This window comes from Salmo trutta, chromosome 19 (assembly GCF_901001165.1).
Source record: "Salmo trutta chromosome 19, fSalTru1.1, whole genome shotgun sequence".
NCBI classification, from domain to species: domain Eukaryota; kingdom Metazoa; phylum Chordata; class Actinopteri; order Salmoniformes; family Salmonidae; genus Salmo; species Salmo trutta.
The window spans coordinates 46,639,349-46,711,437 of record NC_042975.1 but is presented as its reverse complement, the minus strand read 5'-3'; the positions used below and the strand labels follow the sequence as shown (position 1 = coordinate 46,711,437).

Here is a 72,089-nt window from a genome sequence, read left to right as displayed (position 1 = left end):
AAAGAATGTTCGTGATGGCACTTTGTAGTGAGGTGCGGCAACCTTCATCAGCCTCAGAAAGCCAGGCCTCTCAACAATTTGAAATGGTATCATGTCCTTTGCAATGTAATATGAAAGGGCTGCAGTGAGGTCTTGAGCATTTTTTGATGTGGGTGCATAAGCAGCCTGCCTTTTAAATGCTTGCTGGAGTGTCTGTGTTCCAACCGTAGATAAGGGGGGAACAGTAGCATCACTGGGTTTGCCTGCTGCATGCCCACTCTGTAAACAAGGGAATAGCAAATGTATTATTATGATTAACACACACACACACACACACACACACACACACACACACACTCTTCTGTGTTGCATTTGAGTATATGCAATGACCCCATGCACAATTTACATAAATACAAATGAGTCTTAAGAAGACAGTGATAGTAATTGCAATGAGCCCGATATTTTTATTTTTTTGCATGTTCTGCAGACAGGGTGACCATCTCCGATTAAGTTTCCCTCAGCACTCTTGTAAAACCCAAAATACGACCACACTTCAGATATGGTCCTCTTAGAAGGCTGAAAAACCTCCTGAGCGCTGTCACTGCCTTCAGCCATGTTTTCACACAAAACAAAACCCACGTTGCATGCTGCGCCTGCGTCAGACTGTTGCTAACTTTGCTTGATGCTGGACAGTATTTACAGTGAGTTTTTCAAGCCACGGTAATCAAACACAGTTTAAATGATAATTCAAGTTTGAAACGGTAATGCTAACCGTTGGGAATTTGACTGTGATTTATCGTGATACCGGTAACCGTTTCATCCCTACTCAGAACTCTACATGTTGATGCTTATGGGTCCTTTCAGATGGAAATGCCCATATCCTACTGTTTTATTTTCTCAAGATGATAACTGCAGTGGTGTGTGTATCCCACCTCATCCTCACTGGCACTAGTTATGTAATCTGCTAGTGCTTGATGAAGTTCCTCTTCATCCATCCCCTGGACCATCGTTGCACTGGAGTGAGGGACAACAATCATTACTTATGTTGCAAATCGCTTGTTGTTATTATTGTATCATCAATATCTGATTTAGCTAACAAAGATCGTCATCATTAGCCCTGGAGTTTTGTGTAATGTTACAGGGTGTAGCTTGTTAGTTAGCCAACGGTCTTCCGTATGGACAAGGAAAAATTGTCATGCTTACTTTGGTCAGCCAGGTAGCTACAACGCTAATATGAGCTAGCTAGCGAATGTAATTTAGATGTCTCTGGCACCATCAGTGGCTCTCGACCTTTCATTTCAACTAACCAGTAGCACAACAAAAAATATCGGTAACAGCCCGAGTTATTGAAAAGCCTAGAGTTCGTTGCACAAACCTTGAAATCTTCATAGTTTCTGCACCCTTTAGTGCAGTTTTTGACTTAGCGATTTTGACTAGCTAGACTCACATGTGCAATGTAAATACAGTGTAGGAATCAAATCTGTTGTGCAATGTCGTAAAAACGCGTGCTCCACAGCTGGCGTGTTCGAGGACATCAATGCTGTGCACTGCACAGTCAGTGCACGTGGCCCAGATCAAAGATTATCTATATTGACAATATGGTAGGCTGACCACTCTAACGATGGAAATACATGTATGCAAAGGCGAACATTCTATCCCAGGGCTCTCAAACCCTGTTCCTGGAGAGCTAGGTTTTTGCTCCAACCCTAATTGTAACTAACCTGATTCAGTTTGGGCTATAACAACCTAAGCATTATGAAACTTCTATTTGATCATATAAGCCTCAGCTATCAAAATAGCAATTCACTTTTATCTTGACCAAATTAGACACTCGCATTGCCCTCCCCCCCATACAAAAACATCTAATTTGGTCAGCTTAAAAAACTTCTTAGGGCTAGGTGTTCCGTGATGCTGACAACATCCGGTGAAATTGGAGGTCGCGCAATTCAAATAAATATTTGTGATATTAAACATTAATGAACATACAAGTGTCTTATATCATTTAAAAGCTTAACTTCTTGTTAATCTAACTGTGTTGTCAGATTTCAAAATGGCTTTACGGCGAAAGCATACCATGCGATTGTCTGAGGACAGCGCCCCACATCAGCATATTTTTCAACCAGCACAGGCTTCACAAAGTCCCAAATAGGGATTAAATAAATGACTTACATTTGAAGATCTTCCTCTGCAAACCCAAGGGTCCCAGCTACAACATGAATGGTTGTTTTGTTCGATAAAATCCTTCTTTGTATCCCAAAAAGTCTGTTAAATTGGCGCCATTGATTTCAGTAATCCACTCGTTCAACATGCAGACAAAGGAGTCCAAAAAGCTACCGCTAAACTTCGTCCAAACAAGTCAAATGATGTTTCTATTTAATCCTCAGGTACTCTAAAATGTAAATAAACTATAATATTTTACACGGAAAGTAGTATGTTCAATAGGAAAGGAAAATTCGTAAGCGCGCCGAAAGACTGATTTGCTTCAGGTGGTTCTCTAACAAAAACTCCAAATACTTGTTCGTTTTTCTAAAAAGAAGCCTGAAACCTTGAATAAAGACTGTTGACATCTAGTGGGAGCCATAGGAATTGCAATCTGGGTGACGGAGTTACATAGAAACAGTAGGTTTCCATAATAAGAGCCTGGGAGCTCAAAAAAAGATTTCTGGTCGGATTTTCACCTGCCATATCAATTATGTTATAGTCTCAGACATTATTTTAACAGTTTCAGAAACTCAAAGTGTTTTCTATCCAATGCTACCAATTATATGCATATCCTGGCTTCTGGGCCTAAGTAACAGGCAGTTTACTTTGGGCACATCAGTCATGCAGAAATTCAGGAAACTACATTTTAGTCATTTCGTAGACGCTCTTATCCAGAGCGACTTACAGTAGTGAATGCATACATTTCATACTTTTTTTTTCTCAGTACTGGTCCCCCATGGGAATCAAACCCACAACCCTGGCATTGCAAACACCATGCTCTACCAACTGAGCCACACGGCTCTACTTAGACTCTAGCCCTAAGAAGTTTTAATCTGCACGGACATATTTTTCCTTTCGCTTCTTCTCTTCCTCTCTGCCCAGATCTGATGAAATTGACCCCTTGCCCTGCTCTAACATTCACTTTAGAAAAACTCCTGGCTCTCTAATCATAACCATCCAGTCCATAATGAATGAGTGAGTCTTATCTTCTTCTGATCTATCTATCTACAGTTGAAGTCGAAGTTTACATACACCTTAGCCAAATACATTTAAACTCAATTTTTCACAACATTTAATCCTAGTAAAAATTCCCTGTCTTAGGTCAGTTAGGATCACCACTTTATTTTAAGAATGTGAAATGTCAGAATAATAGTAGAGAGAATGATTTGTTTCATCTTTTATTTCTTTCATCACATTCCCAGTGGGTCAGAAGTTTACATACACTCAATTAGTATTTGGTAGCTTTGCCTTTAAATTGTTTAACTTGGGTAAAACGTTTCGGGTAGCCTTCCACAAACTTCCCACAATAAGTTGGGTGAATTTTGGCCCATTCCTCCTGACAGAGCTGGTGTAACTGAGTCAGGTTTGCTGGCCTCCATGCTCGCACACGCTTTTTCAGTTCTGCCCACACAATTTCTATGGGATTGAGGTCAGGGCTTTGTGATGGCCACTCCAATACCTTGACTTTGTTGTCCTTAAGCCATTTTGCCACAACTTTGGAAGTATGCTTGGGGTCATTGTCCATTTGGAAGACCCATTTGTGACCAAGCTTTAACTTCCTGACTGATGTCTTGAGATGTTGCTTCAATATATGCACATCATTTTGCTTCCTCATGATGCCATCTATTTTGTGCACCAGTCACTCCTGCAGCAAAGCACCCTGACAACATGATGCTGCGACCCCTGTGCTTCACGGTTGGGATGGTGTTCTTCGGCTTGCAAGCCTCCCCTTTTTCCTCCAAACATAACGATTGTTAATATGGCCAAACAGTTCTGTTTTTGTTTCATCAGACCAGGGGACATTTCTCCAAAAAGTACGATCTTTGTCCCCATGTGCAGTTGCAAAGTCTGGCTTTTTTATGGCGGTTTTAGAGCAGTGGCTTCTTCCTTGCTGTGCGGCTTTTCAGGTTATGTCGATATAGGACTCGTTTTATTGTGGATATAGATACTTTTGTACCGGTTTCTTCCATTATCTTCACAAGGTCCTTTGCTGTTGTTCTGGGATTGATTTGCACTTTTCGCACCAAAGCACGTTCATCTTTAGGAGACAGAACGCATCTCCTTCCTGAGCGGTATGACGGCTGCGTGGTTCCATGGTGTTTATGCTTGCGTACTAGTGTTTGTACAGATGAACGTGGTACCTTCAGGTGTTTGGAAAATGCTCCCAAGTATGAACCAGACTTGTGGAGTTCTACAATTTTTTTTCTGAGGCCTTGGCTGATTTCTTTTGATTTTCCCATGATGTCAAGCAAAGAGGCACTGAGTTTGAAGGTAGGCCTTGAAATACATCCACAGGTACACCTCCAATTGACACAAATTATGTCATTTAGCCTATCAGAAGCTTCTAAAACCATGACATTATTTTCTGGAATTTTCCAAGCTGTTTAAAGGCACCGTCAACTTAGTGTATGTAAACTTGTGACCCACTGGAATTGTGATACAGTGAATTATAAGTGAAATAATCTGTCTGTAAACAATTGTTGTAAAGATTACTTGTGTCATGCACAAAGTAGATGTCCTAACCGACTTGCCAAAACTATAGTTTGTTAACAAGAAATTTGTGGAGTGGTTGAAAAACGAGTTTTAATGACTCCAACCTAAGTCTATGTAAACTTCCGACTTCAACTGTAAGTATTCAGACCTTTTGCTATGAGACTCCAAATTGAGCTCCGGTGCATCCTGTTTCCATCCTTGAGATGTTTCTCAGTCCATCTGTGCTAAAATCAATTGATTGGACATGATTTGGAAAGGCATACACCTGTCTATATAAGGTCCCACAGTTGACAGTGCATGCCAGAGCAAACACAAAACCATGAGGTCAAAGGAATTGTCCATAGAGCTCCGAGACAGGATTGAGTCAAGGCACAGATCTGGGGAAGGGTACCAAAAAAATTGCTACAGCATTGAAGGTCCCCAAGAACACAGTGGCCTCCATAATTCTTAAATGGAAGAAGTTTGGAACCACCAAGACTCTTCCTAGAGCTGGTCGCCCGGCCAAATTGAGCAATTGGGGTAGAAGGGCCTTGGTCAGGGTGGTTACCAAGAACCCGATGGTCAATCTGACAGAGCTCCAGAGTTCCTCTGTGGAGATGGAAGAACCTTCCAGAAGGACAACCATCTCTGCAGGCCTTTATGGTAGAGCAGCCAGATAGCCTGCTTGGAGTTTGGCAAAAGGCACCTAAAGGACTCAGACCATGAGAAACAAGATTCTCTGGTCTGATGAAACCAAGATTGAACTCTTTGGCCTGAATGCCATATGTCACGTCTGGAGGAAACCTGGCACCATCCCTACAGTGAAGCATGGTGGTGGCAGCATCATACTGTGGGGATGTTTTTCAGACTGGGAGACTTGTCAGGATCGAGGGAAAGATGAATGGACAAGTCTCTAAATGTCGTTGAGTGGCCCAGCCAGAGCGCGGACTTGAACCCAATCTAACATCTCTGCAGAGACCTAAAAAGTGTCCAGCGACACTCCCCATCCAACCTGACAAAGCTTGAGAGGATCTGCTTGGGAGAATGGGGGAACCTTCCCAAATACAGGTCTGCCAAGCTTGTAGCGTCATACCCAATAAGACTCGAGGCTGTAATCGCTCCTGAGTTGCGCAGCAGTCTATGGCACTGCATCTTAGTGCTAGAAGCGTCACTACAGACCCCCTGGTTCAATTCCAGGCTGTATCACAACCGGCTGTGATTGGGAGTCCCATAGGGCGGCGCACAATTGGCCCAGCGTCGTCCGGCTTTGGCCGGTGTAGGCCGTCATTGTAAATAAGAATTTGTTCTTAACTGACTTGCCTAGTTAAATAAAGGTTACGTTTAAATAAAGGTTATACAAAGGTGCTTCAACAAAGTACTGAGTAAAGGTTCTGAATACTTATATAAATGTGAAATTTCAGTTGTTTTTTAAAAATAAATTTGCAAACATTTCTCAACCTGTTTTTGCTTTGTCATTATGGGGTATTATTTGTAGATTGAAGGGGAAAAAAACTATTTGATCAATTTTAGAATAAGGCTGTAACGTAACAGAATGTGGAAAAAGTCAAGGGGTCTGAATACTTTCCGAATGCACTGTGTGTCTGATCTACTAGGCAAATCCTTTAATGAAATAAAAACACACAACATTACTTTCTGTGAAGTACAAGAAAGTACTAGTTTTTTTTATTCCTTCATAATCAAACTTCACAAACAGCGTGAACTTGTACAATACCTCAGAGAGTGAAAATTACAAAAAAAGTGCTGGTAACATTTACAAAAAATCATCCTTACTTAGCAACAATCAGTTTATTCTTCCACACTTTTTTTAGTATTTTGTATTAAGGCTTAATACTTCTGTATAAAGTATATGCAAGATAAGTCTTCACAGTTTTTCGAAAAAAGTCACAATATTATGTAACATAATGAAGCTTTACGGCTATTTTTCTTTATAATAACAAATACACATCACTGGTAAATATACGTGAAATACAGGGCTTACTGTAAAATGGCAGGTAATGATACTGTTTGCTGAAATAACTTGCTTTCACACATTGATAGGAAAGGTTTGACATACCATTGTGATAACTGAAGGAGGAAGAAAGAAAAAAATTATAAGCTTAAACACTCGGGAGATTGCCTCCTAACTTTGGCACATCCCTTTAAACATTTTCACAAAATATATAAGGTTTATTTTGGAAATCATATGCACGGAAGAATAGCAAAACTGGCATATAGTGAAAACATGCTGTGTAGTAAGGTGCTAAATCAGAGATATTACATAACCAGCCTTTTCCACTCAGACTGACATGAATAAGGTGCATTTGTAAGACTCAAAGCATGTAGGTATTTATTTCTCTTAGATTTCAACTGACTAAAATAACTTAGAAACACAAACTTTAAAAAACAATCAAAATAAAGTTGACCAAGTCTCGAAAGTAGCCTCTTGTACTCGTGCATCCCCATGGATTGAGAGAAATGGTTGAATATCTCTTACTACGGTAATGCAGCTCTTCAGCTGTGGCATATGAAAATAAAAAGGAGAGCTGTATTTTATTTGTTATGTCATTTGCTTGTCTTTTAGAGTATGGACATTCCACAGAGGTTATTTAATGTGGAACATGCGTCTGAGAAATTAGAAGAGTAATGAATGAGATGGAATCAAAAACTGAACGCAGTACAAAGCTGATATATATATTCGGGGTATTCACTAAGCTGCACTAGTTAACAGATCAAGCAGATGGGAGCGCTAGCCCTAGAACTTACCAATTTCACCCTCATGCATACTGTACGTTTAAAGTGATGCAACAAGCTTGCTTAAATAGCCTACATCACGAAAGCAATTTGGTTTTAGTGCAAACACTATTGGCTGGCTTCAGCTTCTCAATAATAACAAGCTCACCAAGGAGATTACAAGGCACATACTTATGCTTCATATTTAGACAAACTGCAACACCTTTCAATAACACCACAAAGCGGTTATAACAGGAAAGCTACTATTCCCAGATACCAAAAATTATAATTATCATGATTGCTATCATAAATGATTGATGGTTTATAATTATCAATAGAGAACATTTCGACTTCAACAATATTTCACCCCACTACTCTTGATGTCTATTTCCTTACGGATAATTATGAAATACAATATATTTGGGTGGACTTTGATTCTTTGGATGACTAAACTGATGTTAAAATTGACAAGGAAAGATGCATTTCCCATCCATCAGTGTTTTTCTACAGAAATGTTGTAGTCTTTTTTTCCATTTTCAAAAATGTTATCAAATATGTCCCAGAAAAATGTACTCCGACCTGACCTCAGATCTTTACATATGAGTGTTTTAAAACAAAAAAATAAGTAAATCAGTGAAGAAATTGAATGTTTTAACATGGAGGAAGTTTAATGTGTTATGTTGGCATCATTTGAAAGAAAATATTGTCTACATAACATAAACCTTTATTACCTTTTGTTCCGTTACCACCATCTTTTTCTGATGAGGACATTTTACAATGAGTGCATGTTTATGGGACATCTTGTGACTCTCAACTCCTTCCTGTCCCTCACTTAGGGCTTGTAAGAGCAATTTCATTTAGTCCAAAACAATTACAAGAGGAAACAGAACATCTGATTGGTCAAACATGTCAACTCTAAACAACAATATGTGCGTGTCCAAGTTCATAATGTGTCTCAAAGACAACAGGTTTCCATTCTGTACCTTTAAACAAAAATAATTTAAAAAAACTTTTAAAATATAACCTTTTACACAGCATTACACCTGTACACAGACAGCGCTTTTATTTCAAATACTGTGGCTTGAAGAATGTCTCAAATGTTCTGTGTTGTATTGCTTTCCATCAACAAAGACCAAAATATGTTTAGTGCAAATCTCTTTTCTGGTTTGATAAGTGGTAGTTGACTCTGTAAAAGACTTTAACATTAAGACAACATATACTGAGTGGTTTAGTTTGATTATTGAATTGCTATTAAGTGGTATCCCTTTTGATATTTTAGCATATACTTATTAGAACAGTCTTTCGTTAGAACAGAGAATTTTGAAATTGTTATTGTATAATAATGACGGACAGATTTTATAAGCCTGACAATTGCAACAATTTAGCAGATATATTCAGCACCTTATTGAACTTAATTAAAATGGTGCAAATATAATTAGCAATTTCCATAAAAAATGTTGTCACTATTCCTTCTCCAGCAGTGTGGACATGCTCCATCTGTCAGGTAATGGGTGTGGTAAGGCTTTATTCTGTGCAGTCGGTTCATGTCTCTCATATAATAGCTCTCAACTTGGAAATGTTGGAAAACTCAGTCCAGTCCAGTGTTTGACAAGTCAAAGTATAAAACTTCCTTGTACATACATAAAAAAAAAAAAGTATCACCTATTTCAAAACAGCAGTCATACAATTCAAACAAGGTTGTTTCATAACAGTAATAAAAATAAAAACCAACTTGGAGCACACATAAAAGAAACAAACTGACAAAACATTACTGCAGCATATAAGTCAGGGTTGCTTAATTGTGATGTTAACTACCTGTACTACAACAGCTCCACTTCTGCCAAGTTCATTATTTTAATATATAAGGAGTATTTGATCAGGAAGATAATGAAATCGCAAGCCAAAGCAGGCAACAAAACCTAACAAAGTATTCTTAACTAAATACATGTGTATATATAAATGCACCTCATATTTCACTGCAGGTGCATTTTTTTTCTCAAAAAGCTTGACTGTCTGATTAAAAACCTAAGCTTTCTGTAACATACATCTACACTTCGAGAGCACACTGAATTTCTGATTTATCACTGAGGGGGATCTTACAATGTCCAAGGGAGACACTGACTTTATGACACTACTACACTAAAGAAGCATGACAAAAATGACTCATCATATTTCAAACATCCAGCTTGAAAAAAGCTTCAAAAGGCCATACCTCATCAATAAGTGAAACATTAACAACAAAACAATTCCAAGGGGTTACATTCTTCTTTGATATGAACAATTAATATTACAGAATATATATCATGTAGTAATCGATATCATGTATGCCACCAACTGATAAGAAATTTGGTCCACATCTTGAAGATGTTAATACAACTCAATTAATGTGAATATTATTACACTGTTTTGTTGTTTTTGCAGTAATTATTCATTAAATGTCTGCTGGCTATTGGGTTTAATGCTCTCTGGGGAAAAAAATGTATCTGTAGCAGGCTCTAGGGTAGCCATCAAAATTTAATAATATCGTATTTTGTGGGATAAAAAAAAGGCCCTTAAATCAGATTTAGGCCTCTTTGCGTTACTTGGATTGGTTATGGGCAGCGGCAAATTTAATCTTCCTACTCTTTGACTCAATGGCATCAACACATTGCAAAACCAATAAACAAATATGTGCAAAAGCAACTAGCATCTTGGTCCATCTCAAAGTATGAAAAAAAAACAGTATAAATTCGGTATGGATCTTCCACTATATGTTTGAATAACATTTTGAGACATGTGTCTTTTGAATATTAGTCAGGCAAATAGATAAATCGTGCATGGCACTTCAGTTTAGTATCAGTTTTCCACCAATCCAGTGCATTTTGTTTATCAGAGAATAAAAGCTTTGAAATCAACAATACGGCAGGAAGAAATCAACTACTGAAAACTGGAATAGCAGACGAACGGCTCAAACAAAGACAAACAGATGAATCAAACCAAATCAAATACGCATCGGAAAGGCCTAAATCAATTAGCTGAGAGTATGTAGAAAAATAACTAATAGATATTGAGTATTACTTTTAAAGCCGAGGAACAATGCAACATTTAAAATCTTATTCATGTAATAACATGCTATAGTTTTACATCCCACCTACTACGTGTCAGATTTATTTTTTCCTGTTTTGCTGAATTTCTTTAGAAAAGCTATTTTGGTCTACAGTAGGCACATCAACACAACTATTCAACTACAGTCTACCGATCGTGATCAGAGTATAAAACGCAGTAACGCATTTTCACAAGCACCCTGTCTTTAGTATCAAAATAAAATAGAACAGTAGCCATCGAGCCAGATTTGAACGCGTACAAATGTACAGGAGCGTACATCTTGGTAGTCTTTGTTATCACTTACGCAACAGATTATGTTCTTTCTGCTTGAAACTCAAGACACTGTGATATTCTTATGATTCTTTGGTGTTTACGGCAACAACAACAACAAAACATGTCATCCAACATGTTCAATAACCCCCTAATAGTTTTCTTGGATCCATATCACAACAGACAAAAATAACGACAACTACCGGCACCTTCAACAACAACAACACAAAGTAACGTATTGTCATGGAAGTTCTGCATGTTCAAACTAATTATATATGATTGCATGCTGATTGAGACCACAAGTGTGGGGGGGGAACACAGCCGAAAGTGGACAGAAAAGTGTTAACCGAACCTATTAGGTGAAAGAGGGACCAACTTAGACAAAACATATGGGTAACACAGTGCAGTGCATGTTGCTTAATCTCGCCATAGACATAAACTATCTTTTGGACATGTGAGAAGTTCAAGGGACCTGCCGAAAGCCCCAAGACATCCAAAGGTGCTAAGCAAGCTACTGTTGAGGCTCTTTTATTCAGCACCTTTCAAACGCCACAGCTTCTGGATGACTTAGTATTCTCTATAACTAAAAGACAACATTTACCGAGGGGAGGGGGGGGGTTGAGATATTGCATATGAAACCCAATCAGATAGGCACCAGAGCACGCCACGGTCCAGAAGTGCACACCATGGTAGCAAGCAGACCATTGTATTGTCGTGTACGCAGGGGCATATTCTGCCCTAGATTTAGAAGCTATAGCAAATACAATGATGGAATCATCAATGCAAGAGATGCTAAGCAGTGCTTTTCTGAGACTGACCTGTAATCATCTAAATTTGAACAACCAACTTAGAGGGGAAAATGTCCCAGGACAGAATAACCAGCAGACCAGCAAATAGTGAAAAGAAAGTACATGATCTGGTGTCCTAGTAAGGCTGTTGGGGGTCACGTCATCTGTTACAACATAGTCACGTAATGTGATGCCAGACTCGTTAGGAATGTTCTGGACAATACAGGAATGTCAATATTTCAAATATGCGGCGGGTATTGGGTTCGGATAATATATAACATGAACTTTTCCTATCAATTCAAGTTAGAGATACAAAAAAAAAAAAAAAAAAAAGATGCCGATTTATCTCCAAATCATATTCCAGAGAGTAACACTCTTATACAACGATAGTGAAGAGAAGAACGCTGAAGAGAGGCTAATAATGGGACAGCTGTCTGATTCTGGTTTATAAGGACACTTAATTACAGTCAACACTCGGACAAAGGCTTGCTACTCTTCACGTAAAACTTGTTTGCACTTCTAACTGGTATTGCTGTGGTGTTGTAGACTGGAGTAGCTGAATCAAACATAGTACTGCATCTGTGTCACTGATCATGCACAGAAATGTAGGTGCACATGTAGCTATGTGCAGGGACAGAGAAGCATAATTGATTGCTAGGTCAGAAACAGATTTCGACTGCCTATCATCGCCCGAACCAGCACCAAGACACGAGTATACACGCAATCCATCAATATGAACCACGAGCAGGGAACAAACACACAGTATGTGCTCAACTGACTGGGGTATCACGTGAGATCGTAATCACTGAATTCTGAGAGAACAGCTAGGCTGTGTCTAAGGACAACATTTGACTGTGGTAGGCATTTTGCATCAAAACAAAATGTGAAAAGGGTTTTAGTGATTACTATTTTGTTTTTTAGAAGAGCAAAAAACAAAAAAAAATGTAATTATGGATGTTCAGTATGGAAGAAGAATGATAGCTAAAGCTGATAAGCCAAAAGTTATGACAATTTAGGTGTGCTTACAAACCTGGGCAAACTCTTTGAGATTACAAAACATTTCTGTGTGTGTGTGTGTGTGTAACGGAAAATATGAAGACAGGGACCAGCTACTATATCATATTATTGTATATGCTTACTCATTGTTTTAATGAAGAAGAGTTGGGTGGGCTATGAGTCTTACTGTATTACAGTCAATTAACTCCTGTTGTTTATCATAGCTGTTCTCTCTTATGCGCTAGTTACAAAGCTATGTATGACAGCAGGAAATAAAAACACAAATCTATCTTTATATAAATAGAAGATTTGAGGCGGATAAAGATATTTTAAAAGGCTTTCTTAGGATGCACTGTGTTATGACTATGACCAACATTGTTGTTATGGTAGTATAAATATTGTTATCATTTGTGTATAGATTATCATGTGTATATACTGTATATATTTGGAAAATGTACTGCAGGAGAGCAAAACTACTTTATGAAGATTTCGTATAGTACTGTACAAATAGGCACTTGATAGATAGGCACACTCCTTATATCCCTCAAAGCACATTCATTTAGCTGCAGTTCTGTCTGTATCTCAAAAAGTTTATATTATACGTGTTGTTGATGAAGAAGTGTATGTACTGTATATCCATTAGATTCAACTGATACCGTGTAGTTGGAATTGATCTATATAATGTATGCCAGCAGGTTTACTGTCAGGGTAACTGTTTGTTACTATCTGAGTTACTATGCAAGATACTATGTAAGCGCATGAAATGAATGTGAGGACACTGATGTAAGCTGTTAGACAAATAGCATGAGTATTTCTAAGCCTGCTAGAACTAGAACTACACTCAGAAAAAAAAGGGTTCCAAAAGGGTTCTTCGGCTGTCCCCATAGGAGAACCCTTTTTCGCTTCAGGTAGAACTATTTTTGGTTCCAGGCAGAACCCTTTTGGGTTCCATATAGAACCCTCTGTAGAAAGGGCTCTACCTGCAAACCAATAGGGTTCTACCTGGAACCAAAAAGGGTTCTTCAAATGGTTCTTCCATGTGGACAGCTGACGGAATCCTTTTGGTTCTACATAGCACCTTTTTTTCTAAGAGTGTATATCGATTACATCACATGTGCCGTGGCATTCAAGCATATCACTACTTTATTTCTTATATTTTCCCCCAAAAATCTCTCATTTGAAAAGAGGTTTGTGTCCACCCAGAAGATATGCGCTTCTGGCAAGCTGTGATGTCTTCAATGGCTGTCTATCCTCTGCCCACTAACTAAAAACCAATTACAAATACACCGGTACACAATGGTTGCAAGAAAAAAGGGCAAAGTAAAGCCCTGAAACACATAAGCACACAGATGATTCAAACACTGCAAAACTGATCCTGTGTCTCTACACTGAAGTAAAAACGTGAAATATAAGAAAATGACCGTTAAAACACCAAACGAAAAGCTATAGGCTTAATTCTACGTAACTCTATACCTGTGAATATATTGTATAGTTGAAAAATACATTATGTTATAGCAATCTTACAAACATAAATTGGACAATTATGACAGGGGTGTATATCAGGGTTGCATTGCATGTTTTCACAACTTTCTGACCATTCATTGAACACAATAAATGGGACATCAGCCACTGGTACAATAAGTGAATAAAACAAAAAGAGAGCTGTTATAAGTAAGGCCAGGGAGAGGGGAAAATGGCGCTGTTGGAAAACAAATCCTAGGTAGTTCTTAAGTCATGTCAATGTATAGTATCATAAGATGATACTAATGCTAAACTTCTGCTTGTAAGTCAAGTTTGCCTTAAAAACGCACGTATGAGTGAGGACAACCGTCTATGGGTAACCAACAGGCCTATACTTCGGTACAGTCAATGTCATATTTCCATTGAACCTCTCATAAGCCGTGTGATAATATGGATGATTTATAGCCCAAACCCACTCTCGAAACGCTGCATCTCAAAAACCAACATCTACATCGCTATTATCTTTTTAAACAACCTGTGACATCGAGAAAAGGACGCACTTTAGAAAAACACCTAGAGTCAATAGTGCATTTGATTCACGGTATTACATAAATATCATTTAGGCTGACTGTAAGAGACTGCAAAGTGGTTAAAATAATCACTTGATATCACTTGATAATCTTTATAATCACAAAATAACGCTAGATTATCTCACTGATAATACATTTGGAAGCAACTATTGTCTGGTCTTGGTTTCATTATAAATAAGTGATGGCTCCATGGCTATCATAGAGTGCATTCATTATTCTGTTTTGTGAAACTGAAGGTTGGACTTGCCTTCACGGTGCATGGTACACACTGTGTTCGCTGGGACTAATTTGGTGACTGTACTGCTCTGCCTAGCTGGTTGACCATTTCTATATTATTCCACAGAGCAGACAACCACCAGGGCTGTAACTACACAGTAGGACACAGAGGTCTGAATAAAACATTTTTTAAAGATGGAACTCCGTCAGGGTCTCAACTTCCTGTTGAGAGTTAGAATAGTAGAATACACAAGGTGCAATTTAGAAATGTGGTTGTGTATCAGTAGTTTTCCTGTTGTTATAGGTCACGGACAGTCACTCAATTAGCACATGGCAGTAACACATTTTTAGATTGGTAAATTAGTCTAGTTAGTCTAGCCAGCTATCTAAACTTGTAGTAATCGTGGCTGAATTACCGACTGGGCAAGCAGGGAACTCCAGGGGGATTCCAATAGATTTTTTTAGTCCTTCTCACTCAGATATCATTCACATAGAATAAGTCATGGCAAAATGTGGAGAATGGCAGGAAATTAGCTGTAAAACTGCAAAAACAATTGTTCTGTAAAACAAACTCATTTGTTTACTTTTCATTCATGAAATACTTTTTTTTCTGCCAACATATCCCCCTGTACGTATTCAATGATAGTTTTTAATCCCAGGTCTGAGTTCATGTGTAGCGGCTAATTGTATAGCTAGTAGGCTATGTGTTTGGAGATGGACTGAGGTGAATGGACCTACAGCGACCAGTGTGATCATGGCTGGGGTCACGTTTGCTGTTCTCCAAATACCATTTTAGAGTTTTTTTTAAAAAACTGTATCGAAATGCAGTAAATGAGCTTCAACTTTCTTAAAACAGTCCGGACCTCACTAAAACTAAGGCCCTGGTTTACGGCCCTGAACACTACCACCAACACCAACAACAACAACAACTGTATGCCAGAGCAATAACGTGACCAAAATAGATCTCAGCAGTTCCTTACATACTGTAGCCATCTGTTAAGGACTTTGCCTCCTCAAACCGACGACTACAGAGAGTCCTCCAAGAATAGAGACAAATTAACATTGCATGCAGCCATTCAGTGTTCCTTGTCTTAGTGTAAGCAATTGAAGCTATAGAGTGGAAGCATGTATAGGCTTATGTTCCCCCTAGAGACCTCTGCAGCAGAGGATAACAAACTGCTGGCCAATCACAAGTCACATACACTCACCTACGTATTTATTTGGACACTGAAGCTAAAACGTTTAATATTGTCTTATGAAGCGCCAGTACAGAATATCACCTTTTATTTGAAGGTATTTTCATACAGTACATATCTGTTTTACCGTTTAGAAACGAAAGCACCTTATGTATCTAGTCCCCCCATTTTAAGGTGTCATAAGTATTGGACAAATTCACTTCTAGTGAATACTTATTGTGCCATTTTGGAGTCACTTTTATTGTAAATAAGAAAATAATATGTTTCTGAACACTTTTACGTTAATGTACCAAGTTACAGATGCACAAAGATCCCCCAAAATTACCAATAACAGGGAGGTTACCATTTTTTTGGGGGGGGGCATGATATTTATGTCTCTGTAACTTTATCACACATCATTACTGACAATTCATTCATAATTATCCACCTTCATTTATAATTGTTCAGAAATATGATATTTTAATTTACAATGAAAGTGACTCCAAAATACACTACACATTATTTACCATAAATTTGTCCAAATACTTATAATACCTTCAAATGGGAGGACTACATACATAACGTGCTTTAATTTCTAAATGGTAAAACAGATATGTATGAATATATGCTGGGGTATAGAGACAAATTAAACACGTAGATTCACTGTTCCACAAAACACGTAGGGGAGTGTATATTGTCTCCTTCGCTTGACCACCACATGCTATTCAGAGACCAGATGGAAACTCTAGAACATAATATGAAGTCCCCTCTCTGATGCATGCAGTAGGTCTGTTGTTTCTGATATGAGGATATTCTAACTTTGTGATCTATGTTAATAACAGTCCTCATCACTTCCTTGTTTTTCCCATTTGAAAGAGACAAAGATAGAACACAGTGAAGCTGGCAGAAGAGTATCATCAGGTACACCTTGCCTTTTCAAATAGCAACCAGCTGAATGAAGCTAACTAAAGCACTAGGCACAAAATGCCATATACTTCTTCCAATAGGGGCAATGTATTTACCAGTATCAATATTTGATCAATAGATGTCTTCATAAGTGTGCATCACAAATGTGTTCATTAGCCCATGAGGGTTAGCAAAAGCTGCTTCTCATAGTACATGCACTGCATATTGCAAAGGAAGCCCTACAGTTCAGGTATTACACATCCACTTGGGACACCAACAGTTTGATTATACGACACACACAAACACTCACACAGACATACAAACACAAGAGACACACACTCGCGAAACAATTTACAAATAGCAAATAAGCTTCGTACAATCTCCCACCCGCCCTCATATTCCCAAAGAAATTTGTAAAACACACCTATGATTTATGTATATCATTTATGTCCACGCACACTATATAAAAAAAAGTTAGTTTTGGGGGGGAGGATCATTTGGCATGAATGCTTTTGTATGAAAATTCAGCATCTGTTCTAATGTATAATGTATGCAGTGCGATAACTGCTGTTAGAAGGGATTAACTCCTGAAAAGAATACATTAAAAGGGTAAAAACAGAGAGAAGCTCACACGATGGTTCGGATTTGAATAAAAATAAACGCTTGCGCAAACACGGCACAAGTAAATACGTATAATAGCAAGCGATAACAAAAGCCAAGAAACGTTGAATTACCTTATCAAAAAAATAGAACAAAGCTATTCTAACACGTGAATTCTACAACCAAACATTCGATAAAAAAATGATTATTATTCTCTAAAACTAAAATATCTCTGGTAACAGTAGTGCACTTATCGGTTTAAGCAGTGCAACATATATGCAAGAAAATAATGCAGTCCTCTTATCAAGCTTTTAAGAAATATTTTTTTCCTTTAGAAAATGACAAAATGAAAATCATAGAATTTAATTTCTTAAGTAAAACAATTCAATATTAAGCACAGGCATTTGAAGAAACTTTGCAATGCAGCACTTTGTTTTTATCTACAACATATTGTTTTCAGACTGTACTGTAATTGTGGTTAGTTACGATCTCATCACTGTAACTAAAAAAAAGTGTCTACTCAAAGAAATGAGCAAAAACGTTAGATTGCCGTTGCAGGCAGACGTGTCTGTCTTATTTTGGATAAAATGCAAGAACAACAAGACAAATATCAGAGCAGAGCCTTTGAGTGACGTGACACTTGAACGGCATCCCTGCTCCCTACTCCCAAATCTATTCTGTACACACTTGTGTCTAGGTATCCGGTGAAAACAGGAATGTATCTTATTGTCTGGAAAGTCCATCTGCAAGTTGTGGTATATTATGAAGTAGGCTAATTATTGACCCGGGTATACGTTATCATGCTTTATTTTGCCTCGTGTCTCTCTTGTCTGCATGTCATGTCCGGACATGACATACCATTTTGGCCACCAGGTGGAGCTAAGATTTCAGGAGTAGTGCATTTTATTTTTTTCACCTGCTCAAATAGCGGGGTCATGTCCTTAGGAACAGGACAGACAAGAGTTTTAGGTCATAGGATGATATTTCTGTCCAATGCAAGTTCACAGAATCATTCTCAATTCACCGGTAATCCATTTGACGGCTGTCTTAAACTTCCTTGGTAAATCATTCTATTATCAAATAATAGATATATATATATTTTTTTGAATTATTTGAACGATAATAGTAATAATGAAGAATCATGTTGTAACCTACAGCTGATAACAGTCTGGTGCAAATTGTGGGAGCAGCAATCACGATGAGTCTGGTGGCATACTCAAGCCTGCCACAACTGCACATGTCAAATCCTCTTCATAGAACTAAACAATCATTTAGAAACGGATTAAGTCAAGAAGAACCTTCTTCTGTCTTCTGTTAATAAGCTAGAGCCTTAACAGTCTTCTAAGATATTAGTGGCAGTGTACGCGAACGAAATAAACTCCTAACAATCATACTTTTTGTTTTTGTTGTTGCTCAAATACGGCCTTATCGACAACCCTAATTTTGTCAACTTAACCTGAACCATCAAAACGCATGGACGATAAAACATTAACCAAATAACCATTCCTATACCCACTCACAGGAAGTTACATTTCAGTACAATTAGTCAAATCAACTTGTACCTCCACAACAGCTGCATTTTAATCCCTCGATACCATAATAATAAATAAAAACCCAGTGTCAAATGAATTACTCTCCTTCTCTTATCCGACATAAGAAGGCAAACTTGTGACCAACAATATTTTTTAAGAGGGAATCTTTAGCCCAAGCCAGATATTTTTTTTTTTTTTTTTGAAAATTATACCACAGTAAGCTTGGACTCCTATAGTGCCCAAAACGGTCAATATGGGATCACATTTACCATGTTAGAAATTCCATGGCAATGTTTGCACACGCACACACAAACAGTCACGCACACATACAAATACACAAGCACAAGCACACACATACACACATGAACACATACACTCATACAAACATATATCTATACTGTATATAGGTGTGTAAGTTTGAATTTGTGTATGTGTGTGTTTCTTTCGTAGGCCTTTCGGTAGTGTTCAACACATAAATCAGTATTTTAGGAAAGCATACATTTAGAGGCCTGTAGTAAGGATCCATCCAGTGGATCAATATCAAACTACAAAAGCCTTAAGGCCACCATCTTGTTTTTCTTTTAGAATAACAACAAAAAACTCCTTTCTGGGAAACTTAATGTGCCAGTGTCTATACTCATTACTCTTCATGCCCCAAAATAAAAAAATCTAGTGCCATTTTTCTTTTTCATTCTTTTTTTAAAGAAGTGCATCTATTTGTACTTATCCATCAGAGACGTGCATTCGCATGTGGTCATTGAAGTGCTCAATTTGGTCGAACTTGGCAGGGCAGACGGAGCACACGTAGGTGGTCCCTTCTTGGCAGCTTGCCTCCGCAGCCACACCCACTCCTGTTCCGACCCCACCCCCTATTCCGGCGCCTCCGCTGACGGGCATGGCGATGGCCACCACTCCGGCGCCGGGTTCGGGCACGGCCATGGGAATGGAGACGGGGCCACCGGCGCCTACTGCCCCCGACAGCCCTGTGACGGCGCCCGCTGTGCTGTGCAGAGCCATGTGTCTCTCCAGCAGGGTCTTGTGAGAGAACTTCTTCTTGCAGATGTAGCACTCATAGGACTTCTCTCCACGGTGCAGCCGCATGTGGACGTTGAGGGAGCTCTTTTGGGTGAAGCGTTTGTTGCAGATGCTGCACTGGTAGGCCCGCACCCCTGTGTGTGTGACCATGTGTTTGATTAGGTAATCCTTCAGGGAGAACGAGCGCCAGCAGATGCTGCACTGATGTGGTTTCTCACCTGAATATACAAAAAAGTCACAGTCATTAGGAGGAAAAATGGGAGACAGGAAAACACAAAACGGTGCTAAATGAAGGACACCGACAGCGCAACTCAATTCTTCCAATGTAGCCTTGAAAATGTAATTTTGAAAATGAACGAGGACTGTGCCCGTCACAAAACAAGTTAAACCCAATGCCCTAACAAAGTTTGACCTCACTGCCAAGCAGACATTGTTGATCGGCACACTCGTCCTCCATCTGTTTATGAATAAGTATCTCGGCTTGAATATATTTTTGAAACTATTTAAAATAACATCATTCTGCGCTTAACTGGACTATAAAGAGCCCGATTATGAATTCTGGTAGAATTAGAAACCCTTCCAACGTCCTGCTCAGTGGTAGTTGCCATCCCTCTTGTTTACCTTTTAATATTTATGCACCAACCACCACCCAGTGATAAAACTCTAAATCACAAATAGTAATCAATGTGTCATATTTTACAGGACTAGCTTCATTGGCAACCATACAGGACCTTAAATATCACTCACTGTATTAATCAAATACAGAATATCAGCTATGATGCAGGCTGCCAAAAGTTCATTTTTCAATGTGACAGAGCCTTAGAACTAATTTGTACCGCTCAGCTGAATCAAAATCAGGGATTGACATTAAGGTAACCTAAAACTGATCTTTCTGGTTCCTCCCCATTGTTTAAGTGAAGACAATTGATGGCATTTCTGTGTGTAAACAACTAGGGCCATAAAATGCCAGAAATGTTCTGTCTTTCACTTAAACAATGGGCAGGAACCAAAAAGATAATATTTAAGCTACTGGAATGATTTGCAGTTTGGTTGTTTTCAGTTTTTTTAAATCTACCTGACCAATGGAGAAAGCACAGAGCAGGCTCAACTTGCCAGACTGCCATGAATTCAATAAGGGGAGAAAGCAGAAAGTTCACTTGCCCGGCCAGTAGGGGAACCATTGATGTCAATCCCTAAAATGAATACTTCTTTCATGCACAGAAAACCTATGTAATTTTCCTTATGCAAGTAAAATATTTGTTTGCTATTAGCCATCAATCAAGAAATAGCCTATATATTTCAAGCCTCTAAACAAAATAAACATTTATCCATTGCTACATGTTAACTTAAAGAACCATTCATTGAGTTTGTGTATTTTATGTTTGCAAATGTACAGGGAAATGATTTGAACCACAAACCACTCATGGCAATATACTAGTGTTACATGCAAAATGATAAGAGGAGCCAGTGTACTCACCAGTGTGCACAAACATGTGTTTGACATAGTTCTGTTTAGCAGTAAAGGTTTTAGTGCATAGAGTGCACTCATAGGGCTTCTTCTCCCCCTGTCCCATCTGGGCCGCCTGTTGCTGTTCCCGCGCTGCCTGCTGCTGTACCATCAACTGCTGAGGGAATGGGGGCATACTAGGGGGCGGCACGGCCACAAACTGGGGCTGCTGGCCTCCCATGGACTGTGGCAGGCTGAAGAGGAAGGGCTTGTTGTTGCTGGCCGACTGTGTGGCAAAGAGGTTGGGCAGGTAGGAGTTGCCGGCCGTGCCCATTACCTGGGTGTTGCTGGTCATGGTGAGCGGCATCCTCAGGTTGCTGGTGTGAGATTCGGCCTGACGCATATAGAGTGGGGCACTTGGCAGGGACTGGGCCATGATTGGGTTGGGCAGGGGCTGCAACATGTTACTGTCGCTAGTGCCGTGGGATGTGCCCCTGTCCTCCGTCTCATGCATCTGCTCTGGGGAGGAGTCATTGATATCGATCTGCACTGGGGTCCCCTCGCACTGTTGCCCCTCTCCAACCCCTTCCCTCCCAAAGCCAAGCAGGTACTGCTGCTGATCCGCGGAGTCTGGCTCAGTACCGATGGAGGAGCTTACCCCCGAGTCAAAGCTTTCACCCTTCGGCTCACTCTCCACACACTCAACGTGGTTTGTGTCTTCTGTGCACTCATCCATACCATAGCTGCTGTACTCGTCCTCTGCCTCCTGCTTTATGTGAACGCCTCCTGTCTGTATGCGTACCGGTCGGGGCTGCTTGCGGCAGTGGGTGGTCTCAGGAGTGGATAGGAAGCGTTCCATCTGCTGTGATCTCTCATGGATGCGGGTGATCCACGGCGGGTCCTGGTCATGCTGGTCCTTCTGCGTGCTGAGGGCTGGGTCATAGCTTGTTGTCATACTGGTTACGTAGTGGGAGCGCTCACGGGTTCCATTCTGCAGAGAAAGGCCGGAGTAGGAGTAATGCGATGTGTACGCACGCTCTAGGCTCTGCTGGGACGTGGCCTGCATGTACACTGACTCCGCATCGCTGCTGGGCCCAGAGGTGCCTGACTCAGGTGTGCCCCGGGGCGTCTCCTGCCCAGAGTCTCCCGGGTTGACAGGGAACCCCCCTGGCCCAGCCAGGCCCACATTCTGGGACACGATGCGGGTGCACTCATCGATGACCGTTTTGATCTGCAGGATGCTGGCAGCAGTGAGGATCTGGAGAGCCTCCGATTGGGACACCCGCAGGACCCCGCTGTACATGAAGTCTATCAGCTTCTGGATGGACTGCACCGAGACCACCGAGGGGACCTCAATGTCACTGTAGCCCAGGAGCAGCTTGTCCTGGAAGAAGGGGCTCCCAGCGGCCAGCACGCAGCGGTGGGCTCGCAGCATGCTTCCATGGATCCGAACAGTCACGTCACAGAAGTGCCCGCGGTTGCGCTGCTCATTGAGGGTCTCAAGTACAGAATTGCTGAAGTTGTGGAGATTGATGTTATGAATGCGCTCGGTCATCCCCTTGCAACTGATGTCACCTGGAAACAGAAGAAGAAAAACGCCAAACGTTTTAAATGATGAATCAATCTTTAGAAATGTGGGCCACGTGACGAGCAACAATCACATTTTTTTTTTTTAAAGTGAAATTGATTATCAAATACATTTTGAGAAGCAACACAGCTGCACTGTTGTAGGGACATAATCACGATTTTTAGCACAGATATGCCCAATTGAATCCACTTCAACATATGACCTTTCCCATCCACCCCATGTGCTTTCCTCACATTTCGGTGGTCATCTTACTTTATGTTATTTCATCTTATGTTGGCATTTGAGATCGAAACAATCATATCATTTGAGGTAAACTAGCTGGTTATTAGTTGGATGAATGTCTGCACAAAACAGCACGACAAAGGATCTGTAGGGCAACAGCGACAACGAAACAACCAAGATGGTTCCCATCCAATTAGTTTTGTTCCTATCTTACAAGTCTGGTGATATATTTTCTATGAGACTCCAAACCCCCAGTAGGTGGTGGTGTGGGTTTAGACTATAAAGCCTCGTTTATCAGCCTTCAGCGTGCACTGTGACGTGGTTCCTAACTACCCTCCTCTCCGAATTTCAGGACGTTACACAGCTAGGCTTAAGCAGTGTTTAAGTTTGTATTTGCGCCCATCTCCTTTGCTAAAATGTAGACGCCAAACTCACGAATGGAGTAGTGACTGCCCTGAACACAAATTGTACATAATAAACTACAAATCTACAAAATGTCTCAGCTATAGTCTTCATAATATTTCACGCGTTACAGTATTGCTCTCAATTCATGCATCGTTAAAGAGCTTAGATATCTACATGTAGAATGAACAAATTGCTACAAAACAATACACGACTCACTTGTTGAATGTTTTACTTTTATCACGGACATTTGTAGACCAGTTTAACAAGACTGGATATGACAAAGACAATCAATGGCATCCAATAGCTTTGTCACTCCACACATGGAAGCTTGATTCATTAAATGGTTTAAATGGGGTGTTCTACTATTTTACCATTACATCTCATCTCAATATTACATCATTGATTTTCGTAACTCATCTGTATCAAATCACTAAATATTATTTAGCATTAGCCCTCCAGCAAACAGCCTCATTATACTATCCTCAACAACAAAAAATAATGAATGGCTTCTCTGTAAGACTGAACACCTGTTCATACAATCTGTATACGTTTTACATATTTTCATTCATCCATATAACCCACACCCGGAGCACAAGGGTTCTTAAAACCACTGCTATTATACAGCGCCTCTCCCTTTACTCACTGGGTACATACTGTACATCACACACACACACACACACACACACACACACACACACACACACACACACACACACACACACACACACACACACACACACACACACACACGTTTATTCATATAGCACCTGACCCCTCTTCACTACTTTCACCCTTGTAATTATCATATGCTTAGCAGTAAAACTACAATGAAATTAGGCTACTTTACTATGCATCTGTGGTGACATAAAAAAATAACCTACCTTCCCTTGATGTTAAACACGATCATCTAGATCTATCTAGATAATGTATATTCATGGCCACGCCTTGCTTTTAGGTCAACAAAAGGAGAGCTCCCAAGTGGTTACCTTTGACCACCTGTCAGTGAAGTTGAAAGCCTATTTACTATAAGGTATTATCGAAGACATTCTATCAAAACCAAGGGAAGGACTAATGAATACCATTCATTATTATTAATTCCTGGGAAACCAAATGATCGTAAATATATCTAAATAAATTAAACAGAGAAAAAAAAACGAATTCAAAGAATGAGAACAAACAATCATAAACAGAAAATGTTAATGATCGCAACATGTAGGACAGATTTGGTATATATGAATAAAACCATATTCAATGGCTGTTTAATGAATGCGAAACACACCCGTGCTGCTGGTGTAGCCTAACTATGAGGGGCGCTGACCAACTGACCACAGAAACATACTCACACAGTCAGATGACGCTTGGTTGGGAAGATGTGTGTGAGGCTGGTGATGAGGCACGGGACACACTGCTACAGGTTCCTGGTGGAGGTGGCTGAGTGAAGACCAGTGCTAGGCAATACCTTCCGTCCTCTCTGCTGCCTCTATCATAGGTCGCTCTGCCACAGTGGTCTCTTCAATACCACCCTATAGGGGAACAAGAAACCATTCAGAAATCAACACGCTCACTCTGAGGAAGAAGTGTCTGACCTCGATAAGGTAGAGAACGACTCCAGCGAATGCATTCGGAACTCACCAAAGACAACTGGGAAACTTTGAAGTGGTGACGTGGATGCAATGCAATGGATATGTTCTAATTTCCAACGTAAAGAGTAAGTGGACCTTTTAGACTAATACTCTAGTGGACAGTTAACTGCCAACTATATGTCAAGGTTGGAAATCACAAGGCCAAATCTCTTTTCAGCCGTTATCTAAACCACTGGTCAGAGAACCACACACAGCCAAAGGAAATCCATCCACCGTTCGGTCTGATTTACCCACAATTCTATTATATCTCCTCATATCATATTTGTCAGTTCTGAATAAAATGTCAAAGGCTATAGACATACCATTATGCTCACAGTCTGATCGTTATCAGAAAAGCATTTAGAGACCAGAAATGTCTACAACCTGCCTCGAGCGGACCTACAGAGGACACAGGAGCTTGAATCAATTTAATAAAAGGTTGCAACAATCGCAAAAGGATTGCTCTCCAATATAAAAGTCTCCAACTGGATTGTGTGTGTGTGTGTGTGTGTGTGTGTGTGTGTGTGTGTGTGTGTGTGTGTGTGTGTGTGTGTGTGTGTGTGTGTGTGTGTGTGTGTGTGTGGGTGTGTCGTGCGTGCATACCAAGGCCATACTGAACGTGATTTCAAATCCCTGTTTTTCCCAGTCCCTATGTCTTGCGCGTAAAAATCGTCTCTCTAGGTTGCAACACTCACTGCCGAGTTCCGAACTGCCTCTGCAAGCAACGTCAGAACAAGAACTGTTCATCGGGAGCTTCATGAAATGGGTTTCCATGCGCAATGCCAAGCGTCGGCTGAAGTGGTGTAAAGCTCGCCGCCATTGGACTCAGTGGAAACGCGATCTCTGGAGTGACGAATCATACTTCACCATCTGGCAGTCCGACGGATTAATCTGGGTTTGGCGGTTGACAGGAGAAAGCTACCTGCCCCAATGCAGAGTGTCAACTGTAAAGAGGAATAATTTGGGCTACTAAAGGGACATCTTAATGCTACAGCATACAATGACATTCTAGACAATTCTATGCTTCCAACTTTGTGGCAACAGTTTGGGGAAGGCTCTTTACTGCTTCAGCATGACAATGCCCCCTGTGGCACAAAGTGTGGTCCATACAGAAATGGTTTGTCGAGATCGGTGTAGAAGAACTTGACTGGCCTGCACAGAGCCCTGACCTCAACCTCATCAAACACCTCTGGGATGAATTGGAACACTGACTACGAGCCAGGCCTAATCACCCAACATCAATGCTCAACCTCACTAATGCTCGTGGCTGAATCGAAGCAAGACACCGCAGCAATGTTCCAACATCTAGGGGAAAGCCTTCCCAGAAGAGTGGAGGATTTATGGCAGCAAAGGGGGGGACCAAATCCATATTAATGCCCATGATTCTGGAATGAGATGTTCGACAAGCAGGTGTCCATATACTTTTGGTGATGCAGTATATATATATATATAGTTGAAGTTGGAAGTTCACATACACTTAAGTTGGAGTCATTAAAACTCGTTTTTCAACCACTCCACAAATTGCTTGTTAACAAACTATAGTTTTGGCAAGTCGGTTAGGACATCTACTTTGTGCATGACACAAGTAATATTTCCAACAATTGTTTACAGACAGATTATTTCACTTATAATTCACTGTATCACAATTCCAGTGGGTCAGATGTTTACATACACTAAGTTGACTGCCTTTAAACAGCTTGGAAAATTCCAGAAAATGATGTCATGGCTTTAGAAGCTTCTGATAGGCTAATTGACATCATTTGAGTCAATTACAGGTGTACCTGTGGATGTATTTCAAGGCCTATCTTCAAACTCAGAGCCTCTTTGCTTGACATCATGGGAAAATCTAAAGAAATCAGCCAAGACCTCCGAAAAAAAATTGTAGACCTCCACAAGTCTGGTTCATCCTTGGGAGCAATTTCCAAATGCCTGAAGGTACCACGTTCATCTGTACAAACAATAGTACACAAATATAAACACCCTGGGACCACACAGCCGTCATACCGCTCAGGAAAGAGACGCGCTCTGTCTCTTAGAGATGAATGTACTTTGGTGCGAAAAGTGAAAATCAATCCCAGAACAACAGCAAAAGACCTTGTGAAGATGCTGGAGCAAGCAGGTACAAAAGTATCTTTATCCACAGTAAACGAGTCCTATATCGACATAACCTGAAAGGCCACTCAGCAAGGAAGAAGCCACTGCTCCAAAACCACCATAAAAAAGCCAGACTACAGTTTGCAACTGCACATTGGGACAAAGATTGTACTTTTTGGAGAAATGTCCTCTGGTCTGATGAAACAAAAATAGAACTGTTTAGCCATAATGACCATCGTTATGTTTGGAGGAAAAAGGGGGAGGCTTGCAAGCCGAAGAACACCATCCTAACCGTGAAGCACGGGGGTGGCAGCATCATGTTGTGGGGGTGCTTTGCTGCATTTCACAAAATAGATGGCATCATGAGGAAGCAAAATGATGAGGATATATTGAAGCAAGATCTCTAGACATCAGTCAGGAAGTTAAAGCTTGGTCACAAATGGGTCTTCCAAATGGACAATGACCCCAAGCATACTTCCAAAATTGTGGCAAAATGGCTTAAGGACAACAAAGTCAAGGTCTTGGAGTGGCCATCACAAATCCCTGACCTCAATCCTATAGAAAATTTGTGGGCAGAACTGAAAAAGCGTGTGAGCATGGAGGCCTACAAACCTGACTCAGTTACCCCAGCTCTGTCAGGAGGAATGGGCCAAAATTCACCCAAATTATTGTGGGAAGCTTGTGGAAGGCTACCTGAAACATTTGACCCAAGTTAAACAATTTAAATGCAATGCTACCAAATACTAATTGAGTGTATGTAAACTTCTGACCCACTGGGAATTTGATGAAAGAAATAAAAGCTGAGATAAATCATTCTCTCAACTATTTATCTGACATTTCACATTCTTAAAATAAAGTGGTGATCATAACTGACCTAAGACAGGGAATTTTTACTAGGATTAAATGTCAGAAATTATGAAAAACTGAGTTTAAATGTGTTTGGCTAAGGTGTATGTAAACTTTCGGTATCAACTGTAAATATCAAAAATGGTGCTACTATGGCGTACCATATTAAGAGCTTATTGTTAGGGTTTGACCAACAATTTGTTTGCATAACCTATATAATATAAACACAGATGCTATAATAATGAGTATATAAACTATAGATAATTGAGTACTGCTATATGTTAAGAGGAAGTGGCTCATGTGATGGTGGGTCATGTGGAAAGAATGCTGATGATATAGAAACAAGATTTTCTGTAGAATAACAGCAATAACAGGATATGGGTGAAATGTATATGCAGGGGGGTGTAAGGGTTTTAGAGAACTGTGCATTGTGCAGTCACAAGTTGAGACATCCGCCAGGAAGCTGGAGTGCGTCTAGAGGTTGGGACCAACCTGCACGCCAACGATAGGCTGGAATAAGTCTAAACCATATTCTAGCCTCTACTATGACAGGCCCTCAAGGAGAGGGAACTAAGTCTGTCAAAGTATTTAAGGAAGAACTTGTGATGTTATTCCAGTTCTCTGTCTGCCCTGCGTGGTGTTACAGGGAGCCCGTACATACGAACCACATATTTACCATTCAAGTGTTTGCATTAATTAAAGTACAAAGAAATCAGAAGTTACTATGTGCTGACTATTTTGTTCTGATACCAGAATCGAATTGACGCGACCTTACATTATGATCAGTAACACTTCTGACAAAACTTTCGGAAGTTAAGGGTGCTCTCGAGTGGCTGGATGTTCTTTACCATTCGGCCATCAGATTTGCCACCAATGCTCCTTATCGGACACATCATTGCACTCTATTTCGGTAAACTGGTCATCTCTGTAAACCCGTCGCAAGACCCACTGGTTGATGCTTATTTAGAAACCCCTCTTAGGCCTCACTCCCCCATATCTGAGATATTTACTGCAGCCCTCATCCTCCACATACAACCCCGTTCTGCTAGTCACATTCTGTTAAAGGTTCCCAAAACACACACATCCCTGGGTCGCTCGTCTTTTCAGTTCGCTGCAGCTGGCGACTGGAACAAGCTGCAACAAACACTCAAACTGGACAGTTATCTCAATCTCTTCATTCAAAGACTCAATCATGGATACCCTTACTGACAGTTGTGGCTGCTTTGCGTGATGTATTGTTGTCTCTACCTTCTTGCCTTTGTGCTGTTGTCTGTGCCCAATAATGTTTGTACCATGTTTTGTGCTGCTACCATGTTGTTGTCACGTTGTGTTTCTACCATGCTGTGTTGTCATGTGTTGCTGCCATGCTATGATGTTGTCTTAGGTCTCTCAATATGTAGTGTTGTGTTGTCTCTCTTGTCATGATGTGTGTTTAGTTCTATATTTTCTTTTATTGTTATTTTATTTTTAATCCCAGCCCCCCGTCCCCGCAGGAGGCCTTTTGCCTTCTGGTAGGCCGTCATTGTAAATAATCATTTGTTCTTAACTGACTTGCCTAGTTAAATAAAGGTTAAATAAAAAGAAACAGTCAAATGATATATACCATAACACATAAGGCATTCATGGAGAAACACAAAAAGGCATTCAGCTACACAGCATGTGATTCTCAGGTTTACAGAGACTCTAAGCTATACAAGTATACAGTAGGGAACGAAATGATTGACACCCTTAATAAAGATGAGCAAAAATGACTGTGTGAAATAAATAATTGAAATACTGAGCTATATTGCATGCAAAACATTTTGGGAAATTATATTATTTTATACTAATACAATTGCTCAGAAATATATTTTGTTTCACCCTTTACACTCGTCTCTGTATAGGAGTTGAAAATGGCACAGGCACTGATAAATGCCTAAATCGGTACAGTAATATGTTATACATAACGTCAGAGCTCAGGCTCTGTGCTTCACATCTCCGTATGGGTTTTGACTGACAGACGCTCTGAATTTGAGCATTGCCCCATCCCTCCAGCTAATTGGGCAACTGTCGCAAATTTGTTGGTTGACCGAGTGAGGGAAATTCTGTAAATTAAGAGGACTTGGTGTATGTTTGAAAGATTAGACGTTGAGGATTAAAAATAAATACTGCTTTGATGTCATACAAGGAAGTCCAAATGTGCACTTCAAATTTCCATATCATAAACTCATGTTATATACAATGTCCATGTTTATGATCACTATGTTTGATGTACTGTTACAAGATGACATGTTATTATACCCTGGGTTATTCTGAACAGAATTAGCCTATGTTTGTCTATAGTGATGAAAATTTGCAGCGACACACGCACTTGAATGCACTCATAACTCCTTTCTATGCGCACCTATATCTGTTCCCCTGAATTGCATTGTGAAAGCTTAAGACCGCAATACTGTGTTTTATAATGGACCGTTTTTTTGGGACTGTGTAAACAACAACAGTAATTATGTGATGGTGGAGATGCAGGGTTGTGTTCAAAACAACTACAAGTGTGCTTGCTCTAGTTCCTCAACGGCACACATAGGAGTGCTGAAAAAAATTCACCTTATAGTTGAAGACTCTTTTTTGAGAATACTTAGGAACTGTACACACTTTGGACAGGTCTGCGGTCACTTGGAGACACCAGTTAGTCCTCTCCCTCAAACCCTTGTAATTATTTTATCTTATGTTGCACCTACAACACATGTTTCAGGAATGTTCTTACCATGTTACAGAATGTATCCAGAGTATTTTCAGATTTCCTTATCAACAAATGCGGCAAAAAGTACAGTAAATGTAAAATGCACATAAAATCAACAGTGTAATGTTTGGATTCAGTCTTGTGTCAGGTGAACTGTTGTGTCCTCACCTTTGGTCTAATAATTCCCATCATCTCCAACTGTTCCCTTTCAATTGCTACCATGGTTATACCTTTTATATTTATTCTGTAAGAAAGATTTCAATTTAGCCCTATCCACATAGGCCAATTCCCACGAGTTAACAAGTAATTGCACTTTTTTTATAAAGAAGTTAAGTGTCAAAATGATTGACACCTCTGTTTTCCATACCTTTCAATAGCTCACCTGGCGAGGATAACGACACTGAGCCTTTTTCTAAAAGAGAACACATTGGTCACATTGAGTGGGATCTTAGATCATTCCTCCATACAGAATTTTTCTAGATCCTTGATATCCTTCGTTTGCGCTCATGGACTGCCCTCTTCAATTCAAACCAAAGGCTTTCAATGGGTTTCAAGTCGAGAGACTAAAATGGCAATTGCAAAATGCCAATTTTGTGGCCAATTAAGCATTTCTTTGTGGATCCAGTTGTGGCCAAGTTTCAGCCTCCTGGCAGAGGCAACCAGGTTTTTGGCTAAAATGTCCACGTACTGGGTAAAGTTCATGATGCCATTGACCTGAAAAAGGGCGCCAGGACCAGTGAAAGCAAAATAGCCCCATAACATCAAAGATTCACCACCATATTTTACAGTAGGTATGAGGTTATTTTCTGCTCATGCATTCTCATTTGGACGCCAAACCCACGCCTGGTGTGGCCAAAGAGCTCTATTTTCATGTCATCTGACCAAAGCACTGGTTCCTATCCAAGTGCCAACTCGAGGGATGTACATTTGTTGGGTGACATGAAGAAAACAAATATGGCCCCTACCGTTTAGAGACATTGTTACTTGTTAAACAAAATATTTATCTGAGCAATTGTATTAGTAGAAAAACATGTGAGCATACAATATAGCTCAGTATTTGAATTATTTATTTCATACAGTCATTTCTGCTCCTCTTTATCAAGGGTGTCAATCATTTTGGATCATACTCTATGTGCACGACCACAAAGTGTAAGAGGCCAACTACGGCCAATTTATGCATCTTCAGGGTGGTACTGTTCACAGAATGGAGGAAATGTCCATGTGTGTCCTTCATCTATTACAATCTATTTTGCTGCATGGTCTTCATGAATAGGATCATACAGTATACAGTAGGAATATTATGTTAAGCACTGAGCTTGATTAAACCCTTATATTTCAGTAGAGGGGTATTTGGGTAACCAACAACCGTTTTAATATTCTAAGGAGCCAACCATCCTTCCATATATGTGACTGGGAAAATGTACTGGCATCGAGTTACACAACTTGTATTAACTTCCGTTCATGACTGCAACAGACAAAGAAGACATAACATGTGACGGCAATGAATACAGAATTGTCTCCATAAATACTTGATGTAATTTATCTTTTCATCAGATTTTATTTTCTGCTTTTGGTTATCTTACCCAGTCTGCTCTGAGCTGAGATATTTATTTTTCTAAAAAAGGGCTTTATTTATCCTTGCATACTTTCCATTGTATTAGTATGCCTATGCCCCTGGCAGACCAGCCAGATGAACATAATTAAACAATGATTTGTAGATGCACAGCAGCAGTCAAAGACAACCTTTGGAAAAACAATGATATTGACATACAGTCAAATATCATAAACTAAGAGAACACAATGTAATGCCCGACTAGTTCAATGAAAAAAAGGGTCCAAAAAGGTTTCTTCGGGTGTCCCCATACGAGAACCCATTTTGGTTCCAGGTAGAACTATTTTGCGTTCCATGTAGAACCTTCTGTGTAAAGGGTTCTACAAGGAAACCAAAAGGGTTCTTCCTGAAACCAAAAGGGTTGTACCTGGACCTAAATAGGGTTCTTCAAAGGGTTCTCCTGTTATCCTATGGGGACAGCCGAAGAACCCTTTTAGGTCCTAGATAACACTTTTCTTTCAGAAGAGCCATTGTTGATCATTTTTATTTTAGAAGAAATGTATATTGGTGAGATAGTAAGCTTCATTTCCTTGAAAATATTACTTCACTGAATACATGTGGACCTCATTAACCTGTTTCCTAACAACCAAATGCCTGTGGTGGTTACACTACAGAAGATTGACATACAGCATCACCTCTAAGCCAATAGCTGTGTGCCACAACATTAATAATGTTTCTCTCCATTGTCTTACTGAATTATAGTTTGCGGCACAGTAAATAAAGCCGTGAGCATGTGTTGTTTGTTTTCTATGTTGGACAAAATGGCACCATGGTCCCATAACAAGCCACTGCTTTGTACTAAATCACAGGGTTTTAGGTCAAACAGCTCAAAGGAAACAAGCTTTGGATAGCCTCGCCAACTAAGCCATAAAGAAATTACATCACAGTTCAATTGCTCACAGACACATTATGGCCATTTTTTGTGTTAAAATCACAGCTAAGATGTTGATGATTCTCTCACAGTAGCCATATTATTTTGATATAGGGACTTTGCAAAAGACCTTCCAATGATGCCATGAACCAAGTCCGAAGCCATGAACCAAGTCCGAAGCCATGAACCAAGTCCGAAGCCATGAACCAAGTCCGAAGCCATGAACCAAGTCCGAAGCCATGAACCAAGTCCGAAGCCATGAACCAAGTCCGAAGCCATGAACCAAGTCCGAAGCCATGAACCAAGTCCGAAGCCATTGCTATGCAGCTGAAAAATGTTGAGTGATGCATGGCAACAGCTGAAACACGCCAATACCAATAGGCCACCCTCAATTGTCTAGTGACCCCTAATAATCCATATAATCACAATAAGGTTCCAGCAGCTACACTTGTGGACCCCTGATAAGGTTGAATGTGTAAGCACACTTGCCAGGACAGTAGTCACTCTTTGACTTTTCTATTGCCTATCCAGTATGCCCATTGCCCAACACTGACTAAACGTCCGACCTTCCTATTCCTACTATCAGATAATTTGTGGTAAATATCTCCGTATGAATTTAAATTCAAGTACAATAGTACATTCTATATTAAGGAGTGTCATAAAATGTACATATCATCATGCACACACGCAAGCACACACACAGTATGCACTCACTCACTCACTCACTCACTCACTCACTCACATTTGAAAGCACATAAAAGGGCCTTTTTCTATTCTCACCATAGTGCTTTGGAAGAGTGACACAAAGTGCTGAAATCATGAGGGAAATTACACTAGTTTACAATAAGCCAGCCAATGCAGGTGTAATAGTGTGGTCAGGGACATTCTATGATGACCTGATGACAAAGGCCCCTGCATGGCTAGATTTAGACAACACGAGCATATACATTTCCTCCCTGGCTTCCGTTGCAATCTAGACATGTAAAGCCACCTGCCTGAGGGGTGAAGTGAGGTGAATACGGGCAACAAAGGCTTCAGCTGCTCAGACTGTCACTCACAACAGTGATTCCATTTTAGCTGTGACACAGTGGGTGAGCAGCAGCCAGCTCCTACCTGCAGTGAATGCTAATCAGTCCAGGGGTCTGTATCTCTGCCTCCTTCCCTCCTCCCTCCCCTGCCTTGGACGAAAGGGGCTGATGATCCTTCAAAATTAATTAGATCCTTTTTTGGAGGCAGCCATTTTCTTTCACTCATTATGCCTCTGCCAAAATCTGTAGCATTTTTCTTTTCATCCCCGTTCAGGGGGAATCCAACTATACTTGCGAAAATATTATGTTCTTAAAAACAAAAATGCATTTATTTGTCTGATATTGATCTTCCCCACAGCTCTCCCTTTCTCTCTCTATCTCTCTCCCTGCACTGCACTGTGTTTCCCTCTGTAGTTATCTGTCAATAAGTCCCCAGAGGTCAGTTTGTCTGCTAGAAATCAGACACAATGCTCCAGACTGACAGTGCCATGCCCTGCTGCCACAACAAAGACCACAGGAGAAAAAAGGTGGAGAAATGGGAAGAGAGCAGCATCACCAGTCTGACTTCAGGTTAATCAGAGCTGCTTTAATTAGTTGGCAACCTCATGACGAATACTGTGCTGAATTTGGAAATCAGTTTCATCTAGGGGGAAAATGAAAAGGTGGGGGTGGGGGATGGGGTTGAGGACAGAGATGAGAGGCGGGTTTGTGAAAGGAGACGATGTCAGCCATGTGAATAATATACATCTTGAATATGCAAATGTGACTTCAATACACACAACGAGCGTATATTTTCTCCTTGATACATGTGAGCCTACAGGGGGGCGGGGCGAGGGATTTTATTGGAAATGAACCAACCTATTTGCTTCCTTGGGCGATGAATAATCTGGGATGTGTATTGTGTTGTGCATACTGTGGATACTGTACCATTCAGAAGAATATTCCGACCTATTCTGATTTTATTCACTGCTAATAGCTATTATCCATTAATGCAGCATGTAGTGTTTTGCTTCTTTTTTTCTTTTTTTTCCACCTTTATTTAACCAGGTAGGCAAGTTGAGAACAAATTCTCATTTACAACTGCGACCTGGCCAAGATAAAGCAAAGCAGTTCGACACATACAACAACACAGAGTTACACATGGAGTAGAACAAACATACAGTCAAAAATACAGTAGAAAAATAAGTCTATATACAATGTGAGCAAATGAGGTAAGATAAGGGAGGTAAAGGCAATAAATAGGCCATGGTGGCGAAGTAAATACAATATAGAAATTAAAACACTGGAATGGTAGATTTGACAGTATTTGACAGTTGTTGCACCTGAGTACTATCAATCTGGTTCAACCGTTTCATCACCATGTAATTCATACTGCCGTGCCGAAAATAAAGCATAAGAAAACGGGGTCCGCTTTCAACAATTGTATGGTATTTGCACACTGACGAAATTGCTAAAAAAAAAAAACGTTTTATTAAACCAGATGAAATAATTATAAACACAAAATGTCATGAGTGGCAAACTTCATTCAAACCTAATTTGTTTCCCGTGACTGTATTGTTGATGTAACTAAGGTATAGTCTGACAGACATCAAACCCATTAGCAGCTAGCCTACTGTTTCATCAAGGCATTTCTATAATTTCACACGATTTTCTAAATTGTTTGACTAACATGAATAACCAAATACACATAGGTCACATCGATTCATTCACTGTAAGGAGCTACATTGCACATAAATTCACCAAAATGTATACTAAATCTGGATACGGCATAAATAAACAGAATGTAAATGGAACAATACTGCAAATGACACTCTGATCTGAATACATTATTGGCCAATTGATTGTTCAGTTCTCTCCCAACAACATTCTGTTGGGTAATTAAATTAATGAGCAATATACAGTACTACATCTCTTATTACAGTTGAGTGGTTTCAAATCAAACCCTTGTGCTATTAAGTATAAACATAAAAAATGCCTGATAACACGCTTAATGCACCCAAAATGCACAAACACTCTTTAGTAGAATGACTGGATGCTCAATCTCAGGTTTTAATAGATTTATCCTTTGTTTTGCTTATGAACTTTGTTGGCAGAAAATCCATCACGTTTGAAAATCAACATTAACAAAACACCTACACACTGCTACAAATATCTAAACCCCCCCCCCAAAAGGTCACATTGTCATGACGTGATGTGCTGTCTACAATCCTTACTAGCTTTTTCTCATTTTATAAACGTGTGGCCGGACTTAACGAAGCTGAAACATGCACTACGGGCATGTTTCTAAAAAGGTACGGTGGTACGTGCCAATACTACAGGCCATTTAAGTCAAAGCAATACCACCACTCAACACATCAGAGTGAGTTCATCAACGGTAAATAACATGATAAACATTGCCCTGTTCTAATCTAAGTTCTCTCCATTCTGAAATGTTTTGGGGTCATTTGAGTTTTTGCCAACAATGTATAAGCTTCAAAAACGGTTTCAAATGATCAAATGACCAGTCCTTGTATCCATATCTATGAATTTGACAGTGGTTACATTTCAGGGTCAGGCTGATGAAATGACTAATTGTGGCTCCAGTAAAATTACAACAAAATGTTAGGAACTGTAGAACACTGTTGCCATACCATCTCCGAATTGTTATGAAAGCACTCCTGATAACGTTATGCAACAATCTATAACAAATACATTAGAGGGGATGTTGCATTAAAAGCTCCCATTTCGGTTGTGACATAACTGTGGTCTGCATTGCTTAAAAAAAGAACATCTCCAGAATGAGCTGGAAATATAATAGGAACATTTTACGATAGGTAGAATGATTGGGGCGGCAGGTAGCCTAGTGGTTAAAGTGTTGGGCCGGTAATCGCGAAGGTTGCTAGATCGAATCCCTGAGCCGACAAGGTAAAAAAATCTGTTGCTCTGCCCCTCAACAAGGCAGTTAAGCCACTGTTCCTAGGCTGTCATTGAAAATAAGAATTTGTTCTTAACTGACTTGCCTAGTTAAATAAAGGTGAAATAAAAATTCTTGAATGGACTACAGCTTACACTGTGTGACCAAGTGCTTATTTGCAAGTAGCCTACACACAGTGTGTTCAACCATTGTACTTTTGATTTGAAACATGACAAAATAAGGTTCTGTATATTTGTATTCTTCTGTAAACATTTTGTGAACCTTCTTCTGAGACTTGAGTTATGCAAGTATGCAAGGTAGCCAAATAGGGTGTAAACCAATAGAGTCCGCTCGTTAGCATTCGCCGTAATGGGAAAAACAGTTGCATTGTGGTATACCAGAATATCAGTAGCTGGGCGGGGGTTGGTGGGTGAGCTCATAGAGCTAGTCCTTCGATCAAACATTGCCAAAGATGTAGATTGGGATTGTCATAATTGAATACCATCATTGTGCGGAGAGTGACGTTTTCAGAGCGGGGGAAACCCCTGAGCACCCAGATGCTTTGCTAAGGCAGTTTTTCCTTGTTCTTTTTCCTTCGATGGCACTACTGAATCTATCAGGACATGTATTCCTACGGGAAATGCTAACAGTCCAGCGTCTTAGTAATGAGTGTGACTTTGGCGTAGACACACAAGACGTTTCTTGAGATTACGAGAAATGTATTACATGACCAGAACATGACACAGTTTCCCGTGATCTTGAGATAACAAAAGTAAAGACTAGGGCTACTTGAAAACATGCAATGACATAACAATTCATCAAAGGTTGAGGCAATTATGCCATCATGAGTGACGCAAGCATAAGCATGTCTAACTAACTACAGCAAAAAAAAAATTGGCTGAACAACTTGTTCACTTAATTCATTGCATGTCAAGAACTCCCAGCCAACACCCCTTCTACTTAATTCCTAGTATGATTTACTTTGCATTCATGAGGTTTATCATAAATACTTACAGATGTAGGATTTAAATTTGATCACCCTATTGAAGGAGAACAATTTAAAACTTGGATTAGAGGTTTAAAAAGGCTTCTAAAGAAATTTCAGACTGGATTTTCCCTCATGAAAAATGTATCAACGCCTACAAAAATGTCCATTAATTATAACATAATAATTCACATAATAATAATTCACATTTCCTGTTGCTGCAGGATTATTTCAAACTGGCTCAAAATCCTACATCTGTACAAATGACTCAAGTATCTTGAATATCTTAACATTAATCAAGACAGGAACTCAAAACAAAGTTGAGGTTTCAACCAGAAATTATTCTCAAACCATTGATCAAGTTCATCTTGCAGTAGGCCTACACAGTACTTGTAAAAGCAGTCAATATCATGATGCTGTTTGAACCTCAGGCTTGGTTGCCTTTTGATATGCATTTTAGTGGGTTTCGTGTTTCACAAAGCCATTCAGAAAACAAACCATTTGACCACTCATGTGACCGTCTTTAAAACGCGTTAACCCTGAAGCAGATATTTGCACAATTGCAGTCTCGTTATTTTGGCACAACAGGTGTCCATGGCAACTGCCAAATTTGGAAGAAGAAAAAAAGGAAGAAAAATATTTAATTCAAGAGAAACAGTATAAACACTTGACCTATAGGATGTAATAAGGAATCTTTGAAAATAAAACAGTCATAGATTTTTACATACAGAGCGTTCTGTCATTGCTTTACACCATACCAGACTCCAAAGCCAAACCCAACACAGACTTCTGAAGAAGGGTATGTTGTATAAAAGATACAGTCATATTGTATCTTGTTAGCTCTTATAACCTTTGACCTCTCTATAATAGTTATGCTGGCAGACTCATCTTACTTCGGTGCCAATGGCCTGCTGGCCAGCTTCTCATCCAGCTACTGTAACTAGCTACAAAAGCTTACACATTGCATCAGAGATAGAGAACATTTCAAAACACACTCTCACACACACACACACACACAAACACTTACACAAAGTATTTATAAAGCATGTGTCATTCAGGAAACAAAGGTATTGTTTGTTGTTAATCCAGAAGGGGTAGATGCAAACTGCCAACACGAAAATATAAGGTCTTTATAAACTTGACCCATAGATTAATAACGGTGTTGCAAGGAGAACGAGTTAAGAAAGCCAGCCATTTCACAAGAATGAAGCAACGAGCCAGAAGCTCGCTGTTGTTTTTTTCTCTTTCAGAAAATAATAGCAACGGGATTTAGGCTAATAGCAAGAGTGAATAGTGATGACTACGGTGTTGTATTAAAAGTTTAGTAATCCATTAAACCATAAACCATTTGGCATTGTCTCAATATTTCAATTCATAATGACAGCGGGACTCTTAAAGAAAATGAAATAAGAGCCATGTCAGCTAATCGTGATAACAAATATTTTGTTGTTGCTCAACAGAAACTTTGTCACAGAAAAGTGCAACAGGCAAATCATGAAATAGGTAAACGCCTGCTATCATCTTCACAAGATGACATAAAATATATTTCTTAAAATCGATACATTTCATGACAATACGTTTGAGTGAACTACATCCCCTTTGACGTCCTAATTTAGGCTAGGACAAAACAATCATTTGCACAACTACTGGCTAATGTGTAAGGCTGTTACAGACACAGAGGACAAATAAAAACCCCTTGACTAGCAATATTGCTAAAATGTACAAGTCATTCTACCAAATATTTAATTTGCTAAAATGTAGTTGTGATACCTTGATAATTGTCCTTTAGAATGTGAAGTGGCCTGCAGTAGACCACCAAAGCTTGCATGAACACAGGCTACAGTTATGCATGATCTCACACAGTATAACAATTGAACAGAGCTTAAACAACACGTGAGACAAGCTAGTTTTACTATGCTTGACATGCAAGCTGCTGCAACATGTAAAAGCAAGTAGAGAGCAGAAATTCTTAGAAATTCTTGAAAGAAGAATAACAATGTGCCTGGATCACTAGGTCATATCCCCATTGTGACCTGTTTTCTCTTACCCCTACAAGAAAGCACACTTGTCACAATCTCTCTCTAAAAAGGTTAGCTACCTAGCTGTTAAACACTGAATCAGTCAGCACACTTTCTAAAAAATAATACTGAGAAGCTAGCTTATATAAAGAGTATATTATGAGTATCATTTGACAATCCTGATCCATTTCACGCAAGTGTTCGAGCTAGAGAAAGAATGCAAAAGCCGAGTGTCTGTTTCTTCAGCGGATATTCATACAGCAAAAATAGACTTGTTTGTGCATAAACCAAAATAATTTCATGAAAGAAGTAGGGCCTAACCGTTTTCATCGGTAAAGCAAAACATCTAAAGATATGACTGCCTGCTATTTCCTAAAAAAGATTTGCTACCCTATTAATAAAAAGTAACAGCAAGGTGTGGAATGTCCAAATAGCATTTACTTTTGTGGGTCAACTCTGGTTTCATAACACAAATGCTGTTGTGCAGATAATACGTCTCCGGTTTTTCCATAGCACACCAATGTCCCTGTGCGTTTTTTTAATGGGATATAGTCCGTCTTACAGTTTTGGCTACAAGCGTTGTTCACTAGCATGGGATCTAAAAGGCTTTTCAGGAGGTCTAAGTGTAAACAAGTTGAATATAAGTCTAAACTTACTATGGGATAATCCACAACTTTTACTGAAGAAACCATTTTATTTATTTTCGAAAACCATCTTCAGAAACTTTCCCTTTTGAATACACAGTGATCTCACCATGACTTGTAGAAAACCATATGGTTGGCGGGGTTAGCTGAGGACACACATGCACCTTGGCAAACATACAACTTCCCTATTAGAATCCAAGATACATTTCTCACATCAGTGAAATGCCCGAGCCCTCGTGGGTGTGTTTAAAGAGTAAGACGGAGAAAAAAGTAATTACATGACCCTGTCTTTTGCCTAAATCAAATCAGTTTTTAAGGAATTCAAGAACAGCACAGCAAGAACGTACAGACACTACCGTAAAGGCTAAAAGAGATTCTAAAACAATAAACTACTGTAGGTTACAAAGTCCTTAGATCAATGGCAATCTACCATAAAGTTCACTACATATGTGTTAGCGCTACATGTTCTACTCCATCATATCCCCACTGAGGTATTTTCTTTTGAGTGTTCTGAGAAAAATGCATGGTTTGAATAATAATGGCTTTGTTTCACTTTATTTGACTCTAACATTGTCTAATAAATCCCAACACATAAACATGGTAACAATATTCTTTTCCAATGTGCCCCTCGGCTGCGGTGTGGGTTTGATTGAATTCAGCCTTATTATCTGACGATCAAGCTGATTCACTATTCATTGTAAGAAGTAGTCATGTCAGATCTGGCACAGAAAACTGACTTACATTGTACTGTCAAAGAAATAAACCTAGGCAAGAGAGATAATATAGGCCTACTGCTTGACCCCATATAGAAAATCCTTTCAACAAAGTCTCCTGTTGGACTTTTGGTTCTTTTTTTTTATAACTGCAATCTAAACATTGGAAAAGGAGTGGCAATGTATTCACACGGTTCATGACTATTAGAGGTAGGCCTATACGCGTACACTGTGTACCTTTGTGCTAAAACATAGCCCTGGTGAACCAGTTGGGTTTGCCATCTCAAGCATTACTTGAGTTATATGCATATTTCACAAGTCAAAAGTGACTGTCACCGAGCAAGAATGTTAACACCATCCAGTGATTGTGGGAGAAAGGTAGACGTGCTGAAGGAAGGAAAAATAGAAATACATTAGCTAGCGAAAGAGGAGACTGGCAGCTGGCCCTGAGTGGAGATAACAGGTGGCCATACATCCCCAAGTAGGAACCACGCAACGGCCAGGCAAGCTGAATGTATGGCCATGACTAAATATATGCCAAGCGTAAGCATGTAATGCATGCATTATTTTCATATCCATATGAGGAGAGTTTAGCCACCATTATGTTAGAGCTAAAAGCAGATGTGGGCGTTATCCTCAGATATGGGCGTTATCCATTGGGTTGAAAGATAATGGTGGCAGAACGCATAGGGGGTTATACTTCATTTACATAAAGGGTGGACCTATGTATTGTATGTGTATAAAAGCAGAGCCGGGACCTAAGGAAGGCAGTTGTTCTGCGGACCGGCTCGTCTTTACTACTCTGTATTAAAGTCTATATTGAATTTACAAGTTCTTGTAAGAAGTGTTATTCTTAAGACAATTTTCCACGACATGATCTGCTCAGATAGCGCGCTCTCCAACTTGCCTCTCCAACTTGCCAGTCAGCTGCCAGAGTTTGGTGGTTGAAGCTTGTCACTATTGTGAAGTTTGATAGTTTATCAAATAAACAATATAGCCTAGTGATCAATATCATTGTGGTTTGACCCTGTACATTTTTTTTGGTAGTAAAATGTGTTAACAACTCTTCTTCATGTGATAATAGGGTAACTTACGGTTACTTGTGTAACCCCGGTTCTCTGTAGTACAATCACTGTTAAGTGGGTTCTCTTAATTATTTGTTTTCCGACATCACATTCGTGAGATTCTCCTAAGTAGCTTGAAGAACCAATGGGATACAGTGCATTGGGAAAATATTCAGACCCCTTGACTTTTTCCACATTTTGTTAAGTTACAGCCTTATTCTAAAATTGATTTTCCCCCTCGTCAATCTACACACAATACCACATAATGACAAAGCAAAAACACGTTTTTATACATTTTTACTAATGTATAAACAATTATAAACAGAAATATCAAATTTAGTAAGTATTCATACCCTTTAATCAGTACTTTGTTGAAGCACCTTAGGCAGCGATAACAGCCTCAAGTCTTCTTGGGTATGACGCTACAAGCTTGGCACACCTGTATTTGTGGAGTTTCTCCCATTCTTCTCTGCTGATCCTACCAAGCTCTTTCAGGTTGGATGGGGAGCGTCGCTGCACAGCTATTTTCAGGTCTCTCCAGAGATATTCGATTGGGTTCAAGTCCGGGCTCTGGCTGGGCCACTCAAGGATATTCAGAGACTTGTCCCGAAGCCACTAGTGCGTTGTCTTGGCTGTGTGCTTGCAGTCATTGTCATGTTGGAAGGTGAACCTTCACCCCAGTCTGAGGTCCTGAGCGCTCTGGAGCAGTTTTCATCAAGGATCTCTCTGTACTTTGCTCCGTTCATCTTTCCCTCGATCCTGACTAGTCTCCCAGTCCCTGCCGCTGAAAAACATCCCCACAGCATAATGCTGCCACCACTATGCTTCACCGTAGGGATGGTGCCAGGTTTCCTACAGACGTTTCGCTTGGCATTCAGGCCAAAGAGTTCAATCTTGGTTTCATCAGAGCATTGAATATTGTTTCTCATAGTCTGAGAGTCTTTTAGGTGCAGGCTGTCATGTGCCTTTTACAGAGGAGTGGCTTCTGTCTGGCCACTCTACCATAAAGGCCTGATTGGTGGAGTTCTGCAGAGATGGTTGTCCTTCTGGAAGGTTCTCCAATCTCCACAGAGGAACTCCTGAGCTCTGTCAGAGTGACCATATGGTTCTTGGTCACCTCCCTGACCAAAGCCCTTCTCTACCGATTGCTCAGTTTGGACAGGCGCCCAGCTCTAGGAAGAGTCTTAGTGGTTCCAAACGGCTTCCATTTAAGAATGACAGAGACCACTATGTTCTTGGGGTCCTTCAGCGCTGCAGAACTGTTTTGGTACCCTTCCCCAGATCTGTGCCTCGACACAATCCTGTCTCGGAGCTCTACGGAAATTCCCTCTACCTCATGGCTTGGTTTTTGCTCTAACATTCACTGTCAACTGTGGGACCTTATATAGACAGGTGTGTGCCTTTCCAAATCATGTCCAATCATTTGAATGTACCACAGGTGGACTCCATTCGACTTGCAGAAACATCTCAAGGATGATCAATGGAAACAGGATGCAGCTGAGATCAATTTTGAGTGTCATAGCAAAGAGTCTGAATACTTTTGTAAATAAGGTATTTCTGTTTTTATATATATATATATATGCAAACATTTCTAAAAGCCTGTTTTCACTTTGTAATTATGGGGTATTGTGTGCAGATTGATGAGGGGGAGAAAAAGTGTATCCATTTTAGAATAAGGCTGTAATGTAACAAAATGTGGAAAAAGTCAAGGGGTCTGAATACTTTCCGAATGCACTGTTTGTCTATGGGAAAGAGTGGCGAATGATTGAGACCCTCCCCTCATACTAAAGAGCCTGCCCTCTGATCATTCTCAAGCATGCCGAACTTCCTCACATTCTTGCGAGTATGGGAATGTGGTAAGATTAGGGTTGCAAAGGGTTGGAAACTTTCCGGTAAATTTTCCATGGGAAGTTAAGCCTGGGAATTTTGATTAAATTCCTCCAAAAAGTTAGCTTATAACAGTGAATCTTTATTGGGGATACACATAAGGCAATTCTAGGTCTTGTGGCATATTTTGGTTAAACTATCCCCAATTCAATGGAATTGCAACCTTCTGCATGCACAGTGCATTCTTTCATCACATGTACAGCTGATTCTCAAGATATTGCACACTAATGAGATGCTATTGAGCCCACACTACTACACTGTCTGAACCAAGGACTACATGCTTTCTGGTAAGTTTTGATTACAATACTGGGTGGGGTGAATATATTGTATCTGACATTCATGATTTTTTGTTAACTAGTAAATAGTAGCCTACAGCAAGTGTGTTAAAATAATTTCTAACTTGTTAACCATTTCTGCTAGTTAGTTTTGGCTACCATGTGGGTTATAGCTTGCTTGAGCCTGCTAAGTGAGGAGTGTTAATTCACCTGTTTCCATACATGTTTCATTTTAAAACATTTATCTTACAAAGGAGTTGTTTAATCTAACTGCTTAACTATTTAACTGTACATACATGGAATTGTACTGGAGGGTTTCTTACTCATTATTTTCTAATCTTTACAGGAAAATGCCACAGGCACTATCAGAATTGTGTGGAGACATTTCACTGCAGCTAATGTAGATGGAAAAGCTGTGTACATTTACAAATACTGTGCCAAATCTGAAGAATGCAACAAAGATGTAGAATCATCTGACCAAGTACATAAAAGTTCCCTCAGCGCTCACAACAAGCAACCTCTGATAAAAGTCCCTCTACTTCTATTCGAGGGGAAAATTATGAATCAGACACCTTATCAATAGCAACACCTCATGGTCCTCCTGGAATCAGAAGTTTTTGTTGATTCAATGGAGGAACGTAGTCAGAGATATGCTGAGGAATGTCTTGCTCGAGCTGTGTATGCAACTGGTTCACCTCTGATGCTCACAGGCAATGTGTATTGGAAGAGATTTCTGAATGTTCTTCACCCAGCATACACCCCTCCAACCAGACATGCTTTATCTACTCATTTGGTGGATGCAGAGTTCAACAGAGTTCAAGTGAAGGTCAAGCAAATCATAGAGAAAGCAGACTGTATTGCAATCATCTCTGATGGGTGGTCAAATGTTCATGGGCAAGAATAATTAACTACATCATCTCCACCCCTCAACCAGTATTCTACAAGCACAGACACAAGGGACAACAGACACACCGGTCTCTACATTGCAGGGGAGCTGAAGGCAGTCATCAATGACCATGGACCACAGAAGGTATTTGCACTGGTGACAGACAATGCTGCGAACATGAAGGCTGCTTGATTTAAAGTCGAGGAGTCCTACCCTCACATCACACCCATTGGTTGTGCTGCTCATGCATCGAATCTGCTCATCAAGGACATCATGGCACTGAAAACAATGAATACACTCTACAAGAGAGCCAAGGAAATGGTTGGGTATGTGAAGGGTCATCAAGTTATAGCAGCAATCTACCTCACCAAGCAAAGTGAGAAGAATAAGAGCACCACATTGAAGCTGCCAGCAACACCCGTTGGGGAGGTGTTGTCATCATGTGTGACAGTCTCCTGGAGGGGAAGGAGTCTCTCCAAGAAATGGCCATATCACAGTCTGCCGATATGGACAGCCCCATCAAGTGGACCCTCCTGAATGATGTATTTTGGGAGAGAGTGGTAAGCAGCCTGAAACTACTGAAACGTATAGCAGTATCCATTGCACAGATGGAGGGAGACAATGCCATCCTGTCTGATGTTCAGACTGCTTGCAGATGTAAGATAAATCTGTACTGCCCTGCCCACTTCACTGTTGCTCCAAGCAGAGGAAACTGCAGTTCTGAAATACATCAAAAAGTGTGAAGACTTCTGCCTGAAGCCTATACACGCCGCAGCGTACATGTTGGACCCCATGTATGCTGGCAAGAGCATCCTGTCTGGTGCAGAGATCAACAAGGCCTATGGTGTCATCACTACCGTGACTCGCCACCTTGGCCTGGATGGGGGCAAGGTTTGTGGCTGTCAGGCGAAGTACACTTCCAAGCAAGGGCTTTGGGATGGAGATGCAATATGGCAGTCGTGCCAACATATCTCATCAGCCACCTGGTGGAAGGGACTTTGTGGATCTGAGGCTCTTTCCCCTGTTGCCTCCATCATCCTCCAAATCCCACCAACATCAGCCGCCTCAGAGCGCAACTGGTCTTTGTTTGGGAACACACACACCAAAGCACGCAACCTGCTGACCAATACAAAGGTTGAAAAAATGGTGGCCATCCGGGCAAATTTGAGGCTTTTTGAGCCTGACAACGAGCCATCCTCAACAAGGTTGGAAAGTGACAGTGAAGATGAGGCCTCAGAGTCTGATGTTCAAGAGGTGGACATTGAGGAGGTCCAGGGAGAAGACATGGAAGCCTGAGACGGAGACAGCCAAAGCTTTTGTTTCTTGACTATCACTTTACAGATGTATGTTGAAAATGTTTTGGGGAAATGCAATGGATCATTGGGGATCATTCAATATTCCCTTTCTTTTGTTGTTCAGTGAAATCATCCCATGTGAAGAGTCAACTCATTTAATTAAAGTTAAATTCGTAACTACATTTTTATTTGTATTTATATTGGAAGGATTTAATCATTTGCAATTATGTCTACTTATGATAAGGTAAAAGGTTTATATTTCTGTCTCCATATGATATGGTAAACATATCCAATGCAAAAAAACATCTACATTTAAATTGTATTAATTTGCATATGTTTCCATTAATTCCCATATATTCCCGTTAATTCCCATGTATTCCCGTTAATTCCCACAGAAAGTTTCCACCTCTGAATATTCCCCAAAATGTGCAACCCTAGGTGAGATGACATCAAAGAACCGGGAATACAGTGCATTTTGTTACAGTCTTCTTTTAAATAATTATTTTTAAAATGTCATTAATGTACACACAATTCCACCATAATGACAAAGTGAAAACAGGTTTTTAGAAATTTTTGCAAATGCATAAAAAGAAAATCCCTGCAGGTAGCCTAGTGGTTAGAGTGTTGGATTAGTAACCGTAAAGGTTGCAAGATCAAATCCCCGGGCTGACAAAGTAAAAATCTGTTGTTCTGCCCCTGAACAAGGCAGTTAACCCACTGCTCTGTCCCTGCAGGAGGCCTTTTGCCTTCTGGTAGGCCTTCATTGAAAATAAGAATTTGTTCTTAACTGACTTGCCTAGTTAAATAAAGGTAAAAAAAATATTTAAAACATTTTTAAAAGTATTCAGACCCTTTGCTATAAGACTCGAAATTGAGCTCAGGTGCATCCTGTTTCCATTGATCATCCTTGAGATGTTTCTACAACTTGATTGGAGTCCACCTGTGGTAAATTCAATTGATTGGACATGATTTGGAAAGGCACAAACCTGACTATATACTATAAGGTCCCACAGTGGACACTGCATGTCAGAGCAGAAACCAAGCCATGAGGAATTGTCCGTCAAAGGAATTGTCCGTAAAGCTCAGAGACAAGATTGTGTCAAGGCACAGACCTGGGGAAGGGTACCAAAATGGAATAAATGGAATAAGTTTGGAACCACCAAGCCTCTTCCTATAGCTGTCCGCCTGGCCAAACTGAGCAATCGGGGGAGAAGTGCCAAGGAGGTGAACAAGAACCCTATGGTACAGAAAAGTACAAAGTACAGAGAGATCCTTGATGAAAACCTGCTCCTGAGTGCTCAGGACCTTAGACTGGGACGAAGGTTCACCTTCCAACAGGACAACGACCCTAAGCACACAGCCAAGACAACGCAGGAGTGGCGTTCGTGACATGTATCTGACTGTCCTTGAGTGGCCCAGCCAGAGCCGGACTTGAACCCGATCCAACATCTCTGGAGAGACCTTAAAATAGCTGTGCAGCGATGCTCCCCATCCAACCTGACAGAGCTTGTGAGGATCAGCAGAAAATAATGGGAGAAACTCCCCAAATACAGGTGTGGGCTAGTAGCCTAGCTAGTTAACACAGTGCTGGTCGGAGAAGCTAATCATATAACAATGTGAACGTAGCTAGTGTTCACCAAGTGAGCTAGTAGCCTAGCTAATTAGCACAAAGTTAGCCAAAGGAAGCTAGCGCTATGTTCGTCTTGCGACGAACAAAAGCATGGCTCTCGACTGATAAGCAGGATGGTCGATCTAGTCCCAGCCGGTAGTGGGTTAAACTAACCAAGAGAGCGAACTAGTAATTCTACCATTGCAGGTATAAAACCTAGTCGGTAGGATAGCTAGCCTTGCGATGAGATAGCCAGGTTAGCTAAGCCTTGCAGCTAAGCTAGCCAAGTCTCCGTAGCTAGCTGTGTGACACTAGCTAGAACAGGAGATGAAGGAAGAAAAGTGGTGAAGCTAATTCTTACCCGAAGCAGAAAGTATCCTTTCAGGAAAGTCACCCAGGACAAAAGATGAGATCTGATAACCCTGTGCTTGTTGGTGCAACCTTGACTGCACACCGGTGAACAGTTAAGCAGGAAAACAGATCAAGTTGTGCTGAATAAAACTAAGTAGAAGTCTTCTGTGAGGAAGAGAGGTGAGAATGATCAGAGGGCAGGCAAGTGGCTCTTTAATATCAGGGGAGGGGCTCCTTCATTCGCCACTCGACCTGTCTGTCTCCGACAGACATGTATGATTGGTTTTTCGAATTACTTTGGAAATTCTGGTGAATCCCATGAATGAGATGTCAAAACGAAAAATTAAAAGAGAACCCACCTCTTAGCAGTGATTGTAGTACATTTAGCAATGGAAGGCGCACTGCACTCTACCCCTCCTCAACTTTCTTTCCATGGCCTCAATACTTCCTTGGCCTACTAGGCATATGTCCTTGGCAGTAGTCGATGAATGGTTTCTAATGTCTAGGTCGCTACAATACGCAAAGTAAGGTTGAAGTATGTTAAACACCAAATACTAAACTATGAATTTCCAAATAATTACAACTGATATAAACAATCCACAAACTCATATGTAGCAGTGTGGCCACATTTCTGCATGTAGGCTCGGCCTTTAAGAGATACTTTGAGATTTTGGCAATGATGAACTCGTGGATACCATTTTTATGTCTCTGTGTCCAGTATGAAAAAAGTTAGAGTTGTTTAGCGAACCAACGCTAACTAGCATTAGCACAATGACTGGACGTCTATGGGTATCTGCTAGCTTTAACTTCCTTCATACTGGACACAGAGCCATACAAATTGTATCAATGAGTTCATCTGACTCTGGGGAAGAAGATAAAAAGCCTCATTGACAAAATCCCAAAGTATCCCTTTCAAAGCTGTAAGAGAAATCTGTCACACAATTTGGGCACAATAGCACTATTAAGCTTAAATCATGTTACATATATGCTCAGACAATTACTACTGAATATCTTATGCTTACCCCCCCTCCTGTTCATATACGAAAAGGCTTTAAAACGGAAATGTAAATGTAATGTAGACTAAGAAGACATGATATGGTAATGTAAACTCTTCTTCACATTTTCAGGATATATTTCAGGGCTAAAAGGAGCTATTAGCAGCAGGACATCTTACAGCATGCTCCTGAAAAGCCTATAATGGGCTTTCAAAAAATGCACAATATTGTAATCTGTGCCCTAGATACCACATCAATATATGTTTCTGAGTATAGCCTAATGCTAAAATATCATTACATAATGTGTCGGGGAGCATTAGTTTGCCACTTACTGATTTATTCAGCAAATGAGAACAACACAGCTGTTGCTTAGCTAATTTGCGGTTTTCTACGTCTTCAGTTTAAAAGCTTGCTGTATTGAAGAGAAAGGGAGGCCCCAGCATTCTGTGGAGGGGATGCATTTACAAATGTCTCAATATGTCAATATTTTAGTGACCATTTGCCAGAGAGCTGACAGCTGGGCTTGCTAACACTGTAGAACATACTACAATATTTGCATAGGGGGCAGCTTTGATTGAACAGCAGGCCTAAGTTGGTTGGAAGCTGGAACTACAAAAACTGAGAGGCCGAAACCATTCTACTATGTGCTTGAGCAAAAGAGGACAGGAAGCAATATAAAAACCGCAAATACATTTTTTTCCTCTGGCTTTGTAATAGTTACAATTCTTTAAAAAATGTATATCTAATCAAGATGTGGTACCCATTGCATGATTATGGAATTAGCCACACAAAGCTATCAGGTGGTTCCCTTGAGAGCCGAACGGTATACCATTACATTTTCATCAAAGTTTGGTTCTGTGAGCACAAATAGGCACATGGCTTACCTTTCAATTTAAACGGGACACCTCCAAAACCTCCCCACCTTGCAATGACATCACAGATCACATTTGATGTCCTGGCAGTGTCTTCGTGAGCCAATCCAGACGTATCGCTATGGACAAAGTACTGAATCAATTATCATGAATCGAAACTTGACATTTTGCATTTAAAATATTTGTTTTGTGATTGCTCACATGAAGAGTTCTTGGAAGACATAGTTAACAAACAAACTCCTTCAACTCTGCTAGCCCCTCTGAACTGTAGCCTGAATAACCAGTGAGGTTTTTCTTTACAACCTGAAAATGTGTTGTACTAGTTGTAGGTACTATGTAACGATGTGCATGTAGTTACACTGTTAGAGGGATTACAATGAAAATGTGACAATTACGGACAACTGGGCCTGTTTACTATGTGTTGGTGGTTCAATTAATGAACTCTGTAAGAAAATTGGATTTAACTTAAACCGAAGAGCAGAGATGGCTGTTGGATGCCAAAATCTCACTAAAGAGTAGGCCTAAATGTCCAACCAACAGGCTTGAATTGCAATACTTCATGTGTGATACTGGCACTCATTACAATAATTATAATTTCATCCATCATAGCATCGGCCCACTCTGCATACAGCCTCAATCACTGCAATGGTGGAAGTGTTAAATAAAAACTTTCCATATCAAACCAGTATACTTAACGTACAACTGCATATCTCCATCTCATCATCAAAAGGGAAATGGATAAGAAAAATTGGAGGGAACATACTTGTAGGCAATAAACTTTATAATGTACATTTCAGTTATGAGTTTTATCTTAGCTCAAGATGTGTATTGATCAGTAAACGTAGGCTACTTGTCAACAGGCATTTGAAACAATGGATTCTTCAATGCGTGCTCGCTGTCCTACAGTTCAACACTATTCTTCATTATGTCTACAGCCTATGATTCACATGATCATTTAGGATAAGATGCGCAACTCAACACACTCATGTCAGCAGCAGCCAGTGCACATGTGTTTAAAAACGTGCGGCTGGTTATCCATTACAACTCACAGTGCCAAGCAAAGTTTCTGTTGTGGAGTTACCGGTATATTCCAGCTATATATAGTAAGCCTATTCTATATAGGGCAGATAAGCCTCAACAGTAGTCTATGACCATTAGAAGACTGTTACAAGGGGGTGAATGGGGAACAAGCAAAACCGAAACAGTTAATATTCAAAAATGTAATTATCCGAAAAGGACATTGTGAACAATCTCTGACTGATTCAATAAAGTTTGTTAGTCAACCATAAATCTCTTCAACCTGCAGCATTTGTAACAATGTTTCTTTCTAATAGACTATATAGGCTGTGGCTACTCCTAAACATGCGGTGCAGAGGCAATAGTCTCAACAACTTTTGAGAGATGGATAGGACGTTTTGCCCCACTGATCAACTGTCAAATCAACAGTCAATAAAATTGTTAAAACTAATGAAACTGTTTGAAGTTGGAGAAACCAACATCTTGATGAACCAATTCACTGCTTCATGCACCCCTGTGCCGTCATTTATCAAACGAACCTGACTGTCTCCCATAGGACTATAGACCTATACCTAATGATATCATATTTCTACATTACAATATATTTTTTAAACGGTCTCTCTTCTAATATCCTATACGGTCATGTACGTTAATATTGCTGGAATTGCGCAACAAAGATCGTGACAATAAAAAGAGGGCATTCATTTTGTAAAACATGGCACCAAAATCCAGAGCAGATGGACAGTTTTTATTCTATCGGTGAAACTAAATCCGCAGTGTCTTTCATACTTTTAGCCTAGGATATTGGCTGAATATGTAGGCTACCTTTCTGTGTCAGGCAGATGTTCATGTATAATTTAATTTGACAAACGTCTGACACCTTGCATCCTCATTTTAATTTAGGTACAGCATGTACCAAACTAAAATATTTGAGGGCTTTATTGTAATTTTACTTCTATTTCGCCCATTGTTCGGTCCAACAAGTGTTGACTTGGTAGGGGGTTGGACACATTTGGACATAGTCCGAGAAAACAGCCAAAAGACGGAGATACAACATAGTGGTTTTAAATTGTATGCCTGCTCCTTCTCATTCCCAAATGATTGACCTTTCCTTATACATCTGTTTATTCCGCTTTACGCACCACACCGCATGCCCTAAACTCCAGATGTTTCATGTAAATTGTCTAATTTGTGTTATACAGTCTTAACCATGGAGCTCCATTCATAATAACGTGACAGTCCAAAGTAGAACAGTCAACACAATTCATATCTCTGTCCAGAATCGGAAGGAGTAAAACTAAGGAAATAAGCATTGATGTTGAGAATAATGACAGATGGGCTACCTAGGACGTCATGAAAGTGAGCAGAGCGTCTTTTTTTGTCGGGTGTAACGTAAACTGACTATTGTAAATCCATACTATCTGTAATCAATAGACCCCACAATATCATATATCGTTTTGCATTTACGTTCTAATTCAATTAGGCTCTGGAATGCTGGAAGGAAATAAAGTTTTACTGATTCTGCTGTAAATCTGGTTGGGAAATCCACAAATGGAGGCAATGGAACTAAGCGTAAAATTGTCTGTATGTTTTAAGCTTCACTTACTATTAAGTTTAGTATATATCATATATTGGGAATAACTGTAATATATTCTTATCAATAGCCTAACATAGACAGTTTTAACACCAGCCCCTTCCCTCACTTTTCCTATTTCTTACCTGCTGTCCTAAGCTTGTTCTCCAATGGCGACAGCGATTCACAGCTTCCCCGGTTTTTCCCCGGCAAGGCTTCGAATTGTTTAATATTTTCCCTTACTTTATTTCATTTCTCACTTCCATCTTCTTTCATCTCATCAATAAACACACGCTGCAGCCTACCTTCATAAAGGACTTCAACGAGTTCAAGTGTGCCCTCCCATTTTTTAACTATACGTTGAATATTTTGGACAGGCACGCCTTTTCACTTACGATTGGAACAGAGCCTCTCTTGAGCGATGTAGGTTGGAACATAAATCGGTCAGCGTGGTTTTGCCCCAATCATTGAGCCGTACACCCTCTCTACGGAGCGCAGTGGGCCGGTGAAACCATGGCATTGTGGCTCCGAAATAGTCAATGTTCCTCTTACGCAGACAGGGTTGTTTGATCCAATATGAACAACCGAAGACCGTAGTTTTAATGAAATTCCACTCTCTGTGTCTGGAAATGTTCATCCATGCAGAATGTACGTCTTCGCAGAATGTTATTTAAGGAAATAATTTTCATTCAGGTCATCAAGGGTTAATTTCGTCTTACACGCTTTTATATAAAAAAAATATATATATAATTATATAGGCCTATATTGGAATCATGACGCTTGGTTTATAATGTAAAGAGAATAACTCTTTTTTCAATATTCCATTGATCAAAAGGGCAGTCAATTGAAGAATTATGTCTATCATGTGTCTGTACTTTGCATTGGACAAAGTCGTTGTCAGTAACTGCTACCGATTGGTTTGCAGCTTCATATTGGATGACGTAGCTGCCTATCATTTTTAGTACCAACAAGCTAGATTGGCTGCCGTGTCTTTTACTTTCTACGCATTTCTATTTTCTCATTTATTTATTTTTTAACGTCCCTAGCTGACCTCAAGCCAAGATTAAAAAAAATGCTGACGGTTTAGCTGGCCAATCAGATTGAGTAATGCGATATTAAATTGTTTTGTTCTCCAATGCGTTCACAGATATGTTCTGACTGGCATGAAATATAGCAATAGTGGATCGTGCAAATCCCCACACCCCCCTCTGGCCTTAATGCCCCCTCCCTGTCTAGACAGTGACAGGTGTGTGTGTGTGTGTGTGTGTGTGTGCGAGCGCGCTTGTCTGATGTCTAGACTTGAATAATCAGCCTTAATTAAAGCTGAAGTTAATGTTTATTGTACATTCTAAACATCATGGGCTATTCGTTGCCGGCAACACCATGAGATGTCGAACATATCTGCAGAACCCGAAGTAGGCTTTCACGTTCTCACTTGGAATGATGCTTATCAGGAGGTTCTGTTTCATGCATAATGCTCTGTTGTAGGATAATTAGGTGTGACTCGTAGCCTAATAATACATAATATGCGCGCTTCAGCCTACTATGAAATTAGACTAAGAAAGACAACATGACGAGAACCATTGAGCAAACGTAGTTCGTTAACATTAAATACGCGTATTTCCTACTTTGCTTAGTCCAGCAAGACACATCTCATAACTACAACGTACTCAAACAATCGCCATTTCTCATGGTAAACTTTCATCCCGAATTGTAGATTTCCGGATTTTGTGAGACGTGCATTTTGTTGATTATGAGCGCCATCTGGCGGATATTTGTTATGTAATTTTATTGCGGGTTAAGGGGAGGACACCCTCGGCGTGAGAAGGGGTAGCCACAGATAGAACAATGAGCCAGAAATGTCACCAGATGTATACGCGTGAAGCATCGGGTTGGCTTTTCCGCTCACCAACAAATATGGTGATGAGAGGAAGCTCAGTGGGAGAAGATGGAGCGAAATGGATTTTGGCCGACATTCTGCACATTTTCTCATCGAGTAAACGTTTGATCTCAATAGAGTTTTTTGTTCCCAAAACTACAATCTGATACGAAGACGAGTGGACAACATTTTGTAGATTTTACCTTTTGCCAAAGTTTTAAGAAATTGCGTTGTTCAGGAGTGCAATGGTGAATTGGGTTAATGTACACGTGCACTTCACAGAGTAGGCGTTCCCTAACGGAAATACGCAAATCAATGATATAACTAGCCAATAGGATCCCCCCCCCCCTCTCTTGCTTAATCTGCCCACTATGACACATTTGTTCCCGTTGTAAACGACAGGTTGTGGTGTATCTTGGGTTAGTTATAAAAATCTTCGGTTGCTGCATCCCAATATGGCAACTGGACTACAGGCGAGAGGGTGTGTCGAAAGGAAATCAGTGGACGTGTGGAAAAGAGTGTGCGAGTCTAAAGCGTTATGCTATAGGTTTGATGGTTCTGATGGATCAGTGTTTTTTTTCTTCAGTTTCATACCATGCAACTACCATACATTGAGCTACCTTACCGTGAGAGTTTGGACTTCTTTTTTTTTTAAGCCACAGGATGAGTCTGAGTCGTATTTCACCGTTCAGTTTTCCGAAATAATTGTTCATTTTAAGTTATACAACTGGCAATTGTTTATTTTTGATTAAAAGTATTGATGGCGGGTGTTCTTAATGCGTTCAATGCTTGTGCAGCTGTCACCCTGATATTTGCTACTTGGTTGCTACTTCCCAAGGGCCAGACAGTAGTGCTTGTCAAGCAGAGCCAAGGGCACTGTGTCCCATTCTTGTTGCTGTTCATACCCTCCCAATTGAGTAGTAGACTATATATACAGTACCAGTCAAAAGTTTGGACATACCTACTCATTCAAGGGTTTTTCTTTATTTTTACATTGTAGAATAATAGTGAGGACATCAAAACTATGAAATTACACATATGGAATCATGTGGTAACCAGAAAAGTGTTAAACAAATCAAAATATATTTTCCATTAAAAAAAAAGAACAGCTCAAATAAGCAAAGAGAAATGACAGTTCATCATTATTTTAAGACATGGTCAGTCACTCCATAACAACTTTGAAAGTTTCTTCAAGTGCAGTCTCAAAAACCATCAAGCGCTATGATGAAACTGGTTCTCATGAGGACCACCACAGGAAAGGAAGACCCAGAGTTACCTCTGCTGCAGAGGATAAGTTCATTAGAGTTAACTGCACCTCAGATTGCAGCCCAAATAAATGCTTCACAGAGTTCAAGTAACAGACACATCTCAACATCAACTGTTCAGAGGAGACTGCGTGAATCAGGCTTTCATGGTCTAATTGCTGCAAAGAAACCACTACTAAAGGACACCAATAAGAAGAAGAGACTTGCCTGGACCAAAACACACGAACAATGGACATTAGACCGGTGGAAATCTGTCCTTTGGTCTGATGAGTCCAAATGTGAGATTTTTGGTTCCAACCGCCGTGTCTTTGTGAGAGTGTCGTGGAAAATTGTCTTAAGAATAACACTTCTTCCAAGAACTTGTAAATTCAATATAGACTTTAATACAGAGCGGTAAAGCCGAGCCGGTCCACGGAACAACTGCCTTCCAGCCCCGGCTCTGCTTTTATGCACATACAATACATAGGTCCACCCTTTATGTAAATGAAGTAAAACCCCCTATGCGTTCTGCCACCATTATCTTTCAACCCAATGGATAACACCCATATCTGAAGATAACGCCCACATCTGGTTTTAGCTCTAACATAATGGTGGCTAAACTCTCCTCATATGGATATGAAAATAATGCATGCATTGCATGCTTACGCTTGGCATATATTTAGTCATGGCCATACATTCAGCTTGCCTGACCGTTGCGTGGTTCCTACTTGGGGATGTATGGCCACCTGTTATCTCCACTCAGGGCCAGCTGCCAGTCTCCTCTTTCGCTAGCTAATGTATTTCTATTTTTCCTTCCTTCAGCACGTCTACCTTTCTCCCACAAGAGTAGGTTAACGGATGATCTCCGCATGTATGGTTCCCACCATGAAGCATGGAGGAGGAGGTGTGATGGTGCTTTACTGGTGACACTGTCTGTGATTTATTTAGAACTCAAGGCACACTTAACCAGCATGGCTACCACAGCATTCAGCAGCGATACGCCATCTCATCTGGTTTGTGCTTAGTGGGACTATCATATGTTTTTCAACAGGACAATGACCCAAAACACACCTCTAGGCTGTGTAAGATGTATTTGACCAAGGAGTGATAGAGTGCTGCATCAGATGACTTGGCCTCCACAATCACCCGACCTCAACCCAATTGAGATGGTTTGGGATGATTTGGACCGCGGAGGGAAGGAAAATCAGCCAATAAGTGCTCAGTATATGCGGGAACTCCTTCAAGATGGTTGGAAAAGCATTCCTCATGAAGCGGGTTGAAAGAATGCCAAGAGTGTGCAAAGCTGTCATCAAGGTAAAGGGTGGCTACTTTGAAGGATCTAAAATCTTAAATATACTGTATTTTGATTTGTTTAACACCTTTTTGGTAGTTTTGATGTCTTCACTATTATTCTGCAGAAAAACCCTGGAATGTATAGGTGTCCAAACATTTGACTGGTACTGTATGCATCAAGGTGACATCTAGATGGTTATCAATATTAGTTATTTCTTGTGTAGGCTGCTATCCTACTTAAAATAAAATCATGTGAGAGAAAAATTGCCACGTTAGTTATCGCGGTGACAGGACCGTGATAGAGAGTTGGAAGCACTTCATGTTGACTTGTGCAGTCCAATCCGCCACGCAAAATAGTCTAGAGTGTCAACAAATTTGCCCGATTAGCTGATTTGCTTTCCATAAAACCACTCCTTTCGATACACCCACTCACTCTTACTCTGGTCACCATGTTGGGCTGCAGCTACCCATACTTGCTCGGTGTCGAGAAGAGTGCAATTCGGGGAGTTCCTGCATGTGGACATTCCGGCATTTGGGAACCCCTCTTTATACTTCTATTGGTAACTTTTTAAGTTAGGACAGGAGGGAGGCGGTGGTGCACCAGTACAGTAGGTGGCGTTAATGCACAATAGCAAGCTAGCACACGCTCCCCCCTCCTTCCACCTGCTGTGCTAGCGGTTGGATAGGCTAACTAGCAAGCTAGCACACGACACGGTGTCGCAAACAAGCTAGTTGGCTAGCATATGGTGTCACCCCAACCTCACGCCTGTTGTGCTAGTGGAGGCGGGGGTGACCAGTAGACAGTGTCCTTCGCCCCCGCCTGTTGGGCACTGTTTTCCTGCAGTTTTGTTAATGAAGGTGAGGGCAGGTGTTCGGCAGGCAGGAGCAAAGGTCAAGGTCTACCAGTGTCGCTCCTGGTTGCTAGCAAGGAGGACTCCGGTAGGAGGTGGAAAAAACTCAGATAATATTTTAATTGCCTTTTGACCCACATTCCAAAGCGTCACAAGCAGGAAGATGTCGTGCTCGATTGGGGCGGGTGGGGTGCTCGAGGGGGGGGTGTTCATGCAAGAACCAATGGGACGCTCGAGGGGGGGTGTTCATGAATGAACCAAAGGGATGCTCGAGGGGAGGGGCGTTCCTGCAGATGCAGGAATGACCACATGCAGGAACGCCCCGAATTGTGGGCTGCAGTTGCACATTATCGTCGGTGTCTCAAAGACTATTAATTGTAAACCTACATTAGGAGAGGTTCATTTCTTTGGCGTTAGTTAACGTTCAGCCACCACTGTGCCAAAAGATCAGTCAGTGGCATTGAAAAACGACCACTCGTGTGTCAATTTCAGGCATTTGGTTTTACTGTGCATTAAGTTGTGTGCTGATATACCGGTAGGCTATTGAGAGAAGACAAAATTATAGACCCATTATTTTTTTCTTCCAGAACCTGTCACTTTCAAATGCATATCGACCACCAGTGGAAAAATAGGTTATGGACAATTTGCCAGACCATTTTACTCTTTCATTCCCCAGAGGTCATTGTTCGTGCCAATTGCATCACTGTATCTCCTAGACCTATACAGTTTTTGTAGTGTCATATGCAGTATTGCAAAATTAAATGTAATAACTTCTCTGCTCAGATGGAAGATCCAGGAACAACAAAGTGATTATAATCAATACTGCTGATCTGTCTTTCCGTTCTGTGCCATCCAACATGAACCCATCTGAGCTCTCTGTAAAATACATGGAAAGCCATAACTTTCTTCAGATCTTTCAGGTGAGAAAAACAAGCACCTTCTGAGGTGAAACAAAAGTTGGTGATTATGAAACATGGGCATGCAGTGTTTGCAGTCTTTTTTTGTGGTCTCTCTACAGGCGATGACTAAAAACCAGTTTTTTGACAGGCCAGAGGAGTCGCTTCAGTTCATGTTAGAACAGGTTAGACTCCTTTATGTTTTTAGATATAGGCCTAGACACCATACAGGTACAATAACTAGGCCTATTGCATGTTTCGCCTAGCTTCTGGGCAGCAAGGCCGCAATACTGTCATGGCAATCTGAACCTTCTTGAGTCCTTTCATCACTCTTTTTTTAGACATACAGTGCATTCGGAAAGTATTCAGACCCCTTGACTTATTCCACATTTTGTTACGTTACAGCCTTATTCTAAAATGTATTAAATCGTTTTTTTCCCTCATCCATCTACACACAATACCGAATAATGACAAAGCAAAAAGTGTTTTTTAGAAAATGTATTAAAAAATAAAAAACGTATATATCACTTTTACATAAGTGTTCAGACCATTTACTCAGTACTTTGTTGAAGCACCTTTGGCAGCGATTACAACCTTGAGTCTTCTTGGGTATGATGCTACAAGCTTGGCACACCTGTATTTGGGGAGTTTCTCCCATTCTTCTCAGCAGATCCTCTCAAGCTCTGTTATGTTGGATGGGGAGCATCGCTGCAATACTATTTTCAGGTCTCTCCAGAGATGTTTGATCTGGTTCAAGTCAAGGCTCTGGCTGGGCCACTCAAGGACATTCATAGACTTGTCCCGAAGCCACTCCTGCATTGTCTTGGCTGTGTGCTTAGGGTCATTGTCCTGTTGGAAGGTGAACATTCGCCCCAGTGTTAGAGAGAGAATCTTGTTTCTCATGGTCTGAGGATTTTTAGGTGCCTTTTGCAAACTCCAAGTGGGCTGTCATGCGCCTTTTACTGAGGAGTGGCTTCCGTCTGGCCAATCTACCATAAAGGTCTGATTGGTGGAGTGCGGCAGAGATGGTTATTCTTCTGGAAGTTTCTCCCATCTCCATAGAGGAACTCTAGAGCACTGTCAGAATGACCATCGGGTTCTTGGTCACCTCCCTGACCAAGGCCCTTTTCCCCCAATTGCTCAGTTTGGCCAGGCAGCTAGCTCTCGGAAGAGTATTGGTGGTTCCAAACTTCTTCCATTTAAGAATGATGGAGGCCACTGTGTTCTTCAGGACCTTCAATGCTGTAGCAATCTTTGGTCATCTTCCCCAGATCTGAGCCTGTCTCGGAGCTCTACGGACAATTCCTTCGACCTCATGGCTTGGTTTTTGCTCTGACATTCACTGTCAACTGTGGGACCTTATATAGACAGGTGTGTGCCTTTCCAAAACATGTCCAATTGAATTTACCACAGGTGGACTCCAATCAAGTTGTAGAAACATCTCAAGGATGATCAATGGAAACAGGATGCAATTGAGCTCAATTTCAAGTCTCATAGTAAAGGGTCTGAATACTTATGTAACTAAGGTATTTCTGGGTTTTGTTTTAAATACATTTTCCCAAATTTCTAAAAAAAACTGTTTTCACTTTGTCATTATGGGGTATTGTATGTAGATTGATGAGGAACAAAAATTATTTAATCAATTTTAAAATAAGGCTGTAACGTAACAAAATGTGGAAAAAGTGAAGGGTCTGAATACCTTCTGAATGCACTGTATATGCCTAATATTAGATTTTTCCCCCCCCCAGTTTTTTCCTCCACGTTTCATTTAAGAAAAACTATCGGAGGTGGTAGGTGTGGTGAAGTTCTCGGAGCCCAAGGCTTGCACTGACAGTCAGGATGAAGATGAGTCTGTGACAGTAGGAGTGACGTTTTTGGAAAAAGTGGACCCTTGCCTTTTGTGTGATCCATTTGTGGATTCAGGGTGGGTGAAAACAGAGTTGGGTGCTGTGGAATCGGTGAGGGTAACCAGAAGTGGTCTTGTGATAATTGTTTGTGTTTCTGCTGGACAGAGGGAGAAGGCACTCTGCATTAAACGAATGGGGGCAAGACGTGAATTGTTTTGCTCTCAAGAAAAGGGCGCCATTGAAAGGAGTGACTACTGGGGTAGCAGTAAAAGTTGACCAACTGAAGGGAAGATTCCTAATGTTTGTGATGCTCGTCGTTTGGTGCGACGCAGACAAAGCGGCGTTAGTGGTGAAACGGAAGTCATTGTTCTTTTGAGTTTTAATGTTGATTCTTTGCCCGACAAAGTGATGTTAGGATATATAAGTTATCCTGTACGAGCTTTTGAGCCGAATACATTATGTTGTTACAGGTGTCAAGCTTATGGGCATGTGGCAGCAATGTGTGGGAGGGAGGCTCCTAGGTGTGAGATGTGTGCAGAAGGGCATGAGACAAAGGAATGTATACCATTGGGGAAAGTAGTGGTATGTGCTAATTGTAGGGGTGCCCATGGGGCTGGGGATCAGAAATGTCCCGTGCGAGAGAGGGTGGTGTTCTTTTTTATGATTTTTGTTTTGTGTGTTAGATGGTAGGGTATTTGTTTATTTATGAATTTTTTCAAGCAAAGTATAATGGAGTTGTACTCCAGTCTAGTAGGTGGCGGTAATGCAACATTTATTGGATGCCAACCGCCGTTAAACCTCATCGAAGAAGAAAAAGACAGTCATCAGGCAGTATTGGTTCTGTTTTCATGTCCAGACACTTCTCTTGTTTTGTAACGCTCCATGTTCTTTATTATTAAACTCACCATCTGCACCTGCTTCCTGACTCCCTGCATCTTCATTATGTTGGGGTTCGTTCCTTGTTTCTTGTCAATCATTGGCTCATTGGTGAAATTCAGACTATCTTTAATTAAATCATTCAAAACCCTTTATTAATGCAATTGCAGACAGAAGTTGACAACAGGAACATACCACGCATGTTTCTGAGTAAGTTCTGCAAAATAGAAAAGGGTCCGAGGTGTTTTATTATGCCTACAGTCATATATCTTAGTGATGTCACTGCCTACGTGATTACCTTCTACTCATGAGACCAAACCCATGCCTATACAGCTATATAAACAAGAGTTTCAGTGTTATCTAAAAGCTCAGCAGTAAATATCCACTCCCACATTGATTTATAGTGGAATGTCTGACTAGTCTCTTATCTCTTACACTCCCCTGCAGAGTTCTGTCTCACAGTCACACATTTCTCTGACCGTTTCTTTATAAGAAAAACTGTGGAACAATATTAAACCTTTATAATGAATATAAATATTGCTAATCTGTAGTCTAGGACCTTATAAATGTAAGGAGGGAGGGGTCTTATAACCCCTCCCCTTATATTAATACAACATAGGCATAATCAATTATTATAATACATCAAACATTTGGTATCATTACCCCAAGGTGAACCTGACAGTTACACAGCCTGAATTCAAAACGGATAAAGAATATCTCTCACACAATACCCCTTAATGACAAAGTGAAAACATGTTTATTGAAATTTTAATTGAAAATGAAATACAGAAATATCTCATTTAAATAAGTATTCACACCCCTGAGTCAATACATGTTAAAATCACATTTGGCAGCAATTACAGCAGTGGGTTTTCTGGGTAAGTCTCTAAGAGCTGGATGGTACACTATTTCCCCATTATTCTTTTGAAAAGTCTTCAAGCTCTATAAAATTGGGTGTTGATCATTGCTAGACAACCATTTTTAAGTTTGCCATAGATTTTGAAGCAGATTTAAGTCAAAACTGTAACTAGGCCACTCAGGAACATTCACTGTCTTCTTGGTAACCAACTCCAGTGTAGATTTGGCCTTGTGTTTTAGGTTATTGTCCTGCTGAAAGGTGAATTCATCTCCCAGTGTTTGGTGGAAAGCAGACTGAACCAGGTTTTCCTCTAGGATTTTGCCTGCGGTTAGCTCCATTCAGTTTATTTTTTATACTGAAAAACTCCTCAGTCCTTAACAATTACAAACATACCCATAACATGAGTCAGTAATGTGTTGTATTGGATTTGCCCTAAACATAACACTTTGTATTCAGGACAAAAAGTTAATTGCTTAGCCAGATTTTTTGCAGTATTACTTTAGTGCCTTGTTGCAAACAGGATGCATATTTTGAAATATTTTCTTTTGACTCTGTCAATTAGGTTAGTATTGTGGAGTAACTACAGTGGTGACCCGTCATTCAGGGCAGGTGGGGCAGAACCTTTCTAGCAAAATAAATAAATATATACACTACCGTTCAAAAGTTTGGGGTCACTGAGAAATGTCCTTGTTTTCCATGAAAACATACATGAAATGAGTTGCAAAATGAATAGGAAATATAGTCAAGATGTTGACAAGGTTATAAATAATGATGTTTTATTGAAATAATAATTGCGTCCTTCAAACTTTGCATTCGTCAACGAATCCTCCATTTGCAGAAATTACAGTCTTGCAGACCTTTGGCATTGTAGTTGTCAATTTGTTGAGGTAATCTGAAGAGATTTCACCCCATGCTTTCTGAAGCACCTCCCACAAGTTGGATTGGCTTGATGGGCACTTCTTACGTACCATACGGTCAAGCTGCTCCCACAACAGCTCAATAGGGCTAAGATCCGGTGACTGTGCTGACCACTCCATTATAGACAGAATACCAGCTGACTGCTTATTCCCTAAATAGTTCTTGCATAGTTTGGAGCTGTGCTTTGGGTCATTATCCTCTCGTAGGAGGAAATTGGCTCCAATTAAGTGCCGTCCACAGGGTGTGGCATGGCGTTGCAAAATAGAGTGATAGCTTTCCTTCTTCAAGATCCCTTTTACCCTGCACAAATCTCCCACTTTACCACCACCAAAGCACCCCTAGACCATTACATTGCCTCCACCATGCTTGACAGATGGCGTCAAGCACTCCTCCATCATCTTTTCAGCGTCTCACAAATGTTCTTCTTCGTGATCCTTGAATGAAACCTAGATTTGTCTGTCCATAACACTTTATTCTAATCTTCCTCTGTCCAGTGTCTGTGTTCTTTTGCCCATCTTAATCTTCTATTTTTATTGGCCAGTCTGAGATATGGCTTTTTCTTTGCAACTCTGCCTAGAAGGCCAGCATCCCGGAGTCACCTCTTCACTGTTGATGTTGAGACTGGTGTTTTGCGGGTACTATTTAATGAAGCTGCCAGTTGAGGACTCTCTAATGTATTTATCCTCTTGCTCAGTTGTGCACCAGGGCCTCCCACTCCTCTTTCTATTCTGGTTAGAGCCAGTTTGCAGTGTTCTGTGAAGGAAGTAGTACACAGCGTTGTACGAGATCTTCAGTTTCTTGGCAATTGCTCGCATGGAATAGCCTTCATTTCTCAGAACAAGAATAGACTGACGAGTTTCAGAAGAAAGTTCTTTGTTTCTGGCCATTTTGAGCCTGAAATCGAACCCACAAATGCTGACGCTCCAAATACTCAACTAGTCTAAAGGCCAGTTTTGTTTCTTCTTTAAACAGGACAACAGTTTTCCGCAGTGCTAACATAATTGCAAAAGGGCTTTCTAATGATCAATTAGCCTTTTAAAGTCATAAACTTGGATTAGCTAACACAACATGCCATTGGATTACAGGAGTGATGGTTGCTGATAATGGGCCTCTGTACGCCTATGTAGATATTCCATTCAAAATCAGCCGTTTCCAGCTACAATAGTCATTTACGACATTAACAATGTCTACACTGTATTTCTGAACAATGTGATGTTATTTTAATGGTCCAAAAATGTGCTTTTCTTTCAAAAACAAGGACATTTCTAAGTGACCCCAAACTTTTGAACGGTAGTGTATATACATATATTTGTATTGTTTTTGAGGGGGATGCCTGTTTTGCATGTCACATATCAGTTTGCAAACAATATACTTTTTTTTAAATTTTTTTTACATATCATTGAGTTAATAAAGCTGCATACAAACATGGTCTGTTTTTTGCTTAATTGAGTAAGGCAGCTCCAAAATGCAGGTGTTTCAGCCTAGCTCAGTGCTTTATGTGGTGGTGAGGAAGCCAGCGGAAAATACAGCGTAGGGGTTGGTAATGTTCTGTAGTTGCGCCGTGATTGACTCAGTGTTCTGTCAATCATAGGGACTGTCATGGTTCCTCCTGGCACCAGAGGGCGACAGAGACCACCCTAGAGACTTTTATAGGCCTCAGGTGTCTTATTATTTCATGATTGTGTCCCTGTTGTGTTTTGAGGTGTGTTTTCTGTGATCCTTTGCAGAAGCTTGAATTGTCTACCGTGTGCGTTTGTTTCCTGAGTGAGTTTTCGAGACTTAGTGTTTGTTGTTTTTTCAAGTGTACTGTGATCCTGTGGCTACTGTTTCTCAGTAAAGTATTATGTTTATCATTAACCAATGATTCCTCATCTGGTCTCTTCTCTGCACCTGGGTCCAACCTTACCACGTCACAGCAAGCTTCTGTCACAACATGGACCTAGCAGATATCACCCAGATCCGGAATGTGGTAGCCTGTCAAGGAGCACAGTTAGGACGGCAGCAAGAACAGCTCTCCCAAATCTCCGGGACCCGTCTGGCGCTTGCCGAGTCCCTCCAACCACGGCACGCCCCCAACCCAGGAGGAGCCAATGCCCAGGTCTCATCGCCCAGTGCTACAGACGTCGTAGTGGTTCCTCCAGGGAACCTGCACCGGGAACCCAAGATCCCAGGCCCCGAGCGGTATGACGGCCACCCGGGAGGATGCAAGCGGTTCCTCACTCAGTGTTCTCTGGTGTTCGAGCTACAGTCTTCTTCGTTCCACACCGATCGGGCCATAATTGCCTACATCATCTCTCTACTCTCGGGCAAGGCCCTGACGTGGGCAAAGGCGGTGTGGGAACAGCAGCCACTGTCCTGTAGCTCCATATTAGCCTTCACTGCCGAGCTGCGATGAGTCTTCGACCACCCAGTAGGCGGACGAGAAGCGGCCAGCCGACTGTTCAACCTCCGCCAAGGGGCCAGACCAGTGGCTGACTTCGCCATTGAGTTCCGCACCCTCGCGGCCGAGAGTGAGTGGAATACAGAGGCACTGGTTACCGCTTTCCACCAGGGTCTGTCTAACTCCATCAAAGATGAACTGGCCGGTCAGGACCTGGGAGAGGACCTCGAGTCCCTGATAACGCTGGAAATCAGGATTGACAACCACATCCGGGAACGGGTGAGACAGCGCTCTTTTGACACCACTCTAGCATTCCGGTTTCCTGAGCACCCCAAGCCCACTGAGCCCAGCATGGATGATCCCATGCAGCTGGGTCACACACGTCTGAGCCCACAGGAGCGTGACATGCGCATGCACGAAGGCTGCTGCCTCTATGGCGGAGGTCTTGGCCATCTTCGTGCTACCTATGGGAAATTCCAGGGCTTGCCAGGACAGGTGGAGACCCTGATGAGCTGTGCAGTTACCTCCCGGCGACCCAGTCACCGTCCGTTACTACCCTCAACCCTCCACTGGGACAACCGTCAGCACCAGATTCAAGCCTTTGTGGACTCTGGGGCCGCTGATAATTTCATTCATTAAGACTTTGCCAGAGTTACAGATCCCCTGCGTGAAATGTACCATCCCTCTGCAGATTCAAGCCCTCGGTGGACGCCCCATTGGCTCCGGTCAGGTGGAATATCAGACCAAGCCCATTCTACTGCAGGTTGGGGTGAACCACTCTGAGACTCTTAGTTTTCTGTTGATCACTGCTCCCGAGAACCCCCTTATCCTAGGGTACCCTTGGCTAGCGCTACATAACCCACTAGTTTCTTGGTCCACGGGACACCTACTAGACTGGGGTAAGGACTGCCAGACTAAATGTCTAAGACCCTCACCAAGAGCCTTGCCGTGTCCTCCTGCATCCCTTGAAGACCAAGACTTTTCCGCTCTCCCTCCCGAATACTTCGACCTCTGGGAGGCCTTCAGTAAGAGGTAGGCCGCCACCCTTTCCCCTCATTGTCCTTACGACTGTGTCATAGAATTCCTACCCGGCGCCACACCTCCCCGGGGTCGTCTGTATTCCCTTTCGACCCCTGAAGCAGCAGTCATGGACAGTTACATCCAGGAGTCGCTGGAGGCAGGTTTCATTCGCCACTCTATATCGCCTGCTGGTACAGGCTTCTTCTTAGTGGGTAACACCCATTAACAACCCTAATGGCTACAATGAGTATTTAGTCATGCCCTTTGGATTATTGAACTCACCAGCAGTCTTTCAAGCATTGGTCAGTGACACCCTGAGGAAATGAGGCTGAATGAAATGTTTTGCTGCCAGACAAGGCTCCACTGATAGCCAGGTGTAGCAGTGGTAAGGTGTTGGGACTCTGCTGTTGGGACAGCTTTATGTACTGTAGGCTCTAACAGTGTGTGGGCACCATTTGTCACCGTTATAGTGCAATTCATGTATTGTTTAGTATTGTCTTGTGTAGTGGGTTTGCTGGCATAAAACAAAGGTGTTTCAGTTTGCCACACCAATATTTTCATGCTAAAATTGCCACTCAGTAACTATAATGTCTGAAACTGTTCTAAAGTCACCGTTGGCCTCATGGTGAAATCCCTGAGTGGTTTCCTTCCTCTCTGGAAATTGTATATTTGTATTGACTGGATGTATTGATACACCATCCAAAGTATAATTAGTAACCTCACCATGCTCAAAGGGACATTTAATGTCGGCTTTATTTTATTTTACCCATTTACCAAAAGGTGCCCTTTGCGAGGCATTGGAAAACCTCAATGATCTTTGAGGTTAAATCTGTGTTTGAAATTATTTAGACTTGCCAATAACAAAGGGGTTGAATACTTATTGACTCAAGACAAGCTTTTCATTTGGAATTAATTTTGTAAAAATGTCAAACATAATTCCACTTTGACATTATATGGTATTGTGTGTAGGCCAGTGACCCCCCAAAAAATCCAAATTTCATCCATTTTAAATTCTGGCTGTAATACAACAAAATATGGAAAAAGTCAAGGGTTGTGAATACTTTCTGAAGGCACTGTATTAAAACACGTCTCATATCCATCCACTGTGTCCGCATTGTGCAGTATTTTACAGCTATTCTTTCAAAATAGTATTTATTTATTTATTTGAAGACACATATTGATGCCATAAGTCAATGGTGCCACCTGTCAATTTTTATTGAACCTCTATTTTATCAGGGAGTCATACTGAGATTACGGGATAATTATGATTTAAATGGTTTCACTGTCTATATTCCAGACACAATGCATGCCTGATTAACTCCAGAGGTGGTCAGGAAAATCTGATCACAATCAGATCACAATGCATCTTTAATAATCTACACCTTTCAGAAAATGTGGGCACAATCAGAATGTGGACAGGATCAGGACAAAGGAGGCATGTTAGGACCAGGTATAACGGGTTGTGACTAGAGGGAGTACAGCTACTAACGGAAGTGGCTTTTCGTAGCAGGTAAGGAGAGCATTTAAGCTAACACTTACCCTTTTCCTAACTTTAACCTAAATCTCCTAACCTGCCACGTTAATTAACCTAACCTGCAGCATAAATTATCCTAACCTGCTACGGTCGACTTCCGGTCGTAGCTGTACTCACTCCCTCTAGTCAGAACTGTATAAACTTCTGAATAAAATGTTTTAGTTACCAGAGTGCTCCTCTTGCAGTCTAAGTGTTGTGGACTGTATGGGTCAGAGGACTGGGTGAAGTGTGAGTCCCACTTCAGGCTGCAGAACACAGATGCTGATTATCCCTGGCCTAGAGACAGTGCTGTCAGCAGGACACTATGGGAGCCATCAACCATGTAGAGGCCTGCAAAATGGAGGTCAGCCCTTTCCCACATGCACAGGTAATTTTCAAATATGACTTTGTCCATTCCCACACAGAAGTGTTCACCAACTTCTCATTCTTGCCCCACAAACCCCCAAAAAGGGCAAAGCCAAAGGTTTCCCTAGCTAACTAGCAGAGACGTCATGCCCATTTGTCTCTATGACCCCGAGTGTCACGGCACTCATCTGAAGGTAACACATACAAACGAATGAAAGTAGGGAGGTAGTTTTATGCCAACAAAAATAAGTGCCAACATTAAATATGTATCCAAAAAAAACGTAAATATTTATTAGATATAGGACAGACACTTCAAAACCTTATTCCTTATGATAAATTGTTTGACTGTCTTTTTGCTATTTATGAATGTGTTATTCAATGTGTTTTTCAATTGGCTATAGTAGTAAATGTCAAATTCAATATTTAATAAAATAATTTGTAAATATATTTTATGATACCTAAAGGGGTCCTACAATTCCAAATAAAATAGCTAAATGAACCATGGTATGACCATCTTAAAACAATTACATATGTTAGCTTAGTAGAACCCCCCGCCCAGCCATCCTCACATAGTTTGTGCCCTCATATTTTTGGGGTGCAAGAAGCCCCTTTAGTAGCTAGCTGGCTAGCAGTAGCTAGCAAAATACTTGCAATGCTAGCTAGCTAGCTTTAGATTGCTAGAGTGATAGATAATGTCAAGCTACCGTGAAAATACATATCTAATTGCTCATTAAACACATCAGTAATATTGTTAGAAATAGAAAGTGACTTCCCGAGATCGTTGGTACATTGGCACGTGGACTTGCTTGCCTCTGGCAAAGATGCTCGCATATGATCTCATTTTTTTGCCTAGACTGTTTGAAAATAGTGCATTTTCGATCGCAAAGATGTCACGTGCGCAGCTCACCTGCTTTTCAAGTAGCTTTTTGTCACTCCAAGAGAACCTTTATAATACTTCTAAGATTTATTGGCGAATTGTTATTCCAGGAATCCCAACGGACACTGAAGAACCACCGAACCATTGAAGAACCTTTTTTTGCACTGTTTTCCAGTTTAGATCTGACTAATGTGTGGTAACATTATGGAAGTGACTAGAGGGGTTCTGTTGCATGAAACAGTACAGTGATCTAATAAAAAATGTAATCTTTATTTTCGGGTTGTTATGATTACATTGCTGGTCCTTTGATCAGATACTGCTCTGGAGTCTCTTGGTTTGGATTCGCCATATTGTGTTGGACAGTGAGTACAGAATGCATTGCATCAACTTCCATAAGCATAACATGTTTTTTTTGCATGCAATAGTATTCAAACAAATCTTCACTGCAGAAGAAATATACATTGCTTTCAGAAAGTATTCACACACCTTTACTTTTTCACATTTTATTGTGTTACAGCCTGAATTTAACATTGACTAAATTGAGATTTTGTGTCACTGATCTACACATAATACCACATAAATGTCAAAGTGGAATTGTCTTTGTAGATTTTTTTTTAAATGAATAAAAATGTACAACTGAAATGTCTTGAGTCAATAAGTATTCAAACCCTTTGTTATGGCAAGCCTAAATAAGTTCAGGAGTAAAAATGTGCTTAACAAATCAAATAATAAGTTGCATGGACTCTTCCCGTGTTCAATAATTTAATAACTACCCCATCTCTGTACCCCACACATACAAATTATCTGTAAGGTCCCTCAATTAAGTAGTGAATTTCAACCATAAAGACCAGGGAGGTTATTCAATGTTTTGCAAAGAAGGGCACTGATAGGCAGATGTGTAGAAATGTTTTAAAAAGCAGACGCTGAATATCCCTTTGAGCATGGTGAAGTTATTAATTAGGCTTTGGATGGTGTATCAATACACCCAGTCACTACAAAAATACAGGTGTCCTTCCTAACTCAGTTGCCGGAGAGGAAGGAAACCGCTATGGAATTTCACCATGAGGCCAACGGCGACATTAAAACAGTTACAGAGTTTATTGGCTGTGATAGGAGAAAACTGAGGATGGATCAACAACATTGTAGTTACTCCACAATACTAACCTAAATGACAGAGTGAAAATAAGGAAGCCTGTACAGAATAAAAATATTCCAAAACATGCATTCTGTTTGCAACAAAGCACTTACGTAATACTGCAAAAACATTTTGTCCTGAATACAAAGCGTTGTTTTGGGCAAATCCAACACATCATTGAGGACCACTCTTTATATTTTCAAGCATGGTGGTGGCTGCATTATGTTATAGGTATGCTTGTCATTGACAAGGACTAGGGAGTTTTTTAGGATAAAAATAAACAAAATACAGCTATAAGCACAGGAAAATCCTAGAGGTAAAACCTGGTTCAGTCTACTGGGAAACAAATTCACCTTTCAGTAGGACAATAACCTAAAACACATGGCAAAATCTACACTGGAGTTGTTTACCAAGACGACACAATATTCCTGAGTGGCCAAGTTACAGTTTTGACTTAAATCGGCTTGATAATCTATGGCAAGACTTGAAAATGATTGTCTAGCAATGATCAACCATCAATTTAACAGAGCTTGAATAATTTTGAAAAGAGTAATGGACAAATGTTGTA

General features: G+C 40.6%; 1 protein-coding gene across 1 annotated transcript; it reads right to left on the bottom strand.

Annotated features, from left to right (window-relative positions):
* Positions 1–18,045: 18,045 nt before the first annotated feature.
* On the bottom strand, positions 18,046–54,066 carry LOC115154808 (zinc finger and BTB domain-containing protein 20). The gene is made up of 5 exons (XM_029701411.1): positions 53,714–54,066; positions 50,990–51,096; positions 25,042–25,221; positions 21,514–23,058; positions 18,046–20,254 (listed from the first exon to the last, which is right to left on the bottom strand). Exons 4-5 carry the CDS (start codon positions 23,036–23,038, stop codon positions 19,725–19,727), a joined length of 2,055 nt encoding a protein of 684 aa, XP_029557271.1. The 5' UTR covers positions 23,039–23,058; positions 25,042–25,221; positions 50,990–51,096; positions 53,714–54,066; the 3' UTR covers positions 18,046–19,724.
* Between the last annotated feature and the right edge of the window lie 18,023 nt (positions 54,067–72,089).

Bases quoted from the DNA above. Each gene is read 5' to 3' on its own strand.
- LOC115154808 (XM_029701411.1), bottom strand. From the start codon at position 23,038: ATGACCGAGCGCATTCATAACATCAATCTCCACAACTTCAGCAATTCT. The intron at 20,255-21,513 runs GTGAGTACACTG...TTGTATATTCAG, and splicing joins ACACATGTTTGTGCACACTG to GTGAGAAACCACATCAGTGC.